This window comes from Anoplopoma fimbria, chromosome 20, assembly GCF_027596085.1.
Source record: "Anoplopoma fimbria isolate UVic2021 breed Golden Eagle Sablefish chromosome 20, Afim_UVic_2022, whole genome shotgun sequence".
In the NCBI taxonomy this organism is placed as follows: Eukaryota; Metazoa; Chordata; class Actinopteri; order Perciformes; family Anoplopomatidae; genus Anoplopoma; species Anoplopoma fimbria.
Window position 1 is genome coordinate 11,132,337 of NC_072468.1, and position 70,321 is coordinate 11,202,657.

Here is a 70,321-nt window from a genome sequence, read left to right on the forward strand (position 1 = left end):
GCTGAGGTCAGGTCTGCTTAACCTTCCACTGCTTTTAAATCTCTTCTTTTATAAATTAATTAATCTCTGTGAATCTTTATTTCCTTGCAATTTATTTATCTTTAATGTATGTCATAAGTTTTATTTTTTTTCCTAATTGTGAACCACTTTGTAATGTTAAGAAAAGTGCTTTATAAATAGAATTTATTATTACTATTATCATGCGTGCATGCCATCAAAACGTAATGCTGGTTTAATCCCATTTTATCCTCATATTTTATCAAGTTTTAATGACTTCTGCTTTTATTGTCCTCTGTACACAGATGAAGCAAAAAACTAAAAACACCAGAACCCAGAGAAAGGAGGGGAAATAAACAGAGAGGTATCTGTCAAACACATTTCTTTCATAAATCATTTTCTTCCAATAACGTCCCCTCTGACAGCAATATGATTTGAAATGATTAAACCAAGCCAAGCTATTTATCACAAAACTTTATTAAAATGTGTACGTACAATATATTACATTATATACTATTTAAAGCATGTGCAAATTGTGTATCTAAGTATGTCAGGATAGTTGTCGGGGCCTGTTGAGAGCAGCCTGAGACATCACAATGCCTTCATATCAAAACGTGCTCTACTAGCAGGAAAACAATCCGCGACTAGTGTTTTTTTCCATTCCAAAGTGTTGCCACAGTGTGTGGCACCTTACAGGTTTACCTGCGTTCCCCCATGACATTCCAGTTCCAAAACAGATTATGGATGTGAACCCCCCCCAAGCAATTTTGGCCATTTGCCCCAGACCCAAAAAGAGGAAGCAGGGAGGTAATTTTCTGTGACTGGAACAGTGATTAACACCATTTTGCCATGGTAACCATACTAAACTGGTCTGGCGAGCTGCCGAACAAAAACCCCACCAGAGGGAGACTCTTTTTAGCATGTAATAACAATCATTAGCCATCCTAATGTAGCTGCACTGATCTGAAGACTAAATTAAATACATCTGGACCGCTTGGAAACCAGTCTTGGAGGTTGCCGGGAAGTCAACATGCGGTGCCGCCAACAAAAGGCCACTGTGCAGGTGGGCTCCGAGTGAGGAGACGCCGCTTCAATGGAAACCACACCAGTGCTGAAGATTAGGAACATTTTAAGAAATTTAGACGAACCTAAAGAGCTTCTGATTTTCAAAAGAAAACAAAAAACAGAGTCTTTAAATCTCATGTAGTCTTGTTGAAATTACTTAATCAGGGTCGAGACAAAAAAAAAAAAAAAAAAATCCCCGGAGCCAAAGGCTTTCCTGTGTGTCCAACTCAAAGTGACGTATCCCGACTGACACCGTCTGACAGCGACCGTGGCGACAGCATTACTGCCTTGCGGCGTGACTCGGGGACGAGGAAATGGTCAGATCTGGAGTAAAGTGACAGAAATCGTTAGCTCTGTGAAAATGTCAGAGCGATGCAGACTAATTGTGAGCCAGTCAGACCAAATCATTCGGCTCCGGGCGCGAAAAACAGGACCCAATCATTTTTTTTCACGGGCCGGCTGAAGACACCTGTGCCACATCCAGACGCGGACGGAGCTGTGTTGGCGGTGGAGTCTCTAGTCATCTCCGGTCAATCAGAGACTGAATATATCTCCAGAGCGTTAAGAAGATGTGACGAGGAGGAAGGATTTAAGGCTTTTATTTGATCCATAGCAGTTTGCAGTTTTCCTCTCTCATTACCCTCGTTCGTCCCGTGATGAACAGCACAAGTAAAGAGCATCCACCCAGAGCCAGCCAGCATGAGGAGGTGGAGTAGGATGGTTAGATTCAAGGCAATGCTTCACCGGTCAGCTGAATAACAAGACTTCCACTTGTTTCTGACTGGATGAGCAGCAAGCCAGCGTGTCTGCCTGCAGTACTGGGCTTGAACTGGACGGGCAGCTTCAGGTAGTGCTGCGATCTGATGGGTGGGAAAAGAAGAACAACTGTAAATAGATGGATTATTAAAAAATGATTGAAATGTTGAGCATGATTACACAACATGAGCACCAGCAAAAACACACATGCATTTTCAACATAAAACTTAAATACAGTACTTGGGGTTGCCCTTTATGAATCATGACATGCCAGGCCAGGGGTAAGCCACCTATGGCTTGATGCTTAAATCAATGGCACACTAGCATAAGTGTGCAAGACAGTTTTTTTGGAGATGTTGAATTGCCCTGTTCTTATTTTTATGGTAAAATGTTGATTTTTGATAAGATATTGCTGATGAACCAGATTGATGGAAGGTCTGTATGGTTAATGTTTTCAACTTAGATGTGGATGCTTTTATAAATATCTCAGTCTTCTTGTAGAGTGCGCTCATAAATAATAACGTACTGATTATTGTAGAAAAAAAAATGCTCTTCAAAAATGTTGTTTTGTACGAGGCTAATATGCTTGGGAAAAAAATTACAAATCCAATTTTGATGTGGTGTCATAGTTAACAAGAAAATCTAAAAATGGCACAAAGCTTGCAGACCCCTGTGCTAGACTACATAAATGGCCTTAAAACACAAAAAAGGAGAATGTTGAACTCTAATCCAAACGCACACAAAATGTTACGTTATAATAAATAAGAAGCTGAACGGGTCGGCAGGGGGTTGGCTATGTTCAGCATTGATGTGGTGGAAATGAGAGTACATCACAAGAGCCACAACATGCTGGAGGGGGGGCACCAATCCACACATACACACACCTGCTGTAGGGCTGGCTCAGGTCCAGGTTGTGGCAAACACACGGCAACAGTGGAGATACAAAAGCTCGTAACACACAAACGGTACGTCCGACAATGCTTCATTATTTGTCGAGGAAGCAAATATAGTTCGATCTATATTATTTTCATACCACATTGTTATTCGGATTTCAACAACACGAAAACTCATGCCGTGCCCAGCAGAGCACGACTGGTACCTGGTGGCCAGGCAACCCCCTCCCAAAGGCCTTAGTTAGGGAAAAACATCAGAACTCTGAGGCCTCGAGTGAATCCCGTATATAGCAACATCCTCCGGGTCCCATCGTCTCCCAGTGAGCAGTCACAATGGGGAATGTCTTGAGTTGTTTACTATTCATGACTAATTATTATTACCTAGCTACTTAGCCCCATGAGAGAAATCTGTGTAGAGTACAAAAAAAAATATGCTAAAATGGAAGCGCAGTAACAGTTAAAAACAGAAGTAGACACATGTTGTTATCTTCCCAATGTTTCACCCAGCTACCATCAAAAGTGTAGAAAGTGTCTGTCTGGAATAATGACCGCTGGACTCACCTCAGGGAATATTTGGAATGCTTGATGTGGAAGGGCTCCGTGGGGTTTACAAATTTCAGCTGCAAGTCAATTAGAGAAGCCACACATCAAATACCAAAAACATGCAAAGCCCAATGACAATTGTTAGGGGTTATCACACTCGTCATTCAGTACAAAAACAATAAAATCAAGACAGTCGTGCAATTTGTATAGGCAATATTGAATAAAATGAAACATGTCTGCTAACATTATCTTTATACACTGACCAAAAAGATAAAAATGTCCAGAAACAACAAAAAAATTAATTATTTATTTTAAAACCTTTTAAAAAGGGCCCCTTGCTATAACTCAGCTTATCTTTATCTGGAATAGAAGGTGCTTCACATGTATATTCTGCATTTAACCGAGGAACAAACGTTTGTCCTCCCCATGTCTTCATGAGAATAAGGCGTGCCTCACCTCGTGTGTGTCAGATGAGTTGTTGCGGATGTTGACCTTCAGGGTGCTGGATTCTCCGGTCCGCGTGGACGGGAAGGTGTAGAGATCCTGTGGGGAGTACACGCCCCTCCGCGCAGCCTCCTCCTGACTGACAGTTAAAAATGTGTTTTAACGGAGAGCATTAAAAAAAAACACAAGCTATGCTACATTAACCTCTTTTAAAGAATGCTGATTTAAACACAACATTAATGACTTTGACGTATTGAGTACTGGATGCTGGACTCTTTTCCCCTCATGAAGACTGAGCTAACAAATATGCAACAAATGTTATGCCCCACCCATAGTCTGTATATAAGAAGTGGACGTAGTCATCTTGATGTCACCCATTGTTTTTTGGCTTACTGCTGTCACCATGTTGTATTTTTTTCAACCGATAAACGTAAGTTACCATATTTGGTATGCCAAGGAGTGACGCCGTACGTACAACAGCAACCTGTCAATCACAGTTATCCCGCCCTAAAGCATACTCTGCTTTATGGTCTATTTGACTCTACTCTCTAATTTACTAAATGAACATCATGCTGTATTGAAGAAGACTTAAAAATAGAGATTGAGACCATAAACTCATGTTTACAATGTTGACTGGGGTAATTGCTTTTTGCAAGTCGCCCCCTGATGGTCATTAGAGAGAATGCAAGTTTTAGGACACTTCCACATTGGCTTCACTCAGCAGAACCGGAGGTTGCTGCCTGGCCTCACGGGAAGATGAAAGGGAATTTAGGGAAAATGTCATGCAATGACATCCCCGGCTGGATCTTGCGGTTCGTGGCCCGGGGACGACCCAAGGTCTCACCTGGTCTTGCCTGCCGAGGGATCAGCTCTCTTCCTGGTCTTGACCGTGGACTCCGTCCTCACCAGAGAGCAGTCTCCTTCCTGTGGTCCTTCAACTGGTCCATACTTCACTCCCTTTAGACACACAGACAAATCCTTAAGATCATGGCTAGTAAGTAAGTACATTCCACTTCAAAACTAGCTGGTTGGTATAATACAACTAAGAAACACAAGCAAACGATTTTTTTAAGTATATCATGCACACCGACTTGCTGAATGTAATACACATCACTACTGAATCTACTTCTGATGATCTGCAGTTTAAAAACTAAATGTGAAACAATTCACACCCATTTAAGTTCCACATCAGACTGCCGAGCGCATATCTAAACCAAAGCCTTGCAAAACTGGAGTCACAGATTAGCATTTAACACTACCGCGGGATTTGGCACTTCTTTAAACTTTGCAGCTATGATATAAGGCGACCACAAAAGCACCACCATAGCAGCCACTTAACCTGCTTTGTATGTATGCTCTTAAGTTAACTGGGTCTGTCACAACACTTCACATTAAAGTGAAGCCTGCAGGCCCCGACTCAGCAGGGGGGGGCCTCCCCTTACCATCCCACAACCCACTTCTCTCATTTGTTAATTCTGTCACTAACACTACAGAGCCATAGTCAAGGTGCTACAGTACCATATGTGCTGCTTTAAAAAAAAAAAAAAAAAAACTGTCTGGTTTGGTTAGAAAAAGAAACAAGATTAATAGTGAATTAATATCCTGGTTGGTTGAACAGCAGGTCTGATCAAAATGAGAGATAAATGTTGGTCTAATGTAGATTTGGACAATTTCTGCTTCACACTACAAAAGGTACGAAGAGCGTACATTGAGGTTTAGATACAGCATGGCTAAAGTTTTGTATTGGGGTTGGGGGAGGTTTTTCCTCAATAGTCAGTGTATCTCCTACAGTAGAATCAATATCAGTTTAAGAGTACCCAACGAGGTATTTAAGCTATTTTACCATCTATGCCCTCTTAAAACCCACCACACTGTATTTACCTCGCAAGAACACAGGGGTTTCTGGTCCTCCACTGCCTTAATCGGTTAGTCTGTTTGTGTTATTGTGTGACTTTGGTGAATCCGAACGCACCCTTTAAAAAACGTCAAGGTCACACAATAATTCAAACAAACTAACCAATCGACCAACAACTCCCATGCTCTGTGTGGTAAATGTACTGTTTTTATCAAAGTAGTCTGGTTGGTTCGAAAAAAAGCGTAGATAATGGCTGAGAGTTTCCTCTTCAGAGAGAGCTGTCTGAGAGCAAGGGGGAGCAGACCGTCATTGAGTGTAATACAGACTATGGATAAGAACCTCTTAAAACACACATCAGAAAATCCTAACTATCTCTTTAAGGAGAGAAAATCTGAAAACGGTGATGATCGTAAAACAAAACTGAATTATATTGACTCCTACGATTAACAGGTATGGTATGTGAGCAAAAAATGAAGCCTGAAGTACATTCTTTTAAAAGCAGTTTTGATATTAGTTGTATTTTGAGCTAAATTAAACCTCACAAAACAAAACGTATATGTTATCTTAAATAAAATAAATTGACATTGTGTTTTCCCAGTGTAACACCTTTACTACAGAAAGACCTTTGCTCTGCGTAGTATGGTGTTTGAGTCCCACTAAACTAATAAATAAGTCCTCACAGTGCCACAGAGTTGGAAGCGGATTCTGGTCTTCTGCTGGGGCTCGGACACAGGGTGGCACTCCAAGTCCCAGAACTGGGCATAGTCCCCTCTGTCCCTGGGCAGGAAAGTTATAGGCACCTGGGAGAGCAACGAATCATTAGAGGAAACAATCATAATTGATTTCACCGTAAAAGATGCTTGTTCTACTGATATACGCTCTCAGAGGCCAACCTCTTTAAAAAAAAAATTAAATAAAATAAAACTGATCAACTGCCTCATAACTCTAAAAAGTTTTACTGCTGCAATGTTTTCAAGTGGAATATACAGCAACTATAGCTCATAATCAGCACATAAAACCAATCAAACAAAATGCTCAAAAAGAAAAAGAATGTTTTCAAATTGCACACAATCCCCCAAAGTATTTAAAGGGTATAGATCAGTTCAGAGGAAGACTGAAGCATGAATGTAAAGTTTCATAACAGTTTTCACAACGGAGCCCAGGTACAGACAGAACACTGTGTTGATTGAATTTTCTGAGGCCTTGTTTCAACGAGGTGCTGCAAACCAGATTGGATTTGGTGAAGTGCTGTTCAATGGCTCAATTCTACAGACCTGAAGGATACTTATATATACACACATGGAGACAAATATATAGACTATTTCACAGTTGTAAACATTCCAAATGTGTCCCAGTTTATTTCCTGTGGTGTATGTGAATGACATAAGCGAACAGGACGTAAACATGGACCCAAGCTGTTGCCTAGCAATGCAATTCTGTTTAAATGGTCTATATGCGTTTTCTTTTTGTGTTATTTTATGAACATAAAAATGTTACAAAAATATTAAAAGAGAAACATGTGCAAGGTAAATTATTGAACACATTTGGTATATAAAAGCCTTACATTTCAGGAATAGTGGCCTGAGATATTAAAGTAGGCATTGAAAAGAAATAATTTTCCTATGATTGTTGTTTATAGCCAAATAAAACGAATTATACAAAAAAAAAAAAAAAATTATTAACATGATAAACGTAGAACATTTTAACAGTATGAATTAAGGTTATTTTTGCCAGAGAAGCTGGACCAATCACCATTAAAAAAGAAAATCTTATGAAATGATTTTCACTGGGTTAATAGAGTATATACAGTGGGTACGGAAAGTATTCAGACCCCTTTAAATTTTTCACTCTTTGTTTCATTGCAGCCATTTGCTAAAATCGAAAAAGTTCATTTTTTTTCGCATTAATGTACACTCAGCAACCCATCTTGACAGAAAAAAACAGAAATGTAGAAATTTTTGCAAATTTATTAAAAAAGAAAAACTGAAATATCACATGGTCATAAGTATTCAGACCCTTTGCTGTGACACTCATATTTAACTCACATGCTGTCCATTTCTTCTGATCCTCCTTGAGATGGTTCTACTCCTTCATTGGAGTCCAGCTGTGTTTAATTAAACTGATTGGACTTGATTAGGAAAGGCACACACCTGTCTATATAAGACCTTACAGCTCACAGTGCATGTCAGAACAAATGAGAATCATGAGGTCGAAGGAACTGCCCAAGGAGCTCAGAGACAGAAAAAGATCTGGCCAAGGTTACAAAAGAAATTCTGCAGCACTCAAGGTTCCTAAGAGCACAGTGGCCTCCATAATCCTTAAATGGAAGAAGTATGGGATGACCAGAACTCTTCCTAGACCTGGCCGTCCAGCCAAACTGAGCAATCGTGGGAGAAGAGCCTTGGTGAGAGAGGTAAAGAAGAACCCAAAGATCACTGTGGCTGAGCTCCAGAGATGCAGTAGGGAGATGGGAGAAAGTTCCACAAAGTCAACTATCACTGCAGCCCTCCACCAGTCGGGGCTTTATGGCAGAGTGGCCCGACGGAAGCCTCTCCTCAGTGCAAGACATATGAAAGCCCGCATAGAGTTTGCCAAAAAACACATGGAGGACTCCCAAACTATGAGAAATAAGATTCTCTGGTCTGATGAGACCAAGATTGAACTTTTTGGCGTTAATTCTAAGCGGTATGTGTGGAGAAAACCAGGCACTGCTCATCACCTGCCCAATACAATCCCAACAGTGAAACATGGTGGTGGCAGCATCATGCTATGGGGGTGTTTTTCAGCTGCAGGGACAGGACGACTGGTTGCAATTGAAGGAAAGATGAATGCGGCCAAGTACAGAGATATCCTGGAAGAAAACCTCCTCCAGAGTGCTCAGGACCTCAGACTGGGCCGAAGGTTCACCTTCCAACAAGACAATGACCCGAAGCACACAGCTAAAATAACAAAGGAGTGGCTTCGGAACAAGTCTGTGACCATTCTTGACTGGCCCAGCCAGAGCCCTGACCTAAACCCAATTGAGCATCTCTGGAGAGACCTGAAAATGGCTGTCCACCAACGTTCACCATCCAACCTGACAGAACTGGAGAGGATCTGCAAGGAAGAATGGCAGAGGATCCCCAAATCCAGGTGTGAGAAACTTGTTGCATCATTCCCAAGAAGACTCATGGCTGTACTAGCTCAAAAGGGTGCTTCTACTCAATACTGAGCAAAGGGTCTGAATACTTATGACCATGTGATATTTCAGTTTTTCTTTTTTAATAAATTTGCAAAAATTTCTACATTTCTGTTTTTTTCTGTCAAGATGGGTTGCTGAGTGTACATTAACTTTTTCGATTTTAGCAAATGGCTGCAATGAAACAAAGGGTGAAAAATTTAAAGGGGTCTGAATACTTTCCGTACCCACTGTATATTGGTATGTCTTCTTTCTTGACTACTTGTGACATTAATCTGTAAAAAGTCCTATTTTCTAACCTAGATTCCCTGAAAATAAATTATTTTAATTTGAATGCAGTATTTGTGTTTATGTGTGGACCCTGTGGGCAAACCATGTTGATCTGTTAGTCTAAGCTTAACCTATTCAGTGGATCATGGGCCACTGATGGTCCCTCTCAGCTAAGAATGGCCAGCGCCTACCTGCATCTTCTCATGGGCTCCAAGAGTGCCTGAGATCCTGCAGCATCTGAAAGCAGTGTAAGTGGCCCGGTAAACGTCTCCAGTGTTGTCAACCCCCTGAGGAGAGAGAAGGGACCACAGCTTGACCCGAGCCACTGCTTTAACTCAACGGCCAGTAACTAGAGGATAACATCGAAAACATCAGCAACATGTGAAGCTACAAAATAAAGCCATTACCAAAGTGAGTCACAAGACAAAAGAGAAGAGTTGAGCTGAACTCACAGTGAAACTAAATTAAAAATAAGTTGTTAATAAACTACAAAACAAGTTAAATCTTTTGATTCCCTAGGAGGTATGATAAAGAGAAGAACAGTAAACAGAATGACAGAGGAAAGATATAATAATAAGTTTAAAAAAAAAGCACCTTGACATATGGAGGAGCAAATGATGACAGGTACCACCTCACTTCACCTTCCCCATTCTGCACCTCCAGCTGGGCCTCTGAAGTAGAGGAGCAGACTCTTAGTCTCCCACAGGAACACACACGCACACGCACACACACAGGGCCTCAGAGAGACATCTAGTGGGCTGCACAGATACTGCCAATTGGTTAGATTTAAATAAAATGTACAAATTTTGCCAATTTGCAAATATACTTATTTTTGTATCCAAATATTCTCAAGATTTCACATAAATATAAAGACATCAAATCAAATAGTAAAAAAAAAAAAAAAAGAAACTCATGTTGGAGGCAACCCTACACCAGTAAAAGCTCCAAAGCATGTTGTGAGAAAACACCCTGAATTAAATTATGACTCATCATTTTTTTTTCAGTCACTACAGCTGACAATGGCATAACACATATTTAAAGCCCAGTTTATTTTTCTCCTTTTTGGGGCCTTAAATTACAAAAGGTTGAGAACCCCTGGTCTAGAATGCGTGTTTTAAAACCAAATGAGTCAGGATTTCAGGCTCCTAGATCATTGGATTTAAGGGTGCTCGGACTTGATTACAACAGACTTGTATTGTACATCCAAAATCTATAGGAGCAGAGAAACTTCTGTACTCTGGTCAGTCACCTCCCTACCTGATGTTTCCCCCGAGGGGGTAGTGGGGAACATGACAGTCTTGCTGCTGATCTCCACCAGGGCTTGAGGTGCCTGTGGTGTCTGCAGAGGTAGCGAAGGCCTGGCGGCCAGCCTGGCCACAGGCAGCACTGGGGTGGCAGCCTGAGGAGGCAGGGCTGACAGGGTGGTGTCTGCTGGGGCCGCGGACACATCCAGAGCCAGGTCTCCCCGAATCTGGACCTTAATAAACTGAGACAGTGGTCACAATGCACACATTAAGCTTTTGTTAAAGGGATAGTTTGGAATTTTTGTAGTGTGGTTGTATGAGGTCTCTTTTTCATGGACAGTGTATTAGTTACAGTAGATGTCGGTCGGGGAGCCCCCAGTTTGGAAAAACGGACAGAAGTACCAACACGGGAATAAAGCAATGTGCTGCTGTGGCCCGGGACAGCAACAAAACATATTTTAGATACCTAAAAAAAACCGCCATGTTTTAGAATATTTTCACCGCTTTACCGGTGAGCTACAGCACGTCTCTTCAAATCCACCAGACTCCATTTACAAAAACAGTCAGTTTTGGCAGAACATGGGTGTTGCTGGTCTACCACTGCCTCCATCGGTTAGTTTGTTTGTGGTGTGTGACTTCAAGATTCAAGAGGCTTATTGTCACCCTGGTTATATATATGTGAAATAGTGTGTGAAATGCTTTTGTACTGATGATCCATACATTTTTTTATTTATTTTTTTAAATCAATTGTAAATATAAAGACATAAAACAATAAATGTAATAAAACCTTTTTAAGAAACAATAAACATATCCATCTTAGAAAATACAAAACAAACAATATGTGTTATTGTGTGACTTTGGGGAATCTATACGAACTCTTCAAAACACCAAACAAACTAACCAAACCAGGCAACTATGGACCTGTAACTTTTGACAAAAACAGTAATTTTACCGCTCAGAAAACAATAGAGTCTTGTGGCTTTGAAGAAAAGCTTACACCTAAACCGTCCACAGCAGCACATTTCACAGTGTTGACTATGGTTCCTCATACAACCCCACTACAACAAATGCGAACAATCGCTTTTAGTTCTTGCAGCACATGGACAAGATTCCTGACTGACTAGTCTGGAGGTTTAAAAAGCTGAATGTCACAAGTGTCCCATACCTTCTGTTGACTGTCACACTGGACATAAATCTGTCCGCTCCATGGCAGCAGGGTTGATTTAGTTGCTAGTGAAGGGTTGGGGCTGATCAAAATCTGTAGGTGGCACCTTATTTAACAATAAAGAAACATGACACAAGTGGAAGTATTAAAACCATATAAACACACAGTAACATAGGATTGGGATCACATTAGGACTAAACCTTCTTCCTGTAATTGTTCATTTAGTGAAGCTAAGATGAAAACAGCTGTATGGTAAAAGCAAATAAAACCACAAGCACATGTTTTCTTACTGAGGCTCGATAACTCCATGCTGAGGGGTGATGGTGAGGCAGTGAGCGGGCCAAGACAAATCAAAGCTCAGCTCTCTGGATGTATTGTTCCGGATCTGAACCTGACTGGTGGAGGCCGCCCCGTCTAAAAATAACAACAAAAAAATATATTTTTTTTGCTGCTGGCTACTCATCAGACGCCGTTTCCTTTACCTTCAAGGTTCAGGGGTAATTACTTTACCAACCAAACTCCAAATCTGTAGTAAAATTCAAAGCTAAGGTGATATAATTGCACATATTATGCTTTTGAAATCTAGATTCCACTCACTGATGGTGGGAGCCGCAAGGACAAGTTGTTCTGGGTGGATGGTCCAGGACTCAGACTGCCTGTGTAATGGCTCTGAAGTCTGTGGGGGGAAAAAAGGCATTCTCTATTGAAAAATATGGTCTTTGTTTATGTCAAATGCAATGTAACAAAGGTTTTCATCTCATCCAGTAGAAACAGCATCTCATTACTCATCACAATAAAACCATTAAAGTCCACTAAAGCGGGGCTTATGGTACCTTTAAGGAGGGCTCTGCCACTCTCAGTGCTGGACCTTGGGGACCTTTCACCGGCAGCACGTCCAGAAACACATTGCCGTTTGCCAAGCCACTGGGAAATACAGAACATTAAAATATACATTGTGTCTTATATATGATGCATTTCATTTAATGTGCTTGCTAAGAAGAGCTACATTCTGACTGTATTGCTTTTTACACACTTCATCCTCATAATCATCATTTGTATATCAATTACTCTCTACATGTTAACTCATATTTGTAAAGAACACTTTCTTTTGTGTGAACAGTCTTTTTTTGTTTATGCTTCAGAGTTTCTTATAATAAGGTTTTCGCGAAGATGCATGCGTTTGGGAACTAGTGAGCATACGCAAGATAAATGAGTCTTGGATTATACTTCATGTTTTGTGTGAGAGTTAGTAAAACTATATCAAAAGCCCCATTAACAGTTGTTAAAAGAGGCCCCAATTTACATCAATTCATCAAGACATTTCTCCCTTCACCGTGAGGACATGGGAGAAAAAACAACGTTTCTGAAATGCATTACAATAATGATAAAGACTAATGTATGTATCTGTTTTGTCGTAGAATATTACAGCATGTTAGAAGTAAGTCTGACAGTACCTGTCTGTCTCCGAGATGGGTCTGGAAGAGGGCCGCAGCAGCAGATCAGGTTGGTCCCTCTGCTCACAGTCTGGGCTCTTCGTGCTTCCGATCAACGACACCACGACCTTGCTCATGTTTCCGTAGAAAATGTGAGCTTCGTTGGGCCGTTGGGGCAGGTCGTAGGCTATGGAGAAGGTCAATGTTTAGAGAGACGCCAATATTTGAGATGTGTACTCCAACAAAACCCTTTCAAATTGAATCTGTTATTTCCAATATTTTCCCTGTACATTTATAATAACTGGTTCAACAACCTCAGTGTAGAGAGCATCAGATATAGAAGCTTTGAAGAACTGACTACAGGGTACAATTCACCTTTTAGTCATTAATCAGAATGTGAGAATTTTGCAGATAACCTTTTAGTATTAGCTGAAAGGTCACATTAGACAGAGCTTTTTTTTTTTCTTTTTTTTTTAAAGAGGAAAATATATCTTATGACAAGCATTATAAGGACATCTTACTTTCTGTGACATGCTCCTCTCCTAGGAACTTCTCATTGAAGTTGATGTTTTTCAGCAGACTGTTTTCAGACAGAGCCTTCTGAACAGCCTCGGGTTTGCTCTGAAGCAATCTGAAAAGACCAAAGCACAAACACGCTGTTATTGGGGGCACAACTATCTAGAATTGGATTTAATAACTATAAGCACTTTTAAAGATTTCTATTATTTTAATGTAAAGTCTGTAGGCATGAGTATCAACAAATACTGCTTTGTGCATTACAAAGCTGACCAAAGGCAATACTTGTCCTTCATCTTATTGTGAAAATGAAAAAATAAAGGGATTGCTGGTCTGATAAATATAAACAGTTTCTCTTCATCTGCATTGTTCTTACTGAATGCATGTGTAAAGTCAGTTTACAAGTGCACACCATTTTTTGTTTTTTTTTTAAGTTAAGGGGAGACACTAAAGATGAAAACTATATATATATATAAAATATCCACACTAGTCTAAAAGGAGACAGGTTATGGAAGCAAAACAGCCTACATTCTTTAAATTGACCAGCATATGAAAAACAATGTTGCCTGGCGTGTCACCACTTAACTTACATTTGTCTTTACTGCACAGATCAGTGCTGTCGTGGTGAACGGCGCAAAGTGACATTGATACAAAACCCAAAGACATGTTCATGACATCAGTGCTTTGCAATAAACTTCACCTTAGGACAGTTCTGATTTAATTATCGGCTATAATACACTAATAATTCCCACAGTACATTATAACTTTAATAGCATAAAAGCTAATTGCATTGGAAGGTCTCACCTCCTATACTGCTGTCGGGAGACCTCATCTCCACAAAACAGACAGACAGTAGCCAGCAGAGCAGTGTCCGACTGACACAGGGCCTGTTCTCTTTGGGTGGACTTCATTAGAACAGTGATCACCTGGAAACACACACACACACACACACATAGTATTAGTTACAAGGACAAGGCATGCAAGAATAAGAGATTTCTTAAGAAAAGCTATAAAGACTAAATGAAGGTCTTTATTCAGATTAAATCATTGTATTATTTTAAATATTTCTTAATTTTCTATAATAATTAATTCTGTTGTACTGTGTAGCAAGCGTGGTTAATATCAGTTGCATCAACTCTCCTACCTCTTGTGTCCTTTCCTTCAGTACAAACTGTGACGGGGCGAGGCTGATGACAGAGGGCTCCATGACCGATCGTGTCATCACGTCGGAGAAGGCCATGGCTTTGATGAAAGCTGCTCTGGAGCCGGTGTTCCTCACGCATAGGCACACTTTGCTAACGCGACCGATGGCGATGTCACTCAGCGTCGCCACGTAGCCGTCTGCCTGTTTCCTCTGGTCCTCCAGGATGATGTTGCTCGTCCCACCGTAGCCCGACAGTGGAATCTTAAGGTTGGGAAATAGAGGAGCCAAATTAAACTATAGTCCATTTCTTTCTATGGAAAAAATGAAAACAAGCAAGGAAAAGAGAGTGAGAATACAAGGAAGTCAGCGAAATGCAAAGAGATGGCCAACTACAGAGAAAGAAGCCAGAGAGAAAGGCAGGACCCAAACGTTCACATCCTCACAGTGAATTTGACTCCTGGCTGAGACGGCCGGACTCCAGACTGTTTGATCTCCAGCTTGGCCAACATGCACGCCACCCTGGTGGGAGCAAACAGCAGGTGGACGGTCACGTCCTCTCTGGGACGAATGGACAGCTCCCCGTGTCGGGTCAGACGCTCCTCCAGACTGAACATGCTCTGGAGCTGAGGAAGAAAAAAAAAGTTTACCGTATATACTTATTCATCTTTGTCAAACGTTTCATTAGGGTTTTATGGCATTTCTGTTTTATTAGACGGTTTATAAATTGCAAAAGGTCAGGAGAGAGGGTTCAAAAAAGTTGACTCTTAAACGGGAACTCCACAGATTTCACATGGAAGTCTGTTAACAGGTTTTGGGGTGTACTCTTCTTTTATAAAAACTGTTGTAATAAGCCTTCTGTGGCTCCAGAGGGAGCTGCGTGAAGTCTGATGATTTGTCCCAAGTGATGTCACTTGAGCATAGTCTGTATATAAGAAGTGGGCGTAGTCATCGTGACATCACCCATTGGTTTGTAGACTGCTGATTTTAAAAGGCTTGAGTTAGGCGATTTAGCCGTAACCATCTTGGATTATGGCCGTCGGCATCTTTGCTTTTTGCAACCAATGAACAGAAGTAACCATATTTGAAATGCGGAGGAGTGTTGTAGAGACGCCGTAGACTGTCGGCGACCTGTCAATCACAATAAGCCCACCCTAAAGCATAACCTGCTTTATGGTCTATTTGACTCTAAATGGACCATCATTTACTAAATGAACATCATGCTGTATTGACGAAGACTTGAAACTAGAGATTGAGAACATAAACTCATGTTTACTGAGGGAATAAATCAAGAGAGAAGCAGAGTCATTTTCTCATAGACTTCTATACAATCAGAGGAGTCGCCCCCTGCTGGATCAGCAGAGAGAATGCAAGTTTTAAGACACTTCTGCATTGGCTACACTCGGCAGAACCGGTTGTTGCCACCTGCATTTGTGTAAGCTTGTTTGAAAAATGAAAATAAACCTCTGTAGATCAGTCATCTGTTTGATGCTCAAGGAAGAATTCAAAGAATAAAGAAAGGCAACAGCTCTGGTTCAGCTAGAATGATGATTTAAAACAGTCCCAACAATGTTATAGGAATACAATGCTATTCATTGCAGTACTCCTTTAATATGAATGTATTCATCTCAGCTGTCTTTTCCATCTGGTTTTAGCTACATATATCTGTGCGGTCCACTCGGTTACACAAAGAAAATCCTGATTAAATAAAACCACTTTTTGTCCCAACACTTGCAGTGTATTGATGAATAACAAACACGAGGAACTGTGGAAATGAAACTAAGCTCTGCATGTGATTCCTAGCAGGGAGTCAAAACACAAAAAACACCAAGTGAGGATGCTCTGAACAAGAGAAGAATAGAGATGAGATGTTTTCAAGATGTGCAAATATTACCACCTACCTGAAAACAGTCCTGGTCTTGACCACGAATAAGCAGCCGCAGCTGCTGTGTGGAGCTGGCCGAGTTGTTCCTCAGAACCAGCTTCTGTTGGCTGGAAAACAATGGCAGCTGTTAGTTATGTGATAAAAGTTAGTGTGCTGGAGTTTTGCGTCAAACTTGATGCCTTTGACAAACTTTGATGTGAGATTGAGAGTCATCAATTTGAGTTAAACCTTTAAAGAATGCATCCATTCTATGGGGGAGTTAGCCTTCTTACTGCTGTCTGTATTTTACCTCCCTTCAATGAGTATAAATAAATTGTGCATTATGTTGAAATAGCTTCTGAGAAATAACACTCCCTGTACACACCCTCTGTCCCTTCTCATGAATAACATTATCCAAGCCTTAATAGAATAAGAAGGCCCACTGGGCCATGAGATTTTTTTATTGATTACTTTCCAATGAATAATTGATAACTAAAAAAAAAGTATTATTTTTCTGTAACCAAGTAATAGTGAAATTAATGAGGAACTAAAAAAGTAGCTTACACAGCTCGTCCTAGAGTGACCCCTCCCCAGGCTACAGACTGCTTGTTGGAGAGAATCGGTGGGACGTCATTGGCGACGCCGGGACCAAAGACGACGGCAGAGGGAATGGCAGGTTTCCCAGAGTCCTCCGGGACAACTTCTCCTCTCAGGGTGACCTCATACTGAGGACCCGATGGCAGCACCAAGATGGTGAGAAGGCTGCAACACAACGAGCACAACCAATTCAACCCCTATTGGTGAGTTAAGATGTCCACTGGACATAAAACCCGTTTTGGGGTATTTGAGGAAGTGACCGAAGACAGATGCTTATGAACAGTTCATCCGAGCACACAATGTACATTCAATCAAAATGTTTTTGTTTGGTTAAATCCGTTTTGGTTGGCCAAAATTTCAGGTTCCGCCAGCCAGTCAAAATTAGAGTTTACATCCATGTCTCTCCAAAATGTCATCACTTCATTTTTAACCCTGTAAAATATTTGTGTGAAACGTCTCTGTGACAACACCCATTGGTTTGTGGACTGCCGTTTTGAAGCCTTCAGTTTGCTTTCTCTGGCCTTTACTATCTTGTCAAAATGTTACAATTAACTCTCAGAAGTGAAAACTAACTGTGAAAGGGTTAAAGTTCTAAAACGAAAACCCGGACAACTCCCAAACCGGACAATGCCGTGGTAGTCAACCTGTCAATCACAAAATAGCCCCGCCCTATAGCATCCCCTGCTAAATGGATCATAATTTACTAAATTAACATCATGCTGTATTGAATAAGACTTAAAACTAGAGATTGAGACCAAGATTTAAGACACTTCAGCATTGGCTTCCCTTTTCAGAACATCGAATCACTTCACCCTGAATGTCTCATTGACAGGACTTCAGTGCTGTTGTTTACTTCGATATCAATAAATATTTGAATACCTTTCTCGACATTTCCTGCTGCCCTGTGCTTTGAAGGACACCACAATGCTTTGCTCCTCCCCCATTCTCAGAGACAGTTCATCAGGTGTCACAGAGAAACTGTCCTCAGCGTCACTGCCCTTTAAACATGAATGAAAGAGAGACAATGAGAGGGAATATTGGTGAAAAGAAGAGGGCAAACCATTAGACAAGACTGCAAAGAAACTTTGGGTTAAATGTTGGGAGGCAACAGGGAGCAAGAGATGGAGAAGAAGTACATAGTTAGATAAAGCTGGGCATTAATTGACTTGATCAATTGATTAAAACGATGAATTTTTCATTACAAAATTTAGAAATTAATTTCCACTCTAACTCGGGTAATTACACAACCACCATGGTTCCGGGGATGTGAATGGAAACGCATCCAACATGCCAACACGTTTAATCTTGTTTACAAAAGTGGTTTTCTTCAGGGATAAAATTAATTTTTTCAAGAAACATCTTTAACGTCTTTTTTATTTATTTTTTTAAAGTGAAGTTTGCTGTAAGTTATTCATTTGTTTGTGTCTTTAGTGGACCTAGTTTGTTTTTGAGAAATCTGAGATTTGATTTCGGGCCATATCGTCCAGCCAGTTTTCCATGGAGAAAAACAAGAAAAACAGGAGGAAAATATCATTGAATCCCCACTATATGTGCAAGTCTGAGCCCTAAATGTCACAGAGGCTTACCCTAAATCCCAAATCTAATAAGAAAAGTAAAAGGTCAGAATTACCTTGAGTTTCAGCTGCACATCAATGTTTCCTGCGTTCTTTAATGGCAGCATCTGTTGACTGGATTTACCCGGTGGAGCAGACAGACTGACAGTCTAGACAAAAGTAGCACAATAATATAACTCCTCAGAGGACACGGAAAGTTGAACAAGGAATGAAACATGATTTAAATAAATAAATAAAATTGTTTTACCTCAAACTTTTAAAAAACAGCCACATTTCACAGTTGGGCTCTGTGTGCTTACAGGTACTTCAAAAATGGCTGAGGGTTAAAGTGGTCTGCAAATTCAAGACTCATTCTGAATCTGCCGGCCTCAAGTAAACTACGATCCCTGTCTCAACCTTCAAGTTTGGCCAACTAACTTATTCGGAAGAACTCAGTGCATTGTGAAGACAGGAGAGGCTGGAAGGAGGTTGTGTTTTCCATTTTTTGTAAAATAAATTATCACAGAATTTCCATTTGCGTTTTTTCTTTTTTATGATTTATGGCATTGTAACTGTGTTATACTGCACAAAAGACATTTATTTTCCATTCTCTCTAATTCTAGCTCTAGATTGTTCTGTTTACATAGAGGTGATGAACTTGCATCAAATCATCGATCAACTACATTCAGTTGCAACACTACTGATTAGCTTATCGTCCAAGTCACAGCTAATGAAAATAGTTGTCATTAGCTGTGTTCTATTTTTTATTTTTTTTAAAATCACCCTTAAATACATTGTGCTGGTACAGGTATTTCTTTTTTTTTTACATTTTATTGTCCAATGGAAAACTAGCTGCACTATCTCACTGCTACGATGACTAACTAGTAACATGGCATAAATAATGTATTTTCAATCCATTTGTCTGCCATAAAAAAGCCATATGACAATGAGACTACCTGCAGGTCTTTAGGAGCATGGACCCTTGCAGTTCCAGACCTGGCCCTTAGGGGAATACTTCTGATCACATGACTGGGACCAGGAGAGTCCACTTCAATGTCCACCCGAGCACTGTACTCATCAGCCGGACCGAGCTCACCTGACAAGCACAACAACAAAGAATTAGGGTTAGCAGAAAATGACTGGGCTTGTTTTGTGACTGATTTTATCACAGCAAAAAAATAAAAAAATGTTCACAAAATAAAATATTACTGGAATCAAATTGCCCACAGCATCGAATAAAAGTTACCCTATGCACTCTATAGCTGAATGGATTGAACTATTCAGGGGATAAAAGACAAATCAAATCTTTTTTTTCCCAGCACAAATACTTGTGAACTACACTTAAATTTACTCTAAACTTTTATGTTTTTTTTAGAATACCTGGTTTAAGGAGGTGCTGCGGCCTAGTCAGCACCTCCTCTTCCTGCTTCTTTGCAATGTGCATAAATACTAATAAAGAAATAAATACATTATTTAAAACAATGATTGCATTTTCTTGGTACTATATTTCTTTTTAAACTGTATTTAAAAAAAATACTAAACACTATTTCCCTGCGGAAGTTGCCCCTACAGCAAACACTGACATTAAATTGTTAACATTCCTCACTGACTTTAGCGTAAATAATGTCAACAGTTCAGATAATAAAGTGGTGATGTAAGGTTGATTACCTGATGAAACAGTGTACTTCTGAGGGGCCTTAAAGTGAACCCAGACCATGAACCCCTCTGGATTCTGAAAAAAAAAAGTACAATTTATCATGTGACTGATGAAGCCAGTTTCCCTGCTTAATAGGGGAGAGTGTTACCAATATCTTAATGTTCTGCCTCTCTTTCAGAAACTAATCAAAACACAGATTCATTTTGGTGAAATACCACAACCACCTCAGCAAGCTTTAGATTCATGCAGCAGGAAAACAACAATATAAGTGGCCAAAGATGCTGAATGAGGTCGTAATGATTTTTAGCATATCTAACCTCTCCGTAGCTGGCATGCATCACGTGATTCATCACCGAGGGAGAGGACACCGGCGTCATGTGTCCGGACTGCTGCGCCGCCTCAGATGTGTTGGAAACAGGGTGCATGGAGAAGGTGAAGCATCGCCAAGCTGTAGCGTTCTGGAGAAATGAGATGTCCATTCAGATACTATTTATTTAGCTCACTGCTGCGTTTTTTGCTGCTCTGCATGGCAAAGCAAAGCAAAGCAAGTTGTTATTAAAAAAAAAAACTGTCAAAAATGATCAGATTTATGCTTGATAATGCTGGGTCAGACTTCGGCAATTGTTGCATCTCTAGTAGAAATGTACTGCTGACTCACAGCGCTGATGACCAGACGGATGGGCACTGTGGCATGAGTCCTGTTGAGCACTTTGAGAGGAAGGGATTTGGCACTGCCTCCTGGAAGGTCTCCGAAATCCAGACAGCCAGAATTGCTTACTTCAATCTGAGAATCAAAATAAATATGAGGACCTTAGGTACTATGCAACATATCTAAATATAATTAATGGTTCATTCAAGTAAAAGGCAGAAATGAGCAACTTCACTTCTACATTATCTCCCCAATATTTCACACAAGTATTTGACTTTGCCTTGTTTCTTATGTAGCAGGTTCATTTTAGTGTGATCTTTAGTTCTGGAGGCCCTCACCTCCAGTGCAGGATTCTCTGCTATGGCAAACAGCACCACCCTTTTGGCAAAGATGTTGGCCCTGGCAGCGACCTCCGTCTCCGCCGATGCGGGCCACGAGCAAACGCTGAAGACACACTGGTACACGCCAGCCTGTGGAGGGATGAACAACACCTTCTGCTCCTCTGTACTCTTGGGGGCAATGATCGTCTTGTTTTTCACTATAAGCCACTGGTACGGCAGGCTGTCCACCTGTAGGGATTGGCATCGGGGACGGGAGAATACGTGATTATTAAATAGGGGTTCGTCAGCTGGTTTAGCTGGGTATTTTAAAAACAAAACAAAACAAAACAAAACAATTCTAAAGATACTTTTAGCCCATGCTTTGAATTCGTCACCACTATGTGCTCTCTGCTCACCTTCTCTCCATCGATGGCCAGGCTGGTGACAGTGATTGACACCTGCTGCCATCTCTCGGAGGGGTTGAAGAGACTGAGGGAGGTCTGTGAAGCGATGCCAACGCAGCAGGCGTGAGGGAACCGCAGTTCATCTGGCACCACCACTTGGCCTGAGGATGACAGTGGAGAAGGGATAGCTCATACAGGGAAATGCTGCCCCACTGTGGGGAAGAAGTGTCTTAATGTCTTACTCTCAGTGATTGTAAGAGATGCAAAGACTTGAACACTATAAATTATTGCAGCACTTTCAAATTAAGAGTTAAATTGCTTGTGGCAGTTTTCTGATTTGCATAAGAATATGATTATCTCCCTGCATTTAACAAACTGCCCACATATATAATTGGTAAGGTATGACAAAGAATATTAACAAGACAACAACACAGTGAATTAAAATGGGTAAAGGAAGTAAACTCTCATATAAACACCAAAACCACTTCTACCTCTCAGTTCCTCAAGACCTCCTGCCATCAGTGGCTCTGCACCATATTGACCATAGGGTTTCCCCATCATTGCCAAGTCCTGCTGGCCCTGATGGGGTCTGGGGAGGTGATGGGACCCAACAGACCCAGAAATTCCCAGGTGACCTGATGTAGGATGGACGTGTCTCACTGTGAGATCACTGCTGGGTATGCCTGGAGAAAAGAAAAAAAAAAATAGAAGAAGAGGAGGCAATTGCATCTTTATTGATATTTTTCTGGGTATTTTATGGTTTTTGCAACGCATAACTCAGCATGTGTGTTTATGAAAGCAGATGGAAAAGACATGCCTGTGGAGGACACGCTGAAGAGACCATTACCTGGTGCTCTAACATGGTAGCCACTCGGATGTAATGGAGCGTCGGGTCCCAAATACTGCTGAGGCAGCTGGGAGTTGAAGAGAGAGCGCCCAGTGAGGAGGGACTGCATATCTGCTTGGTGGGGAAGGTCAATCAAGCCATTACATTGGGGCTTAAAGCTGGGAATGGGCACGTAGTGAAGTCCCTCTGATGAGTAGGATGGAGGCATGCCGAGCCCGCTAGCATACACTGACGAGGAACCCGAGCTAGCAGCGCCCCACTGCTGCGAGCTCTGAGGGGCTGCGGCGCTGCTGCTTTGCTGAATGTTCACATTGCTGCAGTAGCCAGAGTCCACTTTAGTGAGCTGTCTCACATTGGACTCAGAGAGGTGGTTGTGGTTCCTGCTACCCGCTGAGAGATCCCCAATTCTGTCCCCATGGCAGTGGTAGTTACATTCACTCTGGCTGCGAGTGCAGCTCAGACCCGAAGCACTGCGGGACGGCTCCGGGCTTTTACACTGCTGCGCCGGTAGCGGGTCCAGACTTTGAGAGTGCTGTGGTTTCATCTGGTCCAGGCTTTTGGGCCGGCCAAGAACATCGAGGTCAGGCTGTGCATCTGGTTCCATGGGTGGAGTTGGACTGAATCTGATGATGGTGGTGCTCAGCGCCATGGTGCAGTTGTTCTGTGGACGGCAACAAGATGAACAACCCGTGAAACTTAATACCACACTTATGATTAATAAAGACCTGAAACCATTTCTCCAATAACACAACTGACACAGTAAACCTTATCCACTATTTCATCCTTTTAGGTCAGAGTGCTCCTAAAAAAATACATGTTTAACATCTGATTTCTGCAACAACCCCCATGACAGTGACCTGGCTATTATGAAGGTTCTAATTGCAATATTCATTTTGAAAGAGAACTGACCTTCATGTCTCACGCTTAGAGATGGGTACCGGCTCTCAGTATTAAACGGGCACCGGTACCAAATTATTAAAGACCGGAGTATTGAGAAGCTCCGTGATAAGAGGAGCAGAGAGGTAAAAGGTGGAGGAAGTGATGGAACCAGGTGAAGTGAAGATAACGCGAGTTGACAGCACCACACTGTAAGTGCAATTAGAACCTTCATAATAGCCAGTACTTCATGAATACACCTGTTCAACAGGCATAAATGTGTAAAAAGTTTGAAAAGCGTCATTTCAATCTGCTCTGTCCCAAGTCCCTCATCCACTGCAGTATGTTTACACAAGCACAGCGCGCTAGCTCAGCTGATAGCCAATTGTTAAGCTTAGTTTGGCACGTGTCTTAAAATGATTATTACCTTCTCTGCTGAATCACATGAGCAGAGAGAGGACAGGAAGAATGACGGATTTCTGTGTTCTTCTTTCTTTATAAACTTCACTTAGTGAGCTATTATGCTGTTCTATTAACATTTAGTTTTATTTAAAATAAATTTTAATCCTCTCAGCATTGATTTTGTAATGAAAAGAACCCATAAGAGTTTTGTTAGTAGTATTCCTTACGATACCCATCCCTACTCGTGCAACAGCAATGGAACTTTCCGTGCTGTAGCGGCCAAGGCTAGGTGTGCTTGACTTTGTCCTACCGTACCTTTTTCCTGTCAGGTGTAGGAATGAGAGTGCCATCATTCATTGAGATGTAGGTGAGCCGGCTGAGACTTGGGCTGGAGCAGGTAGACTGAGGAGAGAGGTCAAGATCTGGACGTTTGTCTGCCAGACCTCCGCTGGACGACGCGGGTGACACCATACTGGTGAGACAAGACAAAAATGGGAAAAACAGTAATAAATATTGACTCAAAATGCAAATGTCCCGTGTATTTGTGTAGTAGAATCTCAACTTACACAACAGACTAAAGGTTTAAGAATAATGGGACAGTTACTCACTTGTCAAGTAATCATTTCATCAATTTGAGTAAAGTTAAAACCAAAGCCACGAAAAGGTTACTACTTAACAAAAAGTACTAAATCACAATACCTATCAGCGCTGGGTACAGAGGTCTGACTTGGAGAGGAGTGAGTGAGCGGGGAGGTGGACGGTCTGAAGTTACACTGAGTCTCATCCACACCGGGCTCAGAGAAACCCTTCAGCAGTTCTGAGGAACAAAGTTATTGTTAACATACATATTCATGATTATCATTAGGGCGGTGCTTTGGCAAGAATCTGGTCATATGACAGGCCGTGTGATACAGGAGTTATGATTCAACATATTGCGATACTGTAAGTTTACTTTACACTGATCTGCCCCTTGCAATTCTGCATTTTTTTTTTTTTTTAGGGAAATTGGGATTTTCAGGCAAGGCATCCTGATTGATACATGTTTGGCATTTCAATATCAGTTTGCAAAAAATGTGCTCACAAGGCACTGGCTACTTCCTGAACCCCCACACCATACAGGAGTGGATAGATATAGTTAATCACAATTATGTTATGGAAAGGATTACTTTTTTCCTTCGTATTCAGAAAAATGTTCATGAAATTCTGGAATATGTACGACCCTTAAAGCCAGATTTTGCAGAGGAAGCGAATGAATGATGAAATTATTTTTATAACATTTTCTTTCAAGTCTCCCCCTGAAACATTTTTCATTTCTCTCGGGTGCACACTTTCTCACCCAAAATCTACAAAGTTACACAACTTTGTGGACAGCAGAAGATATAAAATTGCCCTTGTGTTGATGCATGATTTATAAGTAAAACTACTGTCCCAAAAATAAAGAATACAAAAAGAAGACAAGGCACCATACTTTCTTATTTTGTGCAATATGCTGTCTCCTGATCCCTACAGTTGTTTGTATAAGGGACAACTGTTGCATGTGAACAGTTTAAATCACAAGTCCCGTATTTATGGTATTCACTCACCAGACGCAGAGTCCAGTGGAGGCTGGGTGTTCTGGCAAGAGAAGCCAACGTGTTTCTCCAGAGAGCTACGAGGTAGTGGAGCAGCCGTGATGTTCCTGTGTGGTGGTGGTGGTTTCTTCTCTGGAGAATGACTCCGTTTGTCCTGCTGCTGCTGGCCTGCACTCCTAACCCTCTGTGTCGGAGAAGAGGAACCTTTAAAACAAGGCGGGCCAGACTGATCTTCCCTCAGGCCAGGTGGGGTTCTTGGCAAGCCGGGTGAGGCAGCAGAGCATTTATCACTCCTTTGTGATGTGTCTAAGGAAGACCTAGTCTTGCTGGATGCTTGTGGGTTCATTTCCCCTGGCTTGACTCCATTTTCTTTGAGGGTCCTGCCTGAGGACCCACATGTCTTGGTAGCAGAAGAAGAAGAGTTATCGCATGCTGTCATTTTATCTGCAGGAGGCGCGACCGTTGAGGCCTGCCCTGAGCCCACGGACCTCCTGGCAGAGCTGAAAGACGTATGAGGGCGAGGAATAGAGCTTTTTTTTGAGTGACCCTTGTGACCTGGATTAAATAATGAGCTAGAGGCCTCTCCTCCTTTGTCTTGCTCCTCGGTTTCTGTTCTCGTGGGCTTCTGTAGAGTCTCGCTATCCACTCGCTGAGCTGAGCTCCCCAGTTCCTCAGGACGTCCTGCCTCGGGGTTCCTCTGAGAGCTGCTGGGGTTGTCAATCCAACCGGTCAGGTTAAAGGTAGTGTGCTCCACCGAGGCATCGCTGCTGCATGACACATCCATCTTTTTCAGGTATTTCTCCATGTCGAATGCGCTCAGCTCTCCTACGTAGGTGCTCCTCTGCAGCGTGTCCGGTGTGCCGCTCTGGTCTGGATCAGGGAGGATCTATGTAGAGGGCAAAACATTGTTTGTATTTAAAATTTACATTTTAAGACAAATATTTAGAAAATGGGAAGATAAGAGATCACTTCCGATCCCTGCATCACAAATACAGATAGTAATTTAAGTATTTAACCTGAACAAACGAAATGTATTTTATCCATTTCTCCTAGTGAAACATTTAAAAAAAGACAAGGGATAAATATATTTCATAATACGGACTGTTGGGATTGGAGCACAAGTCTTGCTGATTACAGTTTCTGTTCCAACACCAGGAAACAAACAATGTTAACTCAGATTGAGAGCTCTTTTGCAGTTCATGGTAATGACCACGTCAACGTACATACTATTAAATATAAGAGTAATACTTGAAGAAGACAAAAAAGGGGTTACATGTTCAGCACAGTGTGGTTCCTCTGTGCAGTTGACAGCAGGTCCGACGGGTCCTGCGGACTCTGGTCGATTCCTCGCCCTGCTCCTCTTGGTCAACTCCATGATCATGGCAGCCAGCTGCGATGGGTCGGTGCTGATGGACGCGTCGGCAATTGCTGAGGCAATGGTGCTGATACTTAGCATCAGGTTGCTGCTGTTGTTGTTGGGGGACACGCAGCTTTGGTTACCCGGGCTTGAATCAGAGCCGGAAGCCTCACTGTGGTCAGGTAGTGCAGCGCTGCCAGCGTGGTCCTAAAGAGGACAGGGGATTTAATGTCAGAGAGCCATACTGCCATGCATGTAGCCGTACACGGAGATATTAAAACATCAACATATCCAAAAAAGTCCCTGTACCTTCTGTTCACATGGTTCTGGATCTGCAACACCTTTCGGTGACATCCTTTCACCTGGTGCCTCAAGAGTTTTGTCCAGGTCCTCTGCAAGGAGATGATCATGAGTAACAGCACAGTGTAAATCACTTACAAAACAAGCAGAAAACATCTGGTACTACTGTATGAGCCCAGAAAGTGATTATACAGCCTGAGCAATACTGTGAACACACCTGGGTTGAGGGTTTCATCTTGTTCACTGAGTTCCATGGTGTCAGTGTGAGCAGAGTTGTCTCTGGTTGAGAACTCTGAGGGGTGAATCAGGGGAAACGGTTCCCTCTTCTCTGGAGAGGTGATGATGTAGCCAAAGGACGGCTAGAGGAACAAAGACCAAGCTTTTAATACATGTTGCATTCAGACAGACATTAAAACAATCTTCATCTGCCATAATAATTCTGGCGTCTCCCACCAACAAAAAACAACAACATACTGACCCGTTTAATCCAATCCACATCATCAGTGCTGCCCAGACAGCCAAGGGCTTCAGAGCGCTGTCCAAAAAACTGCCCTAAAGTCAGTCGCAGGTAGCTGTGGTCCCCCTGCTTAAACTCTGAGGAGACCTGGGAGGCCCTCATCAGGACGTGGCTGTTGGTGGGGGCCCTCCAAGAGGAGTCGCTGTGGAAGGTGCTGTTGCTGCTGGCTGGTTCAATCTGCTCCTCCTGCGCGGAACAGTAATACTCACAATAAACCACAAAAGGCTGTGCTTTACCAAATACATGGTAGCTGAGAGTTTAAGGAGTATGTTAGTGTCCTCTCTTACAATATGGCACAGAGACATGAAGGACAAAATGGGGATGTTGTATACCTGCATGAATTGGTGCTCCTTCTCAAATTCCTCTTGATCCTTGGCTATCTTTTCCAAAGCATCACCTGCAAAGAGGAGAAATAAGTGCTGCTTTATTAACGGGATTCTGCACAAACAGTAGCGCTACATTAGAGCAATCGTGTATTAATGCAGTAAAGCTGCGGTCTTTGTACTTACTGGCAGGAACAAAATCCTCAGTCTGAAGCTGGCCAACATTCTCCGATGGCTTCCCGTCAACCTCTTTCTCAAAGGAGGAGTAATACGCCAGGTCAGTCACCCACTGGCCTTCTTCATTCTGGTACACCACACTATGAGTGGCATTGGCCCCTGAAGAGACAAGCAACGCCGTTAACATTTTACATCATACAAGGTGTGGTGTAAGATGTAGTGATAGATGGACAAATTTCCTCTTGTTTTTGTTTAGTATCCAATATTTGGTCATTTTTTGTAAGTGTCCATGGAATTTTGGGATTCATCGATGCTTTCTTACTTTTGCTCTACTATACTATGGGTCAGAGAACATTTTACGAGTGGTGGAGAGCATTCTTACCCAGATAAGAAAAAAAACCATCTTGTTTTCACAGTCTACAAACTGTTTATCCAACAAGGATACATTTTCAAATTTTGGATTTTGAGAACATTAAAAAAAGCATGAATATCATATAATGTAGATTATCATATGTCTTAGAATAATGATAGGATTATTAAAGAAATACTATTAGTCCATTGAGCCCCATTAAGAAACCCTATAAAAACATTTGGCTGATATTGCATGTATTCAGCTTCTGAATGGTTTACATGCTGCTCTTTGATGCTTGGTAAATCCCTAATTAATAGAATTGACATCCCCGCCTGCATTACAAGAACAATACGGGTGACTTCATTGCAGCCCATTGTCTTTCAGACACGCTGGTGAAAAATGTAAAGTGGATGAAGAGTATTTGCACAATAATTGGATTGGTCTCGCGCCTCAAATGTATTATCATATGGGGTTCATCCTTTAGTACACCTGGGTAAGAGCACATATTTTTTTAAGAAAATGTTGCTGCATGACGCCCATTATGTATTCAGCTACAGATTAAGCCGACCTTGCTGAAACTCCATCTCCGGGTTGTCTGGGCAATGGTTCCAGGCATCATCTGAGTCCTCTTGGTCCTGGTGGAAACTCTGGGAGAAATACTTGGGTTCCAGTGAGGTGGAAAGGGGATTATTGTCATCCTCACTGTTGCTGTCAAAGGCCTCAGCTGCAGTCACATCACCACAAGGTCCTCCCCTTAGGCCCAAGGAAGGCCTGGAACCATCAGGCTCATCTAATCCATCATCATCATCATCATCATCATCATCATCATCATGGCATTCCGGCAGCAGCATCTAAGGGTGAGTTTGTTGACAAAGGTATAAGTGCTGCATAACAATGACTTTTTTTGGGATACTTATATCTGACCTTTCAATTTTATTTGAGAATGTGTTAAGTGTGCAATGTTACATGTTGACTGTATTGTACCTGGGAGAGGTGGAAGCTCCCCTGGGTGCCTTGAAGGTGGGAGAAAGTTAGATTTGCTGAGTCCTGAGGTCTTCTGAGTCCAGCTCCACTCCTCAGGTAGGCTGAGTCCAGCAGTCGGTCAACAGTGGGCCCAGACTCTGTGCTCTCCATGGCATCCTGGCATTCAAATCAGAACCGCATTGACAAAAACATTTACTAGAATTTTAGCCTTTTATACTGCGTTCTTTTGTGCAGTGCTTTGCATATTCTTGCTAAATCAACAGATTAAAAAAAGTAATACCATAGGATATTATAAAATAAATATTTGTACAATAAAATGGCCACCATTAGGGCTGTTATAGTAACATACGAGTTGTGGTGCGTCTGTACTCACCAGTGCCTCCTGTCGGTCCAGGACCATGCTCCAGTTGACGGGGGAAAGCCTCTGAGTTCCCCTTGATGCCCCAAAAGAAGAGCTGGCCTCTCCTATCCCTACAGGACCCACACGGTCACCCATCTGCAAAACATTGTGTAAATATTAAACTCTTTAGGTGTGTGCAGATAAAATCCACATTATGAGGGCAAACAGAAAGTGTGTTAGGAGTAGAAAATGATTGTCCTCAATATGAACTAAATTGTATATGAAATCCTAAAAAATACACACAAATAAATCTTTGTCACAGCAGAAAACATTAATGCTACCTGTGTTTCTAGGTGCTCCAATGAGCTACCTTGCTGCTACATGCAATGCAGCCAGAAAGTGAGCCTATTCTTACCTCAGTAAGTCTGGAGAGACCGCTCCTTCCATGTCCTGGCAGATTCAGGTCGCCATCCTCATCCTCACCAGCAGCACTGCTTCCCACGATCCCCAGCCCGCGCAGGACATCGTAGGTGGTCTGGACGGCGGTCGACGGGAGAGGGATGGTCGAAACCCCGCCGTCGTTTCCGCTTTCCTCGCTCCCACTGCTCCCATCCCCGCCTCCTCCATCCCCTGGAGTTACGCAATGACACAAAAATAGGATGTCACTTTAAAATGAACTGTCTACAATGATTTGACATTCCCTCAAAACAGCTCCCTGTTGAATACACATCATAACATGCATTCGCTTTGAAATTTAAGGGCGCGGGAAAACCAACAAGATAACCAAAAGAAAGAAATGAGGTAGTGAAGAACAGTCATTAAAGCTGCATATAGTACCGGTGACTGGAGGGTTGAGGACTTGTCCCTCAGCAGATCGTCTGTGTTCGATCCCAGACAGAGACGGTCCACCGCGGCCGCTGGAAGCCTCATCATCAGAACTGCCTCCCTCTAAGCCCGGCCTGAAACTGGGACGGTTACTCTCTCCAACCTGGACACACATGTAGATACAAACAGAAATTGCATAAAGCAAAACTTGGTTGTAAAGTACATTTTGATACAAAGTGATGGAGCTACAGGATGTTTGATTTTTTTTTAGGTTTATACTGATTATTATTTTTAAGAGTTTTTAAAGTCTGATAATATTGTTGTCTTTTTCTGACCAGTTGTCTGGAGGTGCTGGGCAGCATCCGTGTCCTGGTGGCACCGCTGTTCCTTCCGGCAGACTCCAGCTCATCCTCAGTGTCCTCATCGCTGGCAGGACAGGAGTCCATACCGGTAGCAGCCAGACGCACATCAGGCATCTGGAAGTCCTCCTGAAAAAAAAAAGGTACGAAAGAAGATAAAGTAAGTGATAATAAAGCAATGGAGAAGAAAGTACAAGGGGAAAATTGAATGGTTGTTTGATTAAAGTTAAATATATGATTCACAAAAGTAATGACTTGTAGAATTGTAGGTAGAGAGTTGGAGTATTTGGGATCCTTTGCCAAAACGCAAATTTCCTGGTGATATTTGTGAAACTTAACAGTATTTTCAGGCAGAAAGCTGAATAAGCTGGAAGCGGCACATGGGCACAAACTAATAAGGGTGTAAATGTGCTCACCTGATTGTAGTCATCAAGGAACTGGTGTCTATACTGGTCTGGTTCCGTAGAACTTGGGTTTGATATGTTGTCAGTAACACCAGGCTGTCCCTATAAACAAAGAAATATATATAAATGGGGACATTGACACACATAGACCAAGTGAATGAGAGTTAAATGAAAACTTACTTTAAACAGTTTTCTATGATTCACTTATGCCGGTAGAGTGTAAGAGAACAAGTCGGTAAAATACAAAGTGTTTCAAAGGAGAGAGGAGTCTTACTGTTGCAGGGATCTCCTGGCCCTCCACTCTGCCTCTCTGCATGGCCGGAGGCACCAGCTTATTGAAATACTGCTCCAGCTCATCGTCAGGCAAGTTGTTAGAATCAATTTCATCATCTGGGAATCAAACGCACGTTCACAACATGACTCAGGCTTTGACAAAATGTTTGGCATTCTATGCTTTAAAAAAGAAAAAAGGATGTATGAACCTGTGATGTCGCTGTTCATGCTGTCTACAGACATGAGCTTCTCATTTGCCAGGAAGCTGGAGTTGCTGCCACTGAAATGGTCACTGTCCACTCCATCACTCTGCACATTGTCCTCCTCGGCTGTAGCTGGTAAGGGCTGAGAGTGCATGAACTGTCCAGGAAAAGGGAAAAGATTTGCAGGTGCCTGATCATAGTTTTGTTGGAGATAAAAATAGAAGTTATAATCTAGAAACTTTGTTTTAAAATCCCAAATGGAAACCTAAATTTGAAAATAGGTTTTTCACTTTTTCTTTCCTGATTTGTATCCTGTAAGGAACTGCGGTGGAAAGAGACTATTCAAAAATATGTAATATACCTAATTCTGAAGACATAAACAGTTTTTCAATTATATGAGTTGATCCTCAAAATGGGTCATATGACCATCTCTTCCTGATATGCACATGAAAAAGATCCAATTTATTATGAGCAAGAAATAACTATTATTATGTATATGGCCCAAGTTATGGGTCAACAAATTACTGCAAAAGTGCCATCACAGATAAAATGTACAACTGACAAATGAACAAAAGCTACCAAAATCGGTACCTTTGCATCTGTGATATCTTTATGTCCAAAATGAGCAAACGACAGAAGCCCTGTTGACAGATCTGTCAGAAGAGACAAAAAAAACTACATTAGTATCATTCAAAGAAAATGTTTCTTCTTCTAATAATCTTTTCAAAGTTGACATCATAAAACATTCATAAAAGGCAACTTTGTTTTTCCTGTTATGTTTGTAAGCAATAAAAAAAAATCTATAAAGCTAAAGCAGTGCAATATCATTTACCTGTTGCAAGTTCTGTGTGCCGGCCATGGACTGAGCCCATATGTGTGAAAGGGGGCCCCAGCATGGAGCCTCGGTTTTGAGAAGCGCTCTCGTCCAAATTTATCTTCACCAGCATGTCTGAAAGACGGTGCGCTGCAATGAAGTCATCCGCATTGTCCCTGTAATGCAGGCGGGGATGATAATAATAATTAGGATCACATAAAAATTACATGGAGAAAGAAAGTGGAAAATAAATTCTAATGGTTAAGACATTAGGAATGTCCATCCCGTCATGGTTATAGAAAAGACAATTTTTTTATTTTTTTTTATTAAAATTAGGCTGCCATATTTTACCATGATCCCCTGTAATTGAATGTCTCTCTGCCGAATGTACATAACTGTAAAAGCTTCAGTGAAATAATTCAACCTAGATGGGTTGACTCACAAAAAGATTTATGTACATTGAGACAAACATGCATTGCATTTTATAGCATGGCTAATGCTTTCAGTGACAATCTTCTGCACTGATTTAAATAATGCAAACATTAGTCAACGAGTACCACAAGAACAACAGTTTTAGAAAAAAAACAATTGCAATCACAAAACAATTCTATGATCTAGAACACAAGATATGCTTTTTCTTCCTCACAGACAACATTGCAAAACACAAATCAGCAGTGTGAACTTTGTGTATTTATATACTCACAAGTCATCTTTGAAGCTGAGGGCAAACTTGGGCTGTTCTCTAACAGATGACTGTGAGTTGGCCTCCAGAAATGAAGTCTCAACAGGATCTCCTCTGCAAAGCAAGAGCACATAGCACTGCTGGTACAAAACAACCGATTGGTAACATAACAAAACCGCTCCACATCATGGTTAATGATCCAAAATGACATTTAGCAACACAGTACTGACTCACTGTCAACATCCTATTACTTTTGTGGAAAATGTCAGACACAACTAAAAACAGCTGCAACAACATCCATCCATAAGCAGTTCTATATTTGGCCGTCACGTCTTAATGTTTTGTCATAATGTATTCCTTTCCTATTTATTTTCTGCATATAAATACTTCCTTTTTCCAGTAGCATTTACATGCTTCAATTAGTAAAAACACACACACTTCCAAAACATTTGGAATAACCTCAGCTTCCATTCTCACACTAGTCAAAACAGTTGGTGTGATGATCAGAGACTGATGCATGAGAGCATTTCCACAAAAAGCCACATCTGTCCAAAGCAGCTTGCTCCCACCTGTTGTCAGACACGGGTTTAATTTTAGCCACTGTAGAGGCAGCCACTGGAAGTCCTGGGCCTGAACCCAATGTCACATTCCCCAGTGTGGCGCGGCCACCGGTGCTGTCCAGGGACTTGCATAGGAAGCTGGGGAAGGCTTCATCTTCCAACTTGTAGAAACTGTCCGCCATGGTTTTGAATGGAGCAGGGTGACAGCCAAATGTGTCTCGACTCCAGCTCAGGTGAAGACCATCTGTAATGTGTAGGACTAGGACAAATAAAAGGCGAGTTGGTGTTACTTTGGGAACTCGAAACAAGTCAAATAAATGCGGACTGTGCAGTGCGTTGGCAGGGATGGGACCATTTAGTTAGATAATATGTCCGTTTAGAAATGACGAGCTTGTTGAGAGCACCTTAAAATAAGTTCATCGCAAATACTTGTTTGCATATTTTCATGCATGTTGTTTCAACGGGTATTACTTTTGTCACAGCTAGCTAGGAAACAAATTAGAAGCAATTAACGTCAACTAGCTATCCTCATTTCGCTACGTTAGCTCACTTTTAACGCTAGCTCGTATAGCGCTCCTTGCTAAAAACAACGGGGGGGTTGTCAAAATCACCAACACTCTCCTAATGTGTGCAAACTAACGTTATCTTCATTTAATAAGTTAGAGGCAAGTGTTGCAACACGAGTTACAGAGAACATAGATAAGTTCATCTTAATCTAGAACATCTGCGTACTACCCGAGCCCTGAATGGTCCATTTCGGCGAGTTAGCGCTAAATCATAACGTTGACGTTAGTTTGACTTCAACTCACGTCCGATACTCCAGAAGACGGCCGACAGCACGGTTATCGTCCAACTCGAGTTTGTGTCTCTATAAACTGGTCCCGACACGTTGCAAGGAGTAGTTACGTTCCAAGAGAAACTTCCCGAACACCTGAGTTAGTCATTATTTCTTAAACGGAGGCACAACAAACAAACCGTACAACTGTTCGGAGGGACCAAAGCAGCGCCCAGACACCACAGGAAGCCCGCGTGAGAGCCCATGTAATGTGGGCGGGACTTACCCAATTTAAACCACTTTGATTGGACAGCAAAAGTGAGAAGAAGGAAATTGCCAATCACGATAGGATAGGACTCATGTCATTCCATTGGCCTTTTAGAGACTTTTGCAGTCGGTGCATCCATGGAGTTTGTCCTTACAAGATGAATGAAAGAGGGGGGGGGGGGTACTTATTTTTAGACTGTAGCCATGATTTAATGGCAATATAGTGTACAAAAATATACAATAAAGTGGAAATGTAGAGAGTAAAAATACAGCATTAGGGTTGAGAAATGAGCTAATCGGTTAAAGTTTTTTCTACCATACTGAGGGACATAAAAGCAAAGATGTATAGTATTTAGTTACTGGCTGAGTGTGGAGATTGTTGTATCAAGTGTTCCTCCGAAGCAGCTGCAAGAGAGCATCCCATGCATTCCAGTTTGTGAGGCATTGATACGAGTGAGCCATGACATTAAACGTTATCCTTCCTGTCAAAACAAATGACATACCGTTGATTTCCCTACATTTAGAGTATAGCTGGCAGAAGAAGTTTCGTAAAATAGGCCACATCCAGTTGACGTCAAAGAACCATCCAGTTCAAAAGTCCAAGAATATCATTCACAAAGTGGCAACAGTAAGTGACATTTTCACCCAACTCAACATTCTAAAATACAGTGGATCCATTTCCAACAAAAGAAATGTGTTGTGATGAATCATGTGCTATTTCCATAGAGGAGCCGTCCCACGTGGTAGTCAGTCACTTGAATGCTGTCAGTTCCTGTGTATGGATGGAAAACTAAACAAGAATAACTTTGTTTCATATCTTGAGATGTTTAATCTGACTTCCATCATGTGGGACTTTAAACCACAGTGACACTGAGTGAAACATTTGCTCTGCAGCCATTGAGGGTTGTTGGTTGTCGGTGTCATTTGGAAAAATGTAGACGTTTTCTTGTGACCCCGAAAAACTAAAACAATGCATGTGCTCTTTATTGCACAGTCAATAAACTTAAAGAGCTAGAACACAAAACTGATAGTTTAGTTGATTACTCACATACTAACAATTAAATGGTTATCAAAATGGCTGCACTGGCCGTTTAATTCAAGTTTCACAAAATCTCTGTGAAGGAAAGAGAACAAAACATTTAGAAAACAGAATCTTTATTAGTAATGAATGGCACTTGTGTGGTTCCAGCCCACCCCCCCAAACCACTTCCCCCAAAATCACAGTCCTTCAGCCTCTGGTAAGGGCAGCAGTGCTCTAGAGTAGAGTCTGTGGGGGAGAGCCTGTTGCTGAGGCTGAGCGGGCTCAGCGTCACAGTGCTCTATGAGAGAGGAGGGAGGCAGCAGGTGACCATACCTGGTCCCCGCTCTGGGAGGATCCAGAGGCGGAAAGAAATACCTGAAGCAACACAAAAAAAAAAAAAAAAAAAAAAAATGGACGGGGACACAGACAACAAACACACGGACAGGGAGAAGACAATGACGATAGAATAGGGAAAGGGGAAACATGTCAAAAGGAAGTAGGAATGAGAGATTTAGAAAGGATGATTTACAAACTAAAATGAGTGTGGGAAAATGGCAGACAGAGTAGTGATATGGATTTATTCTATAAAAGGTGGATGTGCATTGGTATTTAACAAACACTGGAATTAAAACAAAGTGGAAGCTGTTGAGAACAGAACCATGCAGGTTTCAATTCCATAACAGAGGCCTCAAACCAGTAAGTATTCAGCTAGGACATGGAATATTTTTCAAATGCATTGACAAAAGGGCAAGTGGCAGCTGGTGCAGGAGACATTAGTAATACGCAGGATGCTGGTATGTCTTTGGAGAGGTCAGCTGCCGTAGGGGAGGGGCAAAGGGAGCTCTCTTGCCAATCCTGCATGCAACAAGCAGTACAATACCACATTACTTTAACAAGCCAGCTCCACACCAACAGAATGCAAGAAAATCTTTTGATGCAAAGTAATTTATCAAAAATCACTTTTCACTTTGGTTGCGAAGAAAACGCAACATAGCACGTAATACACGCATCTTGTGTTACAAAGGTTAGAGAGTTAAGTCAAAAAATCTGCAAAGGTGGTAAATACGGAGGTTTTTCTAAGTTTAGAGGTTGTTAAATTGAACATAAATACAGCCACATATGAACTCTGATTAGCCAAAACCAGTTTTGAAAGTTCAGAAAGTCAGCAGGAAGTTGGCCGCTTAAAGCTACTGGTCCAACCAGACCAACTAAGGTCTGGAGCAACAATAACCTGAGTACACTGAATTGAGGAAGGGTGGGTTTTATTTCTCATGAATTCAAAGTTTCATTTGTAAAAAGAAAGACTGTTATCTCTTCTTTGACAAGTTACATATTCCTGCTTTAAAGTCATAAATGTCAGTGGCTGTATTCATACCCATGTGTTCATACTCACATGTTATCAAGGTTGGTTAATGAGGTTCATTCAAGCTGTCCTTCTGCTCAGCAAAGAGTTTGGCATTACTTGCTCAAGGATCAATTAAAATTGAAAAGTGAAATGATGAGAAGAATTACTGAGCTTTGATTTAATTAATTATCACAAAATGGAAAATTGAGAAGCTAATCAGATTTCTCAATACTGACAAAATAATGTCACCCAACACTACAATGGTTCTGCTGCATACCCCAAAATAATATACTGAAATAATCGTCACATTTCGAATTTATATAAAAGTGGTTTATTTTACTTTTTATATCAAGAGTATGGTTAGCCCTAACACTGACAATGCAAATTGGAAACTTCTCTTGCATGCATCTGTACAAGTCAAGAGTAAATCGATTCTTAAAAAACAAAAACAAAAAAAAAAAAAAAAACACAGCACATCCAACTCCGCAGGCTCGGTGCCGACAACCTGTAATGCTGGAAGCCAAGCTCTTTGCATGAGTGCAACATTTGGTCAGTGTGGGGGTCCAGGAGGGTTGTCAGTGAGCAGCTGCAGTCCCGGTCAGTGTGAGGCATGATAAGCTGTCAGTTCTGACCGATTCGGCTCGGGTGGGGTTTGGGCTTGGTGAGTGGGGGCAGACGCACCACACCACCTACCTTCCTGCAGACATCCCGTTCAGGGCGTTCTGGGAGGTCTGGACTGAGGAGCCCACAACGGTGCTCATAGCTGTGGGCTGACCGGAGGAGCCTGTGAGCGGGCTGCCGTCCCCTTTCAGGATGCCCGTACACTTCCAGTTGTCCATGTAGTTTGCTGCAGAGGAAAAATAAGTGTTCAAGCTACAACATGATCAACCAGCGAGTCATAGTTCATCATTTCCCCACACAAAATGGAAAAGCTGATGGAAGAATTTGATCACAGCTGAACTGTTCACTGTAATTTATTTCTGTGCTTATTTCTCAACTTTACGCGTATTACACTCGTGTTCAATTGAAATGTGACAGAGATGAGATAGAGGCATGGCACAACCACAAACTGATGAAGCTTCATCAAGTCGATATCTGCGGTTAGAGCTGAAGCTAACGCTTCGACCGTTGCCATGGTAATTAACGTCAAAATAGGTATCCAAATACATATTTTTTTTAACAATAAATCATCCTAACAATTCCAAAAAGCCCATGAAACTAGGAATCGTAATCCCACACTATTCATTGTGCATCAACATTAATCATAAAGGGTTATTCTCAGAAGGAAAGTGCTGCTTGTTGTGTGTCCATAGACAGAAATGTCTCAACAAAGCCAGGTCTTTTATTGTATATGTTGGCATTTGCTTTGATTATTGAACTTTTTTTTTTTGCATTTCACTACCAAGGAAAATCCTTGTAAGACAGATTTTTGTCCTCATCTGTCATAAGACATAATACCAAAGTGGAATATAAGTAAATAACTACCACAAGATTGAGGGGAAAATCCTGCTTGTCTGTATCAGGACTTAACGGCAGATGTTTTTTAATTTTTCAAGAAAAAAAGTGTATATCTGACTGAGATCTGTTTCTATGACTGACTGAGTGAAGGGCGAGAAGTGTGTGTGTGTGTGTGTGTGTGTGTGTGTGTGTGTGTGTGTGTGTGTGTGTGTGTGTGTGTGTGTGTGTGTGAGATTAACACAGTTTGACTCATAGTGATCAGGCTGGTACCTTTTGGTGACCCAACTTTCAGAACAGAAAGTATAACCCAGTCGTTTGTCTCTTTAGGTTCCACTTGGGAGCTGCTGCTGAGTCAAGTCTGACCCCTAGTGGTAAAGTTTGGTACACGGGTGCAGTCCCATGTTTGGCTTAGTATCGAACCTTATTTTTTGTTGGCCCAATTCCTCAGGAAGGCCCAACGTAACAACTCAGATGATTTGGGAATAACTGTATCTGGGCAACCCAGAAGTCGAGAGGCTAGGACGTGTATCACATGGGCACAGATGCCCCAAGCACCAATCTTAACAGTTTGAAAGCACTTTACCTCTGTTTGGGAAGATAGACCACCTGACTGATCTTTTCTTAAATTGACTGATGCCAACAACGCATCTGCATTGTAAAACATGGTACACTAAAATAAACTGATTCCAGTATAGCCGTCACATACCTTAAAAAAGGAAGACCGATGAGCAGTTGTCGACTGAAGCCAACAGTAACCTCTTACCTTTCCAGAGGCGCACGCAGCCATCATCACCGGAAGAGGCCAGCAGGGTGCTGGTGATGTTCCAGCTCACACGCCACACCTGGGAGTTGTGGTTGTCAAACTGAGCCACGATCTGCACCTCCAACTTGGTGGGTCCCGAAGAGGTGCTCTCCTTCCTATCAGATAGATCAGGAAATGTATTTATACAGTGGTAGGTTGTCATTTCTTTCATTTAGAACTATTCAAAACGGTTGCTGCTGCAGAAGCGTTGCATGTATATGGAATTAGTCACCTCATGGGAACAAGCTTAAAGATTCTGACATCTTTCGTTGCGATGGCGAGCACATGGAAGGATCTCCCCAGGTTTGGGGCGAATGCGATGTCATGGACAGCGTCGGTGACCGTCATCAGCGTCTCGGCTTTAGCGTATTTTCTTTACAACAATGGTTGAGACAACATTTGAAGAATTATTAAGAATGCAAATGATTTTGTAACGCTTATTAAAAGACACCACATCCAGAGTACCTACCTCGTGTTTTCATTATACTCGTAGATCTGAACTTTCCCACCATATGTCACGTTACTGTCGTCACTCCCCACTGCAAACATTGGCGGGTGGGCACGAGAGCTGGGTGGTAGGAAGGAAACACACAAGATCAGTGTCAAAAGGTCATAGTTCATGTTTATAAAAAGGTCAGCATCCATTTAAACAGGTCAGTTACAGAATGTCTTGAATTCAACACGGTTCTGTCAGAATGTTACTTATTGGACCAAATGTTTTCTTTTATTAATGTAAAGGACAGATTATTTCATTGAATGTCCAACTCCAGAAATACACACAGCTGGTTAATAAGACAAAGTTATTGGTTCTTCAAAGTGCGTTTGTTTCACATCCTGGTACTAAATTCTACATAAATTACCTCCTCTGTTCATGAAGTTATCTGCTGTTGCTAACACACCACTGAGCAACATTTTTCATACTCTATTGATTATGCTATTACATACCGGTGAATAGCATTTGCATTGTAAATGATGAGATTTTGTGCACAGTTTTATGTGGTTTAAAAATGGGTTACAAGTTGGAATTCCACCTTTCAACTTGGAAATAAGAGCTTGTGAGGAGCACAGGAAGGCACGAAAGTTCTCCAACTAGGTTGCTGGAGGGCTATGGGGGCTTTGTAAGACAAGAAGTATTAAGTTTCAGACCCACGACAATAGGCCTTTTGTCACAGCAGACATTTTTACTTTTCCTAGTAGGAAATGATTGATTCAAGTGTCCCAGTCAACCACGACCGGGTTCAACCTTAATGCTTTTTGTCAGAAATCTATTTGCCCAAAGTAAAAATTTTATTTCCCCCCCATTCAATTTTTTTTTTATTTATTAGTGGTTTCAAATAACAACAACTTCCAAAGTTAATTGCGAGTGCCCGATCAATACTAAGTTTTATTGCAAAGCAAGGCTAATTACAGCTAGGACTGGAAATGAGGAACTGGAAATCTGATTTATTTTCCTCCAAACAAAGTCAAACATGTGGTCTAACCTCGAGGGGTTCCAAGAGATGCAGCTGCAGCTGAGCTTGCATGAGATCTCGTGCTGCAGGGACCACTGACTCAGGTTCATCACATCGGGGGCCTCGTAGATCCTCACCACGCCGTCCGCGGAGCAGGTGGTCAGCATTAGGCCCATGTGTTTAGGGGCGAACTTCACGTCAGTCACTGAGGTTCTGCTGTCCACTAGCGTGGTTCTCTTTATCTAAAAACGGAACAGGGTGGAAATAATTGGGTCAGATTGAACAGACACCTGTAGAAAAAGTGATGTCTGCTCTGCTGGTTTAGAAGGACACTCAGGGACTTGACAGTAACAGATGCCGTTGGCAACCATTTGGCACAGTTATTGGTTTTCGGTTGCCATCAGTGGCAACCACTTTTAAGCATATAAAAAAAGATTGCCATATCGCCCAGCTCTAGTTCCTGTTATGACTTAAACAGCAATATTTACAATATCGCCAATGTAACAAATATTTAAAATATATATATATATATATATAATATATATATATATATATATTTTTTTTGAAATAAGTTTCAGCTTCGGCAAACAGAAGCTGATGCCCGTTTTCCAGCCTGGCAACCACTTTTTTGTTAAAGTTGCTGTTGAGTCGTGATGCTAGAATTGCACTTACCCAGTGGCTCAGTCCTCTCTGCTTGTCGTTGGACTCCCCTACAATCTCTTCCCACACAGCAGCTGTCCTGTCGAAGGAGCAGGAGGCCAGAACCTGCCCGAATTCTGGATGAGCCCAGGTCACTCTCCACACTGACCCACTGTGTGTCTGCATAGAAGAGGATACAGCTTTTGTCAAATCAATATACCCAAATTCTAGTTTAGATTTCAAGCTGTACCCATATTAGTAACTCCCATAAGAAACACAGAGTAGGAAATTGAAATGCTGCTATGCAAGTACGCCAACTAATAAACTCATAATATATTAGGAAAGCCTGAAGTGGTTCAAATGAATCAAGCAGCAGGAGGCCTACCTTCCAGCTGGCTGTGCAGTGCCACTCTCCATTCTCACTTTTATCCCAAACCTGAGAGAAAGAAGATGTGAAACATTGATGAGAGGAAAGGTTGCTGAGATGATTTGCTCTGTGTGCACGGCTGTGAAGCTGGTAACACGGGACATTCAAAGACAGTCCTAAGGTTTACAACTAATGTTAGACAACACCTTTTAAGTGGCAGGTGTAACGTTACTGAACATGTGCGGGGTATTTGAAACTCTGCCGTGTTTACATTAGCTACGCAGCTTCAGTTATCTCCGGCTAATGTTACCCTAGCTTGTACGCTACATGTAAACTAGCCACATTTAATGAAGTGATGTTGCATGCGATAGCCAGAAGTAGCAAATTACTTTACGTCTGTCAAAAAGTTTTGGAAAATGAGACAGTAAATCCAATAACGAGCTAAGGGAACAAGCTAGCCGTGACAGCTAAAGCTAACATTAGCAAACCTCTGAATGATACGTCGTGTTCATTTACGTTACCTTGACACTTTGGTCACTGGAGCAGGTTGCCATTCTCCGGCCGTGGAAATCATACGACACATCGTGGATTAGATCTTTGTGATCTGCCGCAATACTACGCGCTACAAACATGATTATAACTAGCTAGCTAGTAGCAACACTTGCTAAGGTGGTTGCCTAGCAGGCCTGTCATGTGTCTAAACGTTACTTGTGCGCGCGCGTGTGTGTGTGTATAATGGTTGGCGGGTCTTCGTAGTGTGCGCAGTGTGTGTGTGCACCACCCGACTTGACCACAGAGGGGCGCATTCAAACCATTTTTTTTGTTAAATCCTTTGGGTAAATCATGTTTTGAGGTACTTTATGAAAAAGTTTATGCGCAAACTTGTCGTGTCCAACTGAGCAGCAGCCAGGAAAATCTGAAAACTCAAAGCTGACAAAAATAAATGAGTTCACTCTAAAGATTTACCCCTTTAACTGTCCTCCTCTGTTCACCGGGTTGCCAGGTTTGGTGGAATATTACGTACATTTATATAAATGCTCATATTGAACCCTTTAAGACGAGAGGTCTATGGTAGAAGTAAAATGTTTTGGGTTTTTTTGTGCAACTTTATTTGTCTTTCTAATCATGCCTTGGCTATTATGGAAAATATTTTTTAAATATAAAAAAAAAAACGAGGGTTAGCTTTCAGAATTCAATAGTTTACTGAAAGGGTCAGTGTTAACACATGTCGATATATACAGTATATATAACATCCACAATATGTTTAATACAGCGAAATATGATGTTGTCTTTTTCGGTAGGCTGAAACAAAAACACGTAACTGGCAACCCAAGGCAGTCAGCGTGCATGCAGTATTGTGCAGGAGCAGCAGACTCCCCGCAGGGTTCCCCAGGGTTACACACACACACACACACACACACTGCTGTTTAGATGGCTGACAGAAAGGAGTAACTTAGCGAACGGTGCTGCAAACACTGTGATCATCCAGCAAGTGTCTCGGGGCACTAACAACGACACAATGGAGGAAGAATTTGAAGATATCGATTCGTCCGGGGGATGGCAAAACCTTTTCAATGTAAGTCGGGACACTGGGCCTCTCGTGTTTCTATGACGATCGGCTGCTAACTTAACGTTACTTGGCGAGCTAATTTGATAGCTCACCCGTCAGACTCATTTTCCGAGTATTTGGGTACTTTTAGCCCTCTGGCTGACTCGGTGACTCGGGGCTGCTTATGGACCTCACCACATCATGTCGAGGTTATATGCACGTATGTAGGACTCGTGAGAAACTAGCAGTCCGCGCTACGACTCTCTGACTTCCGTAGCTAGAAAGCTTGTAACGTTAGCATGAAAACGTGCAGCACAGTTGAGCTCAGCTTGCTAATGCCGGATGACGCTAGCAGACGTCAGCTGCAGTTTCTGAGAACTCATCAGGACTTCCAGAGAAAAGCGCATGTGTTTCACCAGCAGCTGTCTAACAGAGCCCAGCATTTTAATATTTCTGTTCCGGTGGTTGAACTATGACCGTGTAATGTGCAGCTACTGACCCGGGGATAACATGTCATTGGAGATGTTTTGTACCTAACAGTTATCCTGTTTGAAAGTTAACACTTAACTTAAAATACCCGTGTTACACAGTAAACAATCACTTTATAGACTAATGACGCTGAAGAAACTGTCCCGTGCTTGTGTATCGAAAATATATTTTGATAGAGTACTAATATAATCAACGGTTTGAAGCTATCCAAAGTGTAATTATTATATCCTGAAAAGTGAAATTGTTTTTCTTATGGTTACTTCAAAGTTGAAACTAATTTGGTGCCTGTCAAACTCTAGTTTTTAGGTTGTCTTTTACTTTTATCAGTAAATCATTTCCTTTTTATCTATCACATAAATTGAAAGATAGAGCAAGCGTATTGTCCAACAGAGGCTTGGAGATACTCTTTAAATTGACCCTTTTATGAGGGGGAAAATCTCACACATTTGAGTGTTTCAGTTAAATGTATACACAACAGTCTGTGGCGCATCTACACTATATTTGAATTGATAATAATCAAAATGCAAAGTTATAAAAGCTCATACCTGGTGTTTTTTCTCATTTAGTAGTTCATTTAACATTCTATAGTGCTGCTAACATGTAAACTTACTATATAACTTAACGGTTACAGGCTATATTCTATCAAGTTAATATTTCTGTGTATTAGTATAAGACTGTTCTTATTCCTTTAGGGTCATTCTAACAGATAATAATGATAATAATAATGTAATAGTTTAGTACTGCGAAACTGATTGTGTGTGGAATGCACATTAATGTTGTTTCACAGTTTGCGTCCCACCGCCGTTGATTCATCATCAACGTAATGTGATACTCCTAAATTCCAACTTGTTTATTTTTTCTTTTGGTCTCTTGACAGGAGATCCGTAACCAAGCCAGTGAATATCCCTTCAAAGTGGCAAAACTTCCAGCGAATCGGAATTTGAACCGCTACAGAGACGTCAGCCCATGTGAGTCGTGATACGAACGAGGTTGTTGATGAGAATGTGTCTTACTGCAAAGTGAGCGACGTCTTTGTAATTTGTGGTTGTCTCCACCTGGTTGACAGATGACCACAGTCGAGTTAAACTCGAAAACTCTGAAAATGACTACATCAACGCCAGTTTAGTCATGGTGGAGGAGGCCCAGCGAGCTTACATTCTCTCTCAGGTACGACTCACAACAAGCAATGTCTGCAGAAGTATACGTTAAATAAACCTGTGGGAAGTTTAAAGAAGAATGGGCAGGATTTCACCCTGATGCTTTGTAAGCTTCTGATAATGACAGGATTCTCCCCTCCCCCCCTTTTATATTTCTTACTTTTTTTGCGTCCACAGGGGCCTTTGAGGAACACCTGTGGTCATTTCTGGCTGATGATTTGGGAGCAGTGTTCCAAAGCTGTTATAATGCTCAACAGAGTCATTGAAAAGGGATCTGTGAGTAGATTTCAGGTTCTTGTTTTTCAGGTTGTCATATCTTGATGGTATGATATGTTCTTGCTACACACAGAGCACTTTGCATACATTGTATATCAAAGTTTGGCTTTGTCTGTCATTCTTATGTTAGGACAATATCTTTCCTAAATAACCTACTTAGAGGACCCGAAAGGCTGGAAATATATGAGCTGCTGGTTTTATTAAAATGAATACACTCAAGAACAATCTGTACCCTACCTTTTTTAGAAAAAAATCTATAGAGGAGCAAGTCATCATTACGCTCCATTAGACCTCAATAGCTATTTCTTAAGATTATTTTAATCCCCACATGATCCCCTTTTTTGCTTTGAATAATGATTTCTGTCCGCTATAATTTTTTCCACAAAGAAAAGATGAGATGATCCTTAAATTCTCATCTGCTCCTTCTCCCCCAATGAAAAATTCAGAATCTATGAAAATGCAAATATATATACTATACTATCTTTTTGTCTCAAAAGTTAAACTGTTGGACAAAATTCAGATCCTACTACACTATAAAAGTTTATTTTATGTGTGCTTGCACTGGAGGTTTCAAAGTTTTTACATTATACTTGAGTAAGTTGCATATTGACACGTGATTGACTTCCAAACTAACTAAGATTTGGCATTCAGCGCCTAAAAAAATACATTTGGAAGAACTCAATAGCAATGTCTCTTTCCAGAAAGCATGACCTGGTTACTCAAGATAATCCACAGACCTTGTTGTGAGCAGTTTCATGTAGGGACTATTTTCTTTCAGCCAAAGCAGACATCTCTATGAGCGATATATATCCAAAGCTAGGCAACTCTCACCAAAACAATCCAGACTGATAAATACCACTACGATATGAAAAAATATGTTTTTTTATTTTGGGGTGAACTGTCCCTTTTTAAGATAAGCACAGAGAAACTTTCCCCCTTTAGCAGATGCATGTGAAAACAAACTGCATCATCCAGGTGAAGGAACAATAAGACATTTAACACAGTTTTCAGCAGAGCATTGCTTTAAAAGTTGCCCCAAAAGCTTGAATACGGTCTCATCAGGGTTGCAATGCTTTGTGGGAACTGCTTATTTATGACTTGTGGTAAACAAGCTGCCAAGTCCTATCGGGTATAGTATCACAGCACTATTGACTGTAATGACCCCGAGGGAAAGTAACATGATCCAAAGTGTTATTTGTACACAGTGCATTCCTTTACATTGGTAGTGGTATTTCTTTAGAAAGATAGATTCCCTGAATCCATGCAATCTTCTTAGGAATTAAGTCTGAGATGGATCCTCATTTAAAGTGCTTTCATCCCACAAGACTTCTGCCAGCTCATCCTTCAGAAGCCTGAGGAGAGCGAGTGGCTTTCTTATCCAAGACCTAGTTAATTAGTTTTGTGTCTCAACAGGAAAAGTGTGCACAGTACTGGCCCACCACAGAGGAGCTGCAGATGTCTTTTACAGACACGGGGTTCGTTGTCAGGCTGCTTTCAGAAGAGGACCGGTCCTATTACACCATCCGAGTGCTGGAACTGCAGAACACAGTGGTGAGCACGAGAGCCAAACTTTGAGATAATATCTTCTTTTTAAAAAGTTCCATTTTTAGAGTTGATATTTTGTCAGGGGAAGACTACTTTGTGTCTACTTCAGGAAAAGTGCTGGGCGTTGACTGTGTTGAAGAATTAGTTTTCTCCCTTGCTTTGCTTGTGTCACTTCATCCAGATTAAAATTTTCAGGGCAGCTACTGGCTCTGAACTTTACTGAACCCGACTCAACCTGTGTTATCCTGCGTGGTCGTAACTATTGTGAAGCCCAGCATATGAGCCTGTGGTTACACTTGTGGGATTTTTTTCATCCGATAATGCCGATCACACATTAACGGTCAAGTCTGTGCGCTCCAGGATCGGATCTTGCTCGCGTTGGGGGAATGCGTGTGTCCACCCTTCAATGCAACCTGCCTCATCTGATAGTGATCCAATACATTTTCGTGTTCAAAGGAGTGGCTGTAAAACGATGGATAAACTGTGGTTTTAATTCCTATAAAGCCTTCACAATAAAAGTCCCCCATTATATTTTGCTGTTTACTCTTCCTCCCTGTAGTACTAGTAGTATTGTTTTTATTGAATAATAGCGGCTAACAAAGCTAATCTGAGTCAGCGATGAACACAATTTACTCAAAATTCTTTACAATGAAACTCCGCTTGTTATTTAGTCATTTCAAATCTTTTATTTTTGAAGCGTCAAAATCAAGAAATGTTGGGTTTTCATCAGCAATGACTAAACAATTAACACTTTTTGTCTGCTGCAGACGGGTGAGTCGAGGGAGATCTACCACTTCCACTACACCACGTGGCCTGACTTCGGCGTCCCGGAATCCCCTGCCTCCTTCCTCAACTTCCTCTTCAAGGTGCGGGAGTCCAGCTCTCTGGGATCGGAGCACGGGCCCTCGGTGGTGCACTGCAGCGCCGGGATCGGACGCTCGGGGACCCTCGCCCTGGTGGACACCTGCTTGGTGCTGGTAAAGACAGGGAGGGGGGATGTCGCATTTCTTTTTCATGCAATTCATGATTTTTTTCCTTCCCATGTCCAAAAGTAACGATTAACTTCCTGCATTCCGATGCAGGTCTGGATAATCTGAATCCACAGGTTGTGATGGAGTAAAAAGTTTATAAAAAGGCTCAAACTACACATTCTGTGGTCGTTCATCCCTGTATTTTTCTATGTAAGGAATAATCCTCATCCATAGCATTCTATTTGATAGTTGAATGCATTGATTTGAGATTCACGTCTTTGAGAAGTCTGGAATTTAAAACTATACTATGAGTTTATCACACAAATTGTAAAATCTATTTGAGTGAAGTAAACCCATTCAAAAATTAAAGCTATGGGCCTGTTCATTCTAAACGTGTCTGAGTGGAGGAAGTAGAGCGAAATAGACCGTGGCGGAACAAGTATTCACATCCCTTTACTGGAGTAAAAGTATAATAAGAATGTACAAATGTCCCATTGTAAGTAAAAGTCCTGCTTTCAAACCCCCACTAGAGCTTTTTTTTGTCATCTGTATTCTCAACGTTTTGATGTGTTTGGCAGATGGACAGGAGGAAGAACCCGTCGTCGGTGGAGATACAGAAAGTGCTGCTAGACATGAGGGAATACCGCATGGGCCTGATCCAGACCCCAGACCAGCTCCGCTTCTCCTACATGGCGGTCATTGAGGGAGCAAAGCTCATCCCGACCGTAAACTCAGCAGCCCAGGTAGCTTTTTAAACCAGAATAAATCAAAGTTTAACTTTAAACCATGTTGATTAAGCAAAATAATCCAGTTCCTCGAAGAAAGTTGAGGACAGACTCAACCGGTTGACTTTTATGATGATGCTTCTGCTGCTGAATTCTCTCTAGATACCAGTTCAGCCTCCTTTTTCCCTTACTGATCTGTTGTCAGTTTTTTTTAATCCTCTAATGTTTGGCAGTGTTGCTCCATTAATTGCATCGACAGGTTTTTCTTCTAAGGAGGAGAAATTCAAACTTCTCTGCCGAGTCGTCTCGAGTAACGCTAGGCTAACTAGCTGACTTTTTATCTAGCTAGCTAGCGAACAATGTACCGTTTGGTTAAGGAATACAGAGCAGTCCAACGTTAACAGCTTTGCTCCTCTATTATAGCCTACTTAATGGGTGGGACATGACAGCACGCTGCTTTAAATTTGGTCAAGCAAGCGTCACACACTAAACAGAGATTAGGTTTTATTTGTGTAACAGAGCTATGCTAAATTTTGGACCTGGATTTACTCATTTTAAATTTAATTTTGCTAAACTCTGTTTGAACTTACATTAGATTAAATGTATCCTTGTGGGTGCAACCTAGTCTAAAACGGACATTGTTGCACTATCACGCTTTTGTTTTGTTTTTTACTTTAAAACAGTTATCAGTATCACTATCATTATGCAGCTTAGCAATCAGCCGGCACGCCTAATATTTACATTGTTTCCTCACACCTCTACCTGCTCCTGATAAAAGCGTGAAAGAAATACAGATAGCTTGAAGCTGCAACATGCCTCTGTCCTAATTTTTTGGGGGGGGAATTGCAGCATCTCAGTGTATTTTTTTGGCTATAATTTGTTATAAAATAAAAAACTGTTTTGCTATTTGAATGTTTATGCAATCTGTCCGCCTCTGAGTCAGCCCCCATAAAGCAACAACAAAACTGCATTTCAGACAGTTTAACTAAGCTATTCTTAAGCTTTTAGTCTGTAAATTTATATTGTACAAACACAAAGTGGAATTTGGTTGTCTACAGATTTACTGTCAAGAGAATTGGCGGTAAATGACTAACTTGGGCCATCAAAATATATTCCCTCAGCTCTCCAAAGTCCTTCTCTCATGAGTCTCTTCCCGTTCACAGCAGAACAAGCAGAGAGCGATGTCCACAGACGACTTGGAGGAGCCCGATCTGCCCTCTCTACCACCTCCACCACCACCACCACCACCACCCCCTCCACCCCGGCCTTGCCTCAACGACAACAGCAGGCCCAACGGTCAGCCAGGACCCTGCCCGGAGACCCAGGCCGCCTCGGGAGACCACCTTTCGGCGGAAGAGCCGGACAGCCCGGACCAGAACGTGGCAGAGAACTCTGGGCAGTAAGTAGCAAGCTCCTTGTCAGGTCGTCTATGCCGTAAAATGTCACCTCTTTGGGACCAGATAAACTGATCTCTGACCCCTCCTAGAGTTCTTATTTTTCTGAATAATTCAGCTCAGTGTGATTGATGGGATTCCCACACTTGCCGACCACTAACCTGTTAACCGGCTCTTATTTCAGGGTGAGAAAGCGTCATCGTGAGGAGAGAATCGCCAGCACCTCACAGAAGGTCCAGCAGATGAAACAGAGACTGAGCCACTCGGAGAGGAAACGGGACAACTGGCTGTACTGGAGACCCATCCTGCTCAACGTCGGCGCCGGGGCGGCCGTGGCCGTCGGCCTGCTGGTGTGCTGGATATACTCCCAGTGAACACACTTAACAAAAAAAAACAAAAATACAACGGACTCCTATTTTGCACCAGTACCTGGGATTAGGTACTTCCCTAAGTAGACGTAGACGGTAACACAAGCATAACTGAGGGTATTTATTTCTTAAGGTCAAAAAATGTGGGAGCGCTAGATCAAAAAATGATTGTGTGTGTGTGTGTGTGTGTGTGTATTTTTCATGTTATGATCTTAACAAACAAACAAAAAATGAGTAACATCTCAGGATCTTGGTGCCAGCACGACGATTTTCATTTCCTTCTTGCCACTCGATGAATGTACTGTATCATAGCGAATCGCTTTGAGAGCAAACTTATGAAAGCTGCAGTGCAAAGCAGGAGAGAAATAATAACTCTGACGCGTTTTTGTTTTTCCTTATTTGTAACGGTCAGGTGCTTGTCGATCGTCCGTGGACACCTTTAACATTTCAAATAACTTGTTGCGTTGACTGTCCGACCATAAGACCCCCAGAGCCTAGAGCCAAATAGTTTTGTTTTTTTCTGCAATGAAATGTGCATATCATGCATACATTTAGAGGTTTTTCCAGAGCACCACTTGTTCTTCCACTCACATTTAGCAGGGCATCCCGATACGGCCAGATTTATATTTTTGTGTGACTGGATACTTCACGGAGAGCTGCCCTGCTGATGTTTCAAACCTCTTTCTCTGTTATATGAGCACCTTTTTTCATAGATTTTGGTTGTTGCATTCATTGTAAAAGTCTGTCACTGCTTGGTGCGTGTATTTACCCACTGGATGGGTTTATGTGTGCACTTTCAGTTTTTTTAGTTTTTTTTTTAGGAAAACCAAAGCAAAGGTGTCTGTAACAGCAAGGCAAGCTGTTAAATTAATGAAATCTTGTCCTGGAATGTATTTTTCCGTTTGAATCTCTTGAACATAACTGACACAAAAAATGACGCGTATCTTCTTAATTTGATCACATAGAAGCGACAAAAAATGGGTTGTGAATTGACTGGGACCAATCTAAAGCTATAATAGTGCAATTGAGCAGAGCACCTTGGGTTTGTAGTTAGGAGGTCGTTAGGTGTTTGTTTGCTGGTGGAGATAGCTTTAAATGTGCCTTGATGTGAATTAATTGTCGGAAGAAAAAAAAAAGGGTGTGTTCCAAGGTTTCCTAGCAAGATCAGATAAAGGTTTATGAGAGCCATTGTTTCCCACATAACATGAGTAACACGTTAGCACCACATTGCCCGGTTTGTAGCAACTTGAGGTGTGATCAATAGTTGATTGTACACCAAATGTGTCATAAGCAGGTACTGACCCCTTGGGATGAAATGGGCGCTTGGCTGATTTGCCAGTTGCCGCTGTTGGACATGACTTTGACTCATTTAACCCAGAAGAGACACGTTTTACCGTAACATTCCATTCATGTTGTTTTTTCACATTAAGATTTCAGGGGAGTTTTTGTACACTGCTAAAAGCTGCAGTGAGAACATGACAGATGGTGTTTTTGAAAGAGAGAGTAAAAAAAAGAGCAAGCAAAACATGAAATACTTCTTAAAATAAAACATTCATCTTTTTTTTTCTTTTTTTTTTTACCAAACCCTTCTTGTCTGCCTGTGTTCTTTCTTTATATTCCCTTGTGTCAGTAAAGCAGCTTTACAGTGTCCACCCGCAGCTCTCGCTTTCTCTGTGCTACAGTCCTAATTTCATTCCCACCATGAGCTAAATCAATGCAGCCAGACTGAAGGCCTCCCACCATGGATTCCAGGAATTGATTCAATATTTCAAGAAGAGGCCTTGCTCATATCGACTACTGTAGTAATTTAATTTTCTCTTGTCTGTGGGATTGCATTGTGGAGAAGGAAGTACTATTTGTTTTATGAGCTGTCCACTGAAAGAAACAATGTATTTTTGATACCCTTTTGAGTACTATAAACAGAATAATCATACAAAATGCTATATATATGTGTATATATATATATATGTGTGTGTATATATATGTATGTATATATATGGATATGAGAGCAAAATAAATCTGAATTGTCTTCATAATTTAAAACTGGTTAATTTAATATGAAATAACTAGCAAAAAGATCTATCTGGGCTGCTACAATTTGAACTACAAAGGGGTCCTTTGCCGGTTGTCGCTGCACACGCGACAATAGGGTAACCGATACAATCCCTGAATAAGATGTCATCTTTTTCTTTCAAGGAAATTAAATTAAACGTCACCTAAAATAGAGGGGGCATTAAGGGTTGTCTCGTTTGATCTGTATTACTTCGTTCCTGAACAGAATAGTCGAATAAAACGAGATTGACCCAGGACGTTGTCAGGCATCAGCGGAGCCGCACTCCCGCTTGCTTTTCCGCCACAGTTCAAACTGGCAGTTGTGTTGGTAATGGGTGGTTATCATCACACACTGGGAGTATGCTACAGACGATAAAATGTTTACAAGAACCGAGTATTGCTCGAACACAAGTGTAACGTTCCGGATAGTACCCTGTTACTAACGAGGCTAGCTGTGTATTCCTTATTACCTTGTTAGAGCTCATCAACTGTTACTGGGATGTCTCTGCCTCCAGAGAAAGCTTCCGAGCTGAAGCAGATCATTCACAACCATCTGCTCAAGGTGAGCAAACTACTTCACTTCTACTTCTATACGTTGTCCCTCTGTGTGCCGTGTTTCCTGAGACACATGGTTTAGTTGTTACGCATATCAGTGTTTTCTTCAAGGGAGACTGTTACGCCAAATTCCATTTAAACAAATGGCAAATTAAAGCCTGCTTGCTCATTGACGAAAGTGTACACATGATAAACCATATTTAAAGATCTGGCACCACTGAGATTAACCTTTTATTAAGTTCGGCTGCACCAAATATGTATATGATGGCATTATTTAAGAACATTTGGTTGGTATTTTCAAGCTAGGGCACTGAGCTTAAGGCTAACTGCTATCCTCCTATTAGCCTGTCCAGCCTGCAGAGGTCTGTAAGCAGACTGCCCTCTGAAGTACAGTAGAAGTAGGTTAGATGAGTAGAGATGCACCCATACATTAATGGGCAGTATTCGAATTCATGTAATAGAGAATTGTTTCTGTATGATTATTTTTAGCAACTGGATCACTAAGGGACCACTGTTTCTGTGTTTACATCAAGGTGTTCTTTTCTGGAAAAGACATAATTGTCACAAAGATACAATCTCCATTTTGAAACAGCAAGATTTCAATTAACATCTATACCTTTTTATAGGTCTACTTACAATAATAAACCTGATTGGTTAATTATCCCTCCTGAAGACTTTGAGCACTAATTATTTTTACTAACGGTGTATTTTCTGTGTGGTGGGGTAAACCAAAGATGCAAGAGGAGTTTGTTTTAACAAGATATCCTGATACTGTTGTTGAGGAAAAGTGTATGGGAATATGTTTTTTTTATCCGGTCTCTTTCTGTCACCAGATGGACATCCACGGGAAGATCCGAGAGGTGCTGTCCGATACTGTGAGGGGTGACCAAGGCCCGGCACATCGACCTCTGTCTGAGATGGATTTCCTACACGCTCTGCAGCGCAGGGGCATCATAGAGGATGTGATGAAGGACCTACACTTCACCCAGGTCAGCCGACACTCAACAGGCAATTTTCCGATCTGCATACATACATAACTATAAGCAGTTGACATAGATTAATTTGATTGAAATCTGAATGTAAATAACAAACTTTCTTAAATAAGTTCATACTATTGTGTACCCAGATGCAGATAAAAAAATTTCAATGGTACAAATTGGTATAAATTCATATACCAGCTGACTGCTTGGTATTTTTGTCATGTTGGTCTGCTTTGGTAGGAGGGCACAACAGATGCAGAAACAGGGTCCCCTCCAAAGCCTGCTACTCACCTTGTTTGCAAGAATATGACTCCGCTGCAAAAAAGTAAGAAACGTCCTATACAAGCCCAAATAACCCAACATAATAGCACGGCATATTTCCGCTTTTCTCAAGTTGTCCTTCTTAACGTTGGAACAGTTAAGTGAAGGCATTTTTTTTTCATTCTCTCAGCCAATATTGACCCATCCAGGCGGCACCTGTATGTCCAAGTGCTTGGCGGCAAGGCCTTTCTGGAGCACCTCCAGGAGCCAGAGCCTTTACCCGGTCAGGTGTGCTCTACGTTGACGCTCTACTTGCACTTCCGCAACCAGAGGTTCCGCTCAAAGCCGGTGCCCTGTGCCTGTGAACCTGACCTGAAGGAGGGTTTCCTCCTAGAGATCCACAGAGACGGCACAGGTAAGACAGTCAGTCGGGACCTGCGGTTCTTATGGTGCTGCTTAATTTATTATCTATACTTATTTTGTGATTTTCTTTTTCTTTTTGGCATCGTAGGTGAGGGCAGTAAAATGGTGGACGTGACCGCCATGCTGTCTCTGTGTGACCCGGTTCACTTGGTGCTGATCAGAACGGACACCTCAGGCAACACGGCGCTGGTCTCGTCCTACTTCCTGGACTGGAGGGCGCTCCTCAGCTCTCCCAGTGGGAAGACCTGCTTTGCCGTGGAACTAATGGGAGTTGGTGAGGAACGGTGATTCTGTTGCAATGAATACAGAGTGACAGTGTGATACTGAATTATTATTGTGCTTATTTAAAAAAAAAAAAAAAAAAAAAAAAAAAAAAAAAGTAACATCTCTATGGCGAGGATGGAAGAATGATGAATGCAGTTTATTGGTAGAGAAGAAGAGTTTATTGTGTCATGCATAAACAAGTGCCCAGCTCACATTGATATATAAGACACCAAAAAAACTTTTACATTAACATCGCATTCCAAACAAAGAATCTCTCCTCTCCCATACTAACCTTTATTTTATAAAATCAAAGTCACAAAAAACACAAGTTTTTTTCATAATCATCTAATCAGAAGACTTATTCATTTGTTTTTAAAAATCCTTGAAATGGTCATATAATTAGCATAAAAGTAAGTTTCACCTAAACCCTATGAACCTAAATGCAATTATGCACATACACAGGTGTTTTGGTTAAATTATTTTTGACATTATGCTCTACATTAGTATAGCAGTAGTATAGTATTATGTACCAACAAGGCATGGGACGATATAAAAATTTGATGTCAGGGTAATCCTGGCCAAAATTATTGCAATTTTGCGAAATGATCCTGATAATCATCAACATTTGCTTAAAACTCTTCAACAGCACTCAAACATACTGGAATCACTTTCCCTTACATTTTGTTATTGCATCACATATGGGTCATCTTTTTTTAAGTCAAGTTTGGTGAAAATAAACAAACAATATTAAATAAGGCAATCCTAAATTATACGTTTTTCCCCAAAAAATTTCACAGTGGAACTTGTTCAGCTGTAAAACATTGGTTCCTTACCTTGGCTGTGAGCCGTAAGAATGAAGCAGTGTTTGCAACTCATTTCCGCCTCTAAAACTCTAAAACATTAATAATGTTAGAGGCCATAACATGAATCATTTTGAAGTATTTTACGATAAAGATAAGAGAAAAATCATGTTTTTTCTTCTTCCCTGGCCTGTTGATAATCTTGTGACTCCATGAACAAACAGTAAATTAGTCAGCATATGGTAGAAATATATAAGTTTTTTTGAAAAACATCTGCAAATTCGTAAGTGTTGTGGCAACAGGTTTCCGGTAACATTTATGTGTGTCTCCAGGAAGTGAATGCAAAGTCCCGGCTGGTGTTCTGACTGTCAGTCTGGAGCTCTACCCTCCTCTCACGGAGACGCTAAGCGCTGCCGTCGTCAGCACACAGGTCAGCACGCCTGAGTCTCTTCATCTGTGTTGATACGCCGGCTTCAGTATTCATGAATAAAACAGAGCCGTGAAATAACGGTGAATCATTGATGCTGTTGAGTGTCGATCTTTGTCAGAGCCGATATGGAGGAAGCTTTGTGAGAGAGAAATTCAAAGCTGTGGTAACTGATGTCACTGTGTCCTCCCATTCAGCAATCGCTGGAGAGGCAGAGGACTGCAGAGAAGGAGAGGCTCTTCTTGGTCTATGCCAAACAGTGGTGGAGGGAGTTCCTTGAGATACGTCCATCAAACCAATCTAAAATGGTCAAGATCTTTGCACAGGTTTGTCCAAGTTAAACAGTTACATGACATGGTTTTGCGTACTTTTAAGGACATTTGTTTCTTGACTTGTTGTTCTTTAGACCTTAGGAGTGAATAGCAGAGTTGCATAGATATGCAGACACTGCTTAGGGAGTTCCTCAGAACAACCTAATTAATTTGTTTCTCTGGTATATTGTGTTAGTGGTTTGGGGACAGGACTTCTCATATTCCTTATCAGTTTAGGGATTATTGAATCCCTCGAATTCAAATCTGCTCCAACCCGTCCCATTATCTGTGTGTGTCTGCAGGACGAGAACGGCGTAAACAGGCCGACGTGTTCTTACGTGCGTGTCCTGCGGGCGGGCCGGCTGCTGGAGAGCCCCCGACAGGCGGCCCGCTTCGTCAGCCTGCTGGCCCAAGAGAAGGCCCCGGTGGTGGGAGGAGGAGGAGGCAAGCAGGAGCAGTGGTGCACATTATTGGCCTTCCTGTGTAGAGGAAAGGTAAGGAGAACCAGCCGGTGTCGTGGCAGCCACAACAGAGACAGCCTCATTTTGCAGAAAGCAATGCACTTACTGTGTTGCAAGATCTCAACTGTAAAAGACAGAGACGATGTCAGATTTATAGCTTTCCACACAAGAGTTCCTGTTTAAGGTGGGGTGGGCAGGTTTACATATCAGCATTTCAGCATATCGTCATTTTTTAATTATTTTTTTATTTTAAATTGAATTCAATAATGTAAGTGTTCTGAGAGAAACTAGACTTCTGCACCCCTCTTGGGTCTCTTTTCTCAGGCTTTTGAAAAACCTAGCCCGTGTTGGGAGACATTGGCATATCACAGGTCATTTCAGAGAGAGGGCATTCCCATCAGCTGTTCTACAGCACTCAATGTCCCTTCAGTGAAAACCTACAGAAAGAGTTGCTATTCCAGCATTGTTAATAACAGCTTACTCTGCAAAGCAACCAAAAGACAGACTTCATGAAAAGAGAGTAAAGAAGCAAATTTAAAAAGGAAACATTTTATACAGAAAGGCCAAAGCAGTTGTTCAACTGCATGTTAATAGTAGAGAGCAAAAGGTAAGGGAAGACCATGACCAGATATAATGTTATTACAAGTGGTAATAAAGGCAGGAATGGATTTAGACCTGCAGTGCAGGAAGGACACACATTTGGTATTTGATCACATCAAGGGGTCAACACAGTAGGGGGCTGGAAGTTGCAGCCAGGCGCCATTTTGTTAGTAAGCCTGTACTGCTTAAAAGTTTATTCTTCATCAAAGGCTAAACTATGAGCAGCATTTTCTCTCCATCTCTTAAATAGCTGAGCCTTCTGCTAACTGTAGCTAAAGGCTAAGGCACAGCTGTTAGCAGAAGGCTAAACTATTAGCAACATTTTCTCTCTCTCTCTCCAATAGTCGAAGCCTTCTGATAACTGTTGTCAAAGTCTTAGCATCAGTCGTTAGCTGAAGGCTAAACTATTAGCATCATTTCCCTCCATCTCTCTAATAATATACCCTATTGCTAACTATCGCCAAAGGCTAAGTTTCTTTATATCGATATAGCTCTCATATTTAGCCTTCTGCTAACTAAACCCATGTGCTTAGCCGCAGTCGCAAACTATTAGCAACGTTAGAAACCAGCACATACAGCATCAGCGACAATCACAGGCATCACTGAATAGATTCAGAGAAACTATTTTTAAACATCCAAGTTTTAAAATCATCTGTAATTCATTCTATTTATGAGGATGTGTGGTAAAAGAAGAGAAAGCTGAGATGAAAGGAACAGTGTAAAAATAATCATAATCATTAAAAGTTAAGTGAATGAATGATACATGATGAACTGCATTTGCACTCTTAGAACACAATCTGCAAAATCTGCATCAAATTGATGGAGAAAAAGTGTAGTTGACCTTATCCTCATGTAACCTCAGTCTGCCCCTGCTAACTATTATCAATGTTGTCCTAAAACCATTTGTTTCATGAGTCAGCGTTTTTCAGCTGCGTTTACATTCACTCCATTTCTCAGCACAGCCGATTGTGTCATTTCTGAGAAAGAGGGATTTGCGCAGAGTCGACTGACTGATACGTTTTCATCTCTGCTAGATAGCGGGGAATTTCTCAGACCCACCACAGGATAAATGTTCCCTGCCTCTCTTCTGTGAGCGGCTGGCAGGACAGACACAACGCAACTCTCGCAAAGTGGCTCTTGTCAGCTGTGATTTATGGGTTTCATTCCGGGGAAAATTAATTTAGCCTCATCAGTCCCCAGCCTGTTCCGATGCTGCCATCCATATTAGCACTTCTGGGGAACATCTATCATTCTGACTTGCCAGTAGCCCGAGCCAGGATACAGCAGCAAAAGTCCTCAGCACAAACACAGGCCTCTTTACCTGAAAAGTTGTACGAGTGAAATAGGAGTTGCCTACTGCCACGGGCGATCTCCAGCAGCGTGTTCTTGTCTGTGTTCACCACTACTGAGAATGTGAGAAACAGTGAGGCGGAAACAGGATATTGTATTCCTGTTAAACAGACTTGTCCAATTCATCATGCAGTGACGTGATGAATTAGTCAAGCAGATGGTATGAGGATGGTGGTAAACCCCTTCAAATCTTTCTTAATATAGAGACTTGGAAAATATAAATATTTCTCAAAATAGAGATCAATATTTCCAGAATAAGGTCGATATATTTAGAGAATAAAGTCGATAGGTTTAGAGAATAAGGTTGATATATTTAGAGAGTAAAGTCGATATATTTTAAGAACGAAGTTGTAATATTTCTAGAACAAAGTTGTTTTATTTTTAGAATAAAGTTGTAACATGGCGTAAACCTCTTAAAATCTTTCTAAATATAGGGACTTGGAATATGTCAATATTTCTAAAAATAGAGATCAATATTTTGAGGATAAAGTTAATCTATTTTGAGAATAAAATTGCAATATTCAGAAAGTTGCAATATTTCCAGAATAAAGTCGGTATATTTCCTGAATAAAGTTGTTACATTCCGAGAATAAAGTTTTATTATTTTGGGTATGGAGTCAGAATATTTAGGTGTGTTTGCAAGATAAAATCTGAATATTCATGAATAAAGTTGTAATATTTGAAGATGTAAAAGCTTGAATAGACTTTCTTTTATGATAAGTACCAAAATGGTCTCAGTTGAAGTACTTAGATACTGGAGCCTCTGTGAGTGGAGCTCACAAGAGCCTCATTGTTTATCACACTATGGTTAAAATAATCCGTCATAACTGTGCAGCTCTAAAGAGGTGCGTGAACTAAATTTAACCGGGGAAAAAAAGTCCTATCGCTCTTAAAGTACAACTGACTTAAAGAGAGCTCTAAACATAATGTTGATAATGTAGTTTCCACATTTCAAACTCTCCAAAGAACATGAACTCATCCCCGTCTGTCCTCCACAGGGGGACTGCGAGGACCATGCCACCCTGCTGTGCAGCCTCCTGCTGGGCTTTGGCCTGGATGCGTACGTGTGCGTGGGAACCAAAGCCAAGGGAACGCCGCACACCTGGGTCCTGACCCGCGGTACCGATGGGAGCATCACCTTCTGGGAGAGTCTGACGGCACACAGGTCCTTTTCATTTTGTTGTTGTTCTTCAGACAGCAGATAACTTGTGAAACACAGCTGCTTATACTGCTCCCTATTAAATATTTATATGAAATATATATTTACGGAATATATATGCGCACATTTATTTTAAGTTTTTACTGTTAAAACCTTAAAACTGTCTAAAGAATCATGTGAACTACATTGTATTATTTTTTTACTATTTCTTTTTCATCAGTTAGCTCATTATCCATTCTTTGTGTTTGACAGTAGGTTATGTGAATGCCTATTCTATGAAATGTCTCAGCCAGGCTCTGGGCTGAGAAACAATTATAGTTTTTTATTGTTTAATTTACTAATCTTATAATGATAGACTTTATTCCATCCCTTCCTCTTTTGTCACTTAACAGCATTTCAGTGATAGAAACTAAGTATTTGTTAACACATGTAATTATCACTTCTTAAAGGGTAACTTCGGTATTTTTCAAAATTGACCCTACTTTCCCTTGGTGTTGTGTTAACTGACTAAAAGCTAAACTATTCTGAAATTGGTCCAGTAAAGAGCTAGAGTGTTGAAGACGGGCAGCTGCTCATGGCCTTAAAGTGCTGGTTTTACCCTACGAAAGGCTCTGGTTGTGACATTACGGAAAGAGTCTCGTTCCAAAAGTGATGTGTTGCTAGGAGACGGTGGAAAAGTGTTGCTCGGCAGAGTTTATTGTGTTGGAGTACAGAAAGTATAGAGTAGTTTTAACTAAAATATTTTAAATGTCATGGTGGAAGTTTAGCTTATTTTGGCAACGAGAATGAGGTATTTGAACTCGACGAGTGCCTGTATTTATTGCTAATACAATACAATATTTTATTGTATTGTATAGTATTATGTTGTATTTTGTTGGACGTTAGTGTTTGCTGTTGAATTGTACTGATAATATTAGGCCACTAAATTGTAATAACCTGCCCAAGGACCACAGACGAAAATTAGCTCTCCATCTAACCCTGGCACATTTACATTTAGGTGGAAACTGTTATGTTGATTTATGTGCCCTGTCCCTGGTTAATAAATATATACATTTTTGCCGGTTACAGCATTTTTCCTCGATCTGGACCAATTTCAAAAATTGTTGTCACTTAGACACAAAATCATGGGGAAACAGGGTCCAGGTTGAAAGTTATTCTTTAAGTCCTGCCCCCAAGACGGCATGCCCTCATGGATTTGATGCTAATAATGATGTTTTTTTATCAGTTATTAGTGTGTTTGTAATCACAGTAATTAGCCTTGATGTCCCGTATGTATGCTCAGATACCTGCACCGGGCCATAGACCCCGATGCCCCGCCCCTGGCCCCCCAGCCCAAACCCTCCTCCCCCTACCGCACCGTGGGCTGCGTCTTCAACCACCAGACCTTCCTGGCCAACTGCCAGCCCTCCGACGCCGTGGAGCTCTGCGTCTTTGACTTCCAGGTAAGAGGATGGTGTTTCTGGTGTGTTACTTACAGTGGGTACGGAAAGTATTCAGACCCCTTTCAATTTTTCACCCTTTGTTTCATTGCAGCCATTTGCTAAAATCGAAAAAGTTCATTTTTTTCGCATTAATGTACACTCAGCAACCCATCTTGACAGAAAAAAACAGAAATGTAGAAATTTTTGCAAATTTATTAAAAAAGAAAAACTGAAATATCACATGGTCATAAGTATTCAGACCCTTTGCTCAGTATTGAGTAGAAGCACCCTTTTGAGCTAGTACAGCCATGAGTCTTCTTGGGAATGATGCAACAAGTTTCTCACACCTGGATTTGGGGATCCTCTGCCATTCTTCCTTGCAGATCCTCTCCAGTTCTGTCAGGTTGGATGGTGAACGTTGGTGGACAGCCATTTTCAGGTCTCTCCAGAGATGCTCAATTGGGTTTAGGTCAGGGCTCTGGCTGGGCCAGTCAAGAATGGTCACAGACTTGTTCCGAAGCCACTCCTTTGTTATTTTAGCTGTGTGCTTCGGGTCATTGTCTTGTTGGAAGGTGAACCTTCGGCCCAGTCTGAGGTCCTGAGCACTCTGGAGGAGGTTTTCTTCCAGGATATCTCTGTACTTGGCCGCATTCATCTTTCCTTCAATTGCAACCAGTCGTCCTGTCCCTGCAGCTGAAAAACACCCCCATAGCATGATGCTGCCACCACCATGTTTCACTGTTGGGATTGTATTGGGCAGGTGATGAGCAGTGCCTGGTTTTCTCCACACATACCGCTTAGAATTAACGCCAAAAAGTTCAATCTTGGTCTCATCAGACCAGAGAATCTTATTTCTCATAGTTTGGGAGTCCTCCATGTGTTTTTTGGCAAACTCTATGCGGGCTTTCATATGTCTTGCACTGAGGAGAGGCTTCCGTCGGGCCACTCTGCCATAAAGCCCCGACTGGTGGAGGGCTGCAGTGATAGTTGACTTTGTGGAACTTTCTCCCATCTCCCTACTGCATCTCTGGAGCTCAGCCACAGTGATCTTTGGGTTCTTCTTTACCTCTCTCACCAAGGCTCTTCTCCCACGATTGCTCAGTTTGGCTGGACGGCCAGGTCTAGGAAGAGTTCTGGTCATCCCATACTTCTTCCATTTAAGGATTATGGAGGCCACTGTGCTCTTAGGAACCTTGAGTGCTGCAGAAATTCTTTTGTAACCTTGGCCAGATCTGTGCCTTGCCACAATTCTGTCTCTGAGCTCCTTGGGCAGTTCCTTCGACCTCATGATTCTCATTTGTTCTGACATGCACTGTGAGCTGTAAGGTCTTATATAGACAGGTGTGTGCCTTTCCTAATCAAGTCCAATCAGTTTAATTAAACACAGCTGGACTCCAATGAAGGAGTAGAACCATCTCAAGGAGGATCAGAAGAAATGGACAGCATGTGAGTTAAATATGAGTGTCACAGCAAAGGGTCTGAATACTTATGACCATGTGATATTTCAGTTTTTCTTTTTTAATAAATTTGCAAAAATTTCTACATTTCTGTTTTTTTCTGTCAAGATGGGTTGCTGAGTGTACATTAATGCGAAAAAAAATGAACTTTTTCGATTTTAGCAAATGGCTGCAATGAAACAAAGAGTGAAAAATTTAAAGGGGTCTGAATACTTTCCGTACCCACTGTATATGTCCATTGTTGTATTTATTGATTACAAAATGTCATCATGCTGGTCACAGTTGTTTTCTCTGCCAGGTATTGTGTTAACAGTCAGGGACAGCGTTTGGGTGAAATGAGTTTCAATATGATATTTACCAGGCATATTGAATCTGCCAGAAAATATCTAATGAAATGGACAGTGGGAGTCAGACAGCCTGCAGCAGGGAGCAGTGTGGGTGGTTGCCAGGGAAATAAAATCTGCAACAGTTCCATTCATCAGCAACCCACTGTCCTTTAGCGTTACCCTAAAGGCAGGCAGAGAAGCCCCCAGTGGCTACAGTGTAGTGGTTCTTTTTCTCATGGAAGAAAAAGTAAGTCTAGATAAGAGCATCAGCTTTTTTCCTCCCCCTCCTTCTTTCCCTCCAGAATCAGTCTCGGTGGAAGGCGATGAGCGAAGAGGCTCTGAAGTCTGTTTGCGCCCCGGGCTCCACCGCCTCTCTGCCCCCTCTGCCTCCACTCTGTGCCCCATCTCTGGATCCAGCTGCCACCAGCAACCAGCTGGAGCTGGAGATGCGCTTCCTGGTTTCTGAGCACCGGAAGGTAAGACAGGACGAGATAAGGACACTTAGAGTCTGGGAGTTTAAGGTCATTTATGAGTCACTGAGAAATGCAACTGCTCTATTTGAGCAGGATTCAGTACCCTTTAAGTGTGAGATTTACTGGGCAAAGTGTTTCTTTCTCTCTCCAGGACCTGGAACTGGCGACCGTGTGGGACGACCACCTGTCCTACCTGCTGTCCTCGGCGCTGGCGGCCTACGAGCTGGAGCGCTGCACCGGCGTCTCCTGCGGCAACGAGGAGTTCCAGGACGCGGTGAGAAGGGCGGTGCCGGACGGGCACACCTTCAAGGGCTTCCCCATCCACTTCCTGCACCGCAATGCTCGCAGAGCCTTTGCCACCTGCCTCAGGTGAGCTAGTGCGAGGTTACGGTGAACGTTTGTTGAGAAGAATCCCTCAATCTGATTGTTCACGCCATTCAGCAAGGAGGGAACATTTCCACAAGTTCTGGAAAGTGGCCTGCACGTACTGCAGTGATGGAGCCCTGTGAGAAGATTCTGTTTGCACTATACCTCAGGATTAGGGCCACAAATCCCGACCAGCTGCAGCGTATTGTAGCAGATCCTGAACTAAGAGCTCCCTGTAGAGAGAAGAGAAAATCTCCCTATAGGAACACCATTCCACTTCTCCGTTACAAATCCTGCTAGCATTAAACACATAGTGCTGCGCTGCGGCCTGAGCTCCTGGCTACATAGATTAAAATCTGTCTTAAAAGTCACACCGTCCCTCTCCTGTGTGGCTTTTGTGCCTACACATATGGTTCTTTTTGGCCCCTGGTAGAACCTTTTAAAATTGTTCTGCCTGGAACCCTTCAAGAGGGTTCTACCTCAAAGCCAACATAAAGGGTTCTACCTAGAACCATCTGTGAAAGGTTCCATCCACAACCCCCTGTCAGAGGTTCTATAGAGATCCCTTCTGTGGTGTAATGGTTCTACCCAGAAACCTCACCACTAGTGGCAACTAAATCCTACACACTGATCCTTTAACTAATGGGAGAAAGGGGGATTTGAATTTAAAATAAAGAATGATTGGAAATAAATTCATTCACGCTTCAATGAGCTCAATCAAGCTACATCCCACATGCTCACAGGTAGCTAGCAAAACTAGCAGAGAGTGTCAAAAAGTTCTGGTGAACTGAGATATCAGAAACTAATATAATATGTGTATATCCAGTATTTCTGTTGTGTAAAAATAATCTCCCCTGTGTATATTTTGCCTCTGTTATTTTATAAAAAACTTTGCGGTACATCATAATCCATGCCCTGTGTCTCTTGTCACTTCCTGTACAGGTCTCCGTTCTGTGAGGAGATAGTGAGTTGCCGTGGCGACCACGTGAGGCTCGCAGTCCGCGTCCGTGTGTTTCCATATCCGGAGAACGCATGTGCAGTGTGGCTCATGTTTGCATGTAAATACCGCTCTGTACTCTGACCGTCGGGACAGGCGGTCCCACATAACTACCCGCTGATGTTGCACAGTGACCCCCGAACAGGAGGGACTCCCGAGGCTTGGTACTTGTCCATCAGAGTACCTGGACCCACAATGAGACTAAATTGAAATGAACTTGTGTTTGTGGCTGTCTCTCCTTTGATGCTCAGGCCTTTATAGACTCTCCATTTGTACAGACTTTTACACTCAGAATTGTATTTATTTATTTTTGTAAATAAATGGAACTTCTTTTAAAATCTCACTGTGTACTTTTTATAGCTCATTGAAGTCATTCTCTGTCCTATCGACTCTCGCTTTGGATAAGAAAAACCTTGGCAAAAAAACCCCAACTTTTACTGAGAATAAATGGAAGAAACTTTAGGAACAGCAACTGAGGAGGATCCTTATTCCAGGACGGACAGACGTGCAATACATGTCATTTGTACAGAATATCCAACATTACAATGCCTATAAAAAGTATTCACCCCCCTTGGATGTTTTCCCCTTTTGTTGCTTTTATACATGAAATCATGGTCAATATAATTTGGCTTTTTTGACAATAATTTGCAAAAAAAGCTTCTTTCATGTCAAATATATAAGGTAAAGTAAATGATTGCATAAATATTCACCCCCTTCAGGTCAGTATTTAGTAGATGCACCTTTGGCTGCAATCACAGCACTGAGTCTGTGGATATGTCTCAACATCTGGACACTGCAATTTTTCTCCATTCTTCCTTGCAAAACAGCTCAAGCTCTGTCAGGTAGCTCGGGGATCGGGCGTGAACAGCTCTTTTCAAGTCCAGCCACAAATTCTCGATTGGATCGAGATCTGGGCTTTGACTTGGCCACTCCAGAACATTCACCTTGTTGTCTTTGAACCATTTCTGTGTAGTTTTTGCTGTATGCTTGGGGTCGTTGTCTTGCTGGAAAATAAATCTTCTCCCAAGTCGTAGTTCTCTTGCAGACTGAGTCAGATTATCCTTCAGGATTTGGCGATATTTTTCTGCATTCACGTTCCCCTCTACCTTTACAAGCCTTCCAGGGCCTGCTGCTGAGAAGCATCCCCAGAGCATGATGCTGCCACCACCATGCTTCACGGTGGAGATGGTGTGTTTGTGGTGATGTGCAGTGTTTGGTGTTCGCCAAACATAGCGTCTAGTCTGATGGCCAAAAAGCTAAATTGTTGTCTCATCAGACCAAAGAACCTTCTTCCAATTGACCTTGGACTCTCCCTCATGCCTTTGGGCGAATTCCAGGCGAGATTTCATATGAGCGTTTTTCAACAGTGGCTTTCTCTTTGCCACTCTCCCATACAGCTTCGACTGGTGAAGAACCCGGGCAACAGTTGTATGTACAGTCTCTCCCATCTGAGCCACTGAAGCTTTTAACTCCTTCAGAGTGGTCGTAGGTGTCTTGGTGGCCTCCCTCACCAGTCTACTTCTTGCCCGGTCACTCAGTTTGTGAGGACGGCCAGTTCTAGGCAGATTTAAACAAGTGCCATACTCCTTCCATTTCTTAATGATGGATTTAACTGAACTCTGTGGGATGTCCAGTGAGTTGGAAATCTTTTTGTAGCCATCTCCTGACTTATACTTTTCAATGATCTTTTCTCTGAGTTGCTTGGAGTGTTCTTTTGTCTTCATGTTGCAATTGTAGCAGGAATACTGATGAACCAGAGACTGGACACAGGTGTTTTTATACTACAATCACTTGACACACATCAACTGCACTCAGGTGATCTCCATTTCACTAATTGTGACACTGCTGCCGTCAACTACCTGGACCTCTGTTGAATTAGGTCATTCACTTTAAAGGGGGTGAATATTTATGCAAACACTTATTTACACTATATATTTTTAATTAATTGACATTAGTTTGTAAAAATCTGTTTTGACTTTGACATGAAAGAAGCTTTTTTTGCAAATTCTTGTCAAAAAAGCCAAATTATATTGACAATGACACATGTATAAAAGCAACAAAAGGGGAAAACATCCAAGGGGGGTGAATACTTTTTATAGGCATTGTATAAAATAGAAATGGAGAATCCATTCATCAAATGATACATAGAAGTGGAATATGTGGATAATTCTGGTTTAATCATATTGTTGGATTGGATTGTTACGACCTGGCTCAGGTGGCCACAACAAAAACAGAGAGACACAAATTAAAGCACCTTAGACCAAATTAAGTAATTAAAGTGCGGGGTGTGGATATATAGTGTGTGCTGTGCATGAGTGGAAGATGCGGTTGCAGGGCCTTGAGCTCACCTGTGGGGCACGCTCACACGCACTAAAATAATGTGCTGCATCCAGTGTTTCGCAGCTTTAAAGGTAAGGATTAAGAAAATGTCTTTGCATTTAGAGTGAAGAGTGGGCCAATGCCATGATATCCTGTGGTATATCCACTTGTAATACATGATCTCAGCACTAGATGGCGTGTTAAGACAATCATTGGCTCTCTGGATGCAGCTGCGGCCTTCAGCTCCATCCTGAGCTGCTGGATGCAACACAGTAGACATGGGTGCTGACAGCTCCTCAGAGCATCTTTAGATGGGTTAACATGACATGAGGTCATTCCAGCAGTCTCTGCCTGGTAGAGCGAGATCAAATCAATAGAGATGCAGAACAAATGGATAGAGATGCAGAACAAATGGAACAATCATTAGAAACCCCTCCCCCACACTGCAGGGAGAACTAACGGATGGAAATTGATTTCATTTACGTTTCCAGATATGTTTCACTTCTCTCAGGCCACAGTCAAGCCATTATTCTGGCTGGAGAGCCACTGAAAGCCCACAGGCCAGCGTGGACTCCTAATTTGAAGCCGACTGTGAAATTGCAGAGAGGGCGAGGTGACAGCAGCCTGGTGGATGAGTTATTGTGCAGTTCGGGGAAGTCAACTCGGAAAGTTCCGCCCTGATTGAAGTGCTCTATTAATTGACAGGCAGAGGCTAGTTTTGAGTGTGCTTTGTCCCCCCTCCCGTTCCGTTCCATATTGCACCGTGCTCTTTGGAGGTTCTGGGGGAATCGTTGACACATCAGGCCCAAACTTTTTGACAAGAAGGCTGTGAGGATGGCCAATTAATTCAAAATTATAATTTTTTTTCCAAGAGCTAATTTGCAATTCTGCATTTGCCCCAGAGTTCTTGAACATGAGGATCAGGAGGGAGGCTGAAAGAGCGAAATGAAGAGCTAATGAATAATTCCTCTGTTTTTCTTTTTCTTTTTCTGAATGTCACACACATACACACACACACACACACACACACACACACACACACACACACACACACACACACACACACACACACACACACACACACACACACACACACACACACACACACACACACACACACACACACACCTCCATTTCACTCTGTATACCACAGGAAGACTGTGCAGCAGAGGAAGTGTTTGATGCTGGGAACTCAGGTATGTTTTCAGCCCATATTAAGCAGCAGCACACTGTAATTGACTAATAGGTCCTGTGGGACAGCAGCTACTGTATGAAACCGGAAGAAGAGAAGGGAACGGGATGCTGGGTCTATAGTGTAAGAAAACAAAACCATCACTCACACCTTCATCTCAGCACCGCTGCTGATAACGCAGTGTTTGCTTTCAGGTGAGAGTTAAACTCAAGGGGAACACAGGAAAAAATGTTTTTTATGCATCAATCAATTTACAGATTGTGGGCTGTTTCGCCTCCATAACATGTTTTTTTTTAGACTAGAGGAAAGAAAACATCCAAAACAAACATTTATTTTATTACTTTGTCTATTTGCGTCTTTAGATTTCTCCTAAATTCACCAAAAAATAGCATTAGATTAAGCCTCATTTGCATCTTTAAACTTTACATATCAGAAATCTTCTTATACAGAAAAATAATTGTCGTAATGTTATTAACTAACTGGGAAAGTTACATGGGGATATCTATTGTTTCAATTATGTACCCTATTCACCTGCTGTGTCACATTCATATTGTTCAAGGCTGTATTCTCTAAACTCTTTTTGTCTCAGACTCTGAGCCAGAAATCTCCACTTCAGTAGCACTTATATACACCAAACTTTCCAGTTTCATTCCGATCTATATTCTGAAGGTTTTTTTAAAGAGGGGTGTGTTCGTAAATCATTCATAGCCTGATTTGTACAACATTTTATTCTTAAAAACATGGCCAAAATTGTTTTTTATGGCTGTTGACAGTATTTCCTGATTTATGAAGTGATAAAGAGATATTCAAATCTCCTCTATCAAAACCTTTGACTCTAATATGACAACAAAATGAAACAAGAATTTTGAACCTGGCTTTATCCAATATTCAGATTCCTGTTCTGGAAATGTATGCAAATTAGCACATATTTAGTAAGATAATGACCCATTTGCATACTTAAACATAACATTTTATAAAACTTGTTTTCAAAAAATATTTGTGTCAATGTAAGTAATCAACTAGGAAAGTTTCAATGTGAAATCTATTAGTTAAAATATTGCCCCTATTCACCTGTAGTGTCTACCACTAAATATTTCAGTATAAACTGTTGGTGTGTGTAGGTGTGTGTGTGTTTCAGTCACACGTGTAAGAGGAAAGACAACTTTTTTTCAGCTTCACAGTGTAAACGGCTTTGCAGCCTGCATTTTTGGGAATTAGTGATGAAGTGGATATAGATAGAAAGAAGTTGCAGGTGAAAATTCTGATTCCGTTTCCGTTTGAATTATCGTGGGCACACATTGTTTTTCACACATACTGTATCGTCTTCCTCCTCCGAGGTGGCATCAGCTGCTAATGAGTGTTTTCCATTGACAGATCCCCCTTGCAGTTCACAAGTATTGCCAATAACTGCAACAACAGTCATTATTAATGGTGTTGATTGGGAGAAATATATATTGTAGCTCACGGCCAACTTTGGCAACACGTTTGGCATGTTTGTTTTATTATGCCTTGCAGTCAAAGACAGATTTTAAATGAGAATATATATATATATATTTTTTTTTTAAACATAATTTGAAAAATAATACCACACTGAAGTTTCCTCTAAATATGTGTGTGGAGAGTAAGTACAATTTGAGTTGTCTGATGTCCAAAAACTCCTTCAGGGTGCTGATTTGGTACTGCCAGTGTTTTCACAAGAATTCATGGAAAAGAAAAGCATTTAAATGTATGAATAAATACTAAATATAAAACAAAATGCCTTTTTTCCAGTAAAAAGGTAAAATGTTTAGTGCCTCATGCTCACTATTCTAAACCTAA

General features: G+C 41.6%; 4 protein-coding genes across 5 annotated transcripts; 2 read left to right on the top strand and 2 right to left on the bottom strand.

The window, feature by feature from the left end:
• Positions 1-473: 473 nt before the first annotated feature.
• cep192 (centrosomal protein 192) lies at positions 474-34,736 on the bottom strand. The gene is made up of 52 exons (XM_054621186.1): positions 34,520-34,736; positions 33,720-33,969; positions 33,172-33,264; positions 32,487-32,644; positions 32,246-32,307; positions 31,661-31,811; positions 31,453-31,568; positions 31,191-31,280; positions 30,751-30,903; positions 30,428-30,578; positions 30,006-30,220; positions 29,624-29,746; positions 29,251-29,406; positions 28,835-29,117; positions 27,924-28,073; positions 27,747-27,811; positions 27,376-27,600; positions 27,115-27,256; positions 26,907-26,989; positions 26,514-26,804; positions 25,253-26,126; positions 24,369-24,486; positions 23,985-24,141; positions 22,392-23,052; positions 22,036-22,227; positions 21,557-21,705; positions 21,159-21,389; positions 20,830-20,955; positions 20,489-20,629; positions 20,183-20,246; positions 19,471-19,610; positions 18,592-18,684; positions 17,841-17,959; positions 16,929-17,126; positions 16,402-16,492; positions 14,947-15,126; positions 14,504-14,764; positions 14,164-14,285; positions 13,365-13,474; positions 12,865-13,030; positions 12,244-12,334; positions 12,008-12,086; positions 11,701-11,824; positions 11,411-11,516; positions 10,259-10,487; positions 9,596-9,672; positions 9,193-9,288; positions 6,234-6,353; positions 4,543-4,655; positions 3,711-3,837; positions 3,273-3,331; positions 474-1,922 (listed from the first exon to the last, which is right to left on the bottom strand). The coding sequence occupies exons 2-52, from the start codon at positions 33,890-33,892 to the stop codon at positions 1,790-1,792; spliced, it is 8,427 nt and encodes a 2,808-aa protein (XP_054477161.1). The 5' UTR covers positions 33,893-33,969; positions 34,520-34,736; the 3' UTR covers positions 474-1,789.
• Positions 34,737-35,932: 1,196 nt separating this feature from the next.
• seh1l (SEH1-like (S. cerevisiae)) lies at positions 35,933-42,750 on the bottom strand. 2 transcript variants are annotated; one of them, XM_054621280.1, is made up of 9 exons: positions 42,357-42,750; positions 41,854-41,904; positions 41,502-41,648; positions 40,860-41,071; positions 39,848-39,946; positions 39,611-39,751; positions 39,340-39,494; positions 37,812-37,965; positions 35,933-36,148 (listed from the first exon to the last, which is right to left on the bottom strand). In XM_054621280.1, exons 1-9 carry the CDS (start codon positions 42,465-42,467, stop codon positions 35,971-35,973), a joined length of 1,248 nt encoding a protein of 415 aa, XP_054477255.1. In that variant the 5' UTR covers positions 42,468-42,750; the 3' UTR covers positions 35,933-35,970. The 2 variants fall into 2 exon arrangements, with proteins under 2 accessions (XP_054477255.1, XP_054477256.1); XM_054621281.1 differs by lacking the exon at positions 35,933-36,148 and adding an exon at positions 36,162-36,628.
• A 407-nt stretch (positions 42,751-43,157) lies between these two features.
• Positions 43,158-52,249, top strand: ptpn2a (protein tyrosine phosphatase non-receptor type 2a). Its single transcript, XM_054621375.1, has 9 exons — positions 43,158-43,411; positions 44,751-44,841; positions 44,940-45,040; positions 45,208-45,306; positions 46,720-46,857; positions 47,619-47,828; positions 48,401-48,565; positions 49,711-49,946; positions 50,126-52,249. Exons 1-9 carry the CDS (start codon positions 43,355-43,357, stop codon positions 50,313-50,315), a joined length of 1,287 nt encoding a protein of 428 aa, XP_054477350.1. The 5' UTR covers positions 43,158-43,354; the 3' UTR covers positions 50,316-52,249.
• Positions 52,250-52,526: 277 nt separating this feature from the next.
• Positions 52,527-65,277, top strand: cep76 (centrosomal protein 76). Its single transcript, XM_054621919.1, has 13 exons — positions 52,527-52,923; positions 53,750-53,905; positions 54,137-54,221; positions 54,348-54,572; positions 54,669-54,854; positions 55,977-56,074; positions 56,269-56,397; positions 56,685-56,876; positions 59,792-59,958; positions 61,235-61,394; positions 63,459-63,632; positions 63,781-63,998; positions 64,938-65,277. Exons 1-13 carry the CDS (start codon positions 52,861-52,863, stop codon positions 65,074-65,076), a joined length of 1,992 nt encoding a protein of 663 aa, XP_054477894.1. The 5' UTR covers positions 52,527-52,860; the 3' UTR covers positions 65,077-65,277.
• Positions 65,278-70,321: the final 5,044 nt, after the last annotated feature.

Coding starts and splice junctions, on each gene's coding strand:
- cep192 (XM_054621186.1), bottom strand. CDS start 33,892: ATGGCGGACAGTTTCTACAAGTTGGAAGATGAAGCCTTCCCCAGCTTC. Junction 27,257..27,375: donor ATGTGGATTGGATTAAACGG/GTCAGTATGTTG, acceptor TTGTTCCTCTAG/CCGTCCTTTGGCTACATCAT. Junction 23,053..23,984: donor CTACACCTGACAGGAAAAAG/GTACGGTAGGAC, acceptor TGCCGTCCACAG/AACAACTGCACCATGGCGCT.
- seh1l (XM_054621280.1), bottom strand. CDS start 42,467: ATGTTTGTAGCGCGTAGTATTGCGGCAGATCACAAAGATCTAATCCAC. Junction 41,072..41,501: donor AGAGAGGACTGAGCCACTGG/GTAAGTGCAATT, acceptor TTCCGTTTTTAG/ATAAAGAGAACCACGCTAGT. Junction 39,752..39,847: donor GAGTATAATGAAAACACGAG/GTAGGTACTCTG, acceptor ATTGTTGTAAAG/AAAATACGCTAAAGCCGAGA.
- ptpn2a (XM_054621375.1), top strand. CDS start 43,355: ATGGAGGAAGAATTTGAAGATATCGATTCGTCCGGGGGATGGCAAAAC. Junction 47,829..48,400: donor TGGACACCTGCTTGGTGCTG/GTAAAGACAGGG, acceptor TGTGTTTGGCAG/ATGGACAGGAGGAAGAACCC. Junction 49,947..50,125: donor GTGGCAGAGAACTCTGGGCA/GTAAGTAGCAAG, acceptor CTCTTATTTCAG/GGTGAGAAAGCGTCATCGTG.
- cep76 (XM_054621919.1), top strand. CDS start 52,861: ATGTCTCTGCCTCCAGAGAAAGCTTCCGAGCTGAAGCAGATCATTCAC. Junction 54,855..55,976: donor CGTGGAACTAATGGGAGTTG/GTGAGGAACGGT, acceptor GTGTGTCTCCAG/GAAGTGAATGCAAAGTCCCG. Junction 56,075..56,268: donor CTGCCGTCGTCAGCACACAG/GTCAGCACGCCT, acceptor CCTCCCATTCAG/CAATCGCTGGAGAGGCAGAG.